This window comes from Chenopodium album, chromosome 23 (genome assembly GCF_948465745.1).
Source record: "Chenopodium album chromosome 23, dcCheAlbu1.1, whole genome shotgun sequence".
Classification (NCBI taxonomy): domain Eukaryota; kingdom Viridiplantae; phylum Streptophyta; class Magnoliopsida; order Caryophyllales; family Amaranthaceae; genus Chenopodium; species Chenopodium album.
The window spans coordinates 15,017,355-15,089,443 of NC_137856.1; the positions used below are offsets into that span (position 1 = coordinate 15,017,355).

Genomic DNA, 72,089 nt, shown 5'->3' on the forward strand with positions numbered 1-72,089 from the left:
GTTCATGAGCCAAGATGCCCCTGCCGCCAGACTGAATTGATGAGCATAGATTCCCTTCCAACCGGACTTATCTTGTGAACAAAGTAACCCTACAGCTTTATATATGCTAATATGCATATATACATAGAAAAAAGGTAGAACCTCAGTTACGTAGGGGACTTTCCCACTTTCTTCTTCCTTAAATAATGATTGAATAATGATTATGATGAGCAAAACAGCTGCATGCGTTGATGAAGAAAGCCCCATGCGGCCCTCCAATTAATGAAATAGTGGACAAGTATAAAGCTTACAAGCTTTGCCATATTGGTACCTCTTGTTCCATAACAAATGCATGCAGCCACTTTGACTTAGTGATGAATATAGCAGCCACGCAGCCGAACTTAACGAAGAACAAAGCACCCTTGCGGCTAGGCTTAAGTATAAACCAAGAAACCCACAACCGCTTGGATTGAGGAACGAAGCACCTTAATTACTTACTCTGAAAACTTGATGAATAATGAGCCGCATCGTGGAAGGTCATATTGAGGGTTTTACTTGTATAAATATGCATAAGTGATGCATCCACAACAACAATTGCAGCCGTCTTTGGAGTTGCTTTGAGCATATACAATCTCAGCTGGAGATGTTACAAGCTCGTTGTTGTAGTGGTGTCATGCGGAATTCACTATTTCATGGCGCTTCAATTTGGCTTTGCCGCCTATGATAACTCACAAGTTTGAAAGCAAGTTCTCAAAGGCTGGTCGGCTTTGGGATGTCAAGCAACTGATCTTGAAAAACGAGCTTTGATCACTGACTATACAAACGGCTTTTTATACCGTACGCATATTGCCATAATAATGATGCACAAAGCACCCTAATTTAATTGGTGAACAAGGCAGCCACGCAGCCGGCTTTGAAGATTAAAAAGCAGCCCGCAGCCGGGCTTGATAAAGAACAAAAAATCCCACAGCCGGGCTTTTTGAAGGACAAGGCAACCTCTAGAGCCGGACTTAAATTGAGGCACAAAGCAGCCCCTGCAGTCGGCTTTTGTGATGAGAAAAGCTGCCACTACAGCCGGGGTAAACTGGCGAGAGAAGCTACTCAAACAACTGGAATTGAGGTTGAACGAAGCAACCATGCCGCCTGACTACTTAGACAATCAAACTTTTCGACGGATAATCGGCCATGAGTACCCGACTTATTAACGCAAGAATAAGTAGTACCGCTTGAGTGCTCTTATGTAAAATATGATGGCAGCTGGCTGGGCGTACTCAAGCTCATCATCATACTCTTGAGTGTTGCTGCCTAAATAAATTTCTTGTTTGAGAATTCACGCAAGCTTTTTGCCGAATGTATATCAGTGTCACTTATGAGAGAAACAAAAGACAGGCTCACTATAATAATAGTGGAGTACATACGGTTGCTATGTAAGTTGCTTGGTATTAGTGTTTATTTTTGGAATCAGTACTTACCCTTTCCAAAGTTCTTGTTGTTGCAAGCTCCAACCATTAATCATGTCTCGCCGATTCAGAGACTTGTTGCCGGGGTCTTCATCCCGAAAATCACAAAAGGGGTCATCCTCTCAAGCCTCATCTAGCTCCGCGACGATGCCCAATGCTCCCCCTCAATCCTATAAGGTGAAGTTTGCATCACCTTATCAAGAAAAATGCTAAAATGAGCTCTCCAAGCGAGCCTTTAGGTCCACCAGGTTCTATGACAAAGAATGTTGTCAAGCCTTGGGCATCGATGCCGATGTCCGAGACATGGTCGAGTCCTTAGGGTGGCAAACTTTACTCAACATCAAGGTTCCATCTAAATTCACCCACAACCCGGAGGCCAAGCCCAAGGCACCATTCACCTATCGGGAGCTCACCCTCGAATTCCTCTCTTCATTCAACCTTCAATCCATCGAGAGGCGAGGGGTGAAAGAACTGTAGGAGTTTATAGGTACTACGCAGCGGAAATAACATATATGAATCATATTCAATAAAGTACCTAATCCCAAGAATCGCATGCATAACACACAAGACACATAAACATACCTTTGAAGCGTGAATTCCACGAAGCTATTCGACAGGCAAATCAGGGAGAGAATAGAGCCCCAAGTGTTGCTCCTCTACTTAGTCCACGAGATTCGAACGAGCCGTCTACCAATACTAGATTGGTCGAGTGATTGAGGAAAACCGCGATCACCACCTTTTTGGACAACCGACCACCGCACGAACCACCACCACCACGAGACACCACCGGCGCCGGGAGGAGGAGAGTGACGTGAGAGAGGGAGTATGAGAGGGGTTGGTTTCGTGTTTGCTAATTAGGGTTTGATCTAATTGATCAGTAAATTCCTTACCTGCAAACCTAGGCACCTAGTCTATTTATAATCTCATTATAATTAGACTAGGGCACGAAGCCCAATAGCCTCTCAAAGCCCTATATGGCCGGCCACCTAGAGTGATGAGGCCCATGATGGGCCTCGTCCTCTAATGCTCGATCTAGCCCCTTTGTGTGACCTTATAGGATCCGTCCAATTGGGCTTTGGCCTATTTTACTAGTCCAAAGATCGTAAGTACCTCTAGCTATGGCAAAACGACGACCCAAATGTCCGGACTTAATTATCTCCATAATTTGATCCAATTATATATCTAGTAATTGCACACGACGAAGACATAACTCCTTCAATCTCCCACTTGTCTGAGACAAGGGTGCAATATTCAAATTCCTTAAGTCAATGTATATGTCGATTTGATAATATGATTGCATCACATGTCGAGATCATATTAATCTACAAATCGTTTCTTGAAATCTGAGTTAGAATTACAAAACCAAATGATTACTGAGTAATGCATTTGAACGCGGCCACGTATTTTCTGAATTCTCCCTCTTCAAGCGGCCATGACACATTTCCTAATTTAATAGGTAGACTCTATCCAATCTTGTGGCAGCAAGCCTCCCACTCAACTTCTGAAATAACCGGGAAACATCCTTTATAATCTCCAGTTACGGGTAGACGTTTGAATGTACCACAGTTATAACATCCATTGAATGAAATCAATGTTCCACTCATGTCAAAGGAATCCACTAATATATACGGAAGCTCTATACTTGAACTTCAAAGTAGGTCAATAGTTCGATCATGCATCATTCATGCATATCCAAGTGATTGACCGAGCATCACTATGCCCCTATAGCCTATGAAACTGCGTTATCCAATCAATCTTACATGCTAGTTCATTCATTGAAATCATTTATGTCCATTTTAATGATCTCGAACTAGGAACTTAAATAATATACGAATTTTGTTCACCTGTGGGGTTTCATTCAAAAGGTCATCAACCTAGTGAGCCCATCAATTCATAATTATTTTGGACATTTTATTTAATTTCAAAACCATAAGTAAATAAGAGAAATAATAATTTCTATTTTAAACATAATTCTGCAAATTGATGTATTTTCTTTTGTAATATGTTTTCACAAACATACACAACTTAAATTACATAATTTGCTTCAATCCAAGACTTTAATATGACTCTCATACCTTTGTCTATGGAAGGGGTTTAGTGATTTCTCACTCATAATAAAACTTCGCAGAACGTGACCTTCCGCTGGTCAATGATCTCATAACTGAGGCGATATCTCATATCCATTTGTTTGGATTTGTGATGTGACCCTGGCTCCTTTGTTCTTGGGCAAAGGTAACCCTTTAGTCATATGACATTTTAATCCGAACTTCCTCTAAAACTATCCGACTATAGTTTAATACACATATTCTAACATTGAGCATGCAATAGTGCTCTGCTTTGAACTCTTCAAGCTCACTATATTCGTATAACTTTTGACAACTTGTTTATCTTTAACACCATAAGCTAGAAAATTCCTTTAGCGCTTCTCAAGTACTCAAGGATTTGTTCTTGGCAACTTTCTGTATGCTTATTCTGTATTTGCTTGAAACTTGCTACACATGTACAAGTCATATGTAACAACTTGCTTTGTACATTTCATGGCACACGTAATGGACCCTTTTGCAAAAGCATAAGGTACATTACATTTACAACTCAACTCTACTAGCTTTTAAAGCAATGAGTTTTACTGAGTGTAAAACCATGAGGCATGGGATAAGATCCTCTCTTAAAGTCTTGCATCTAGAACTTGTCAAGAACCTTATCAACATAAGTCTCTTGACTAGGTCCAGTCATCCTTCAAGATTCACTTTGTGGATTTTGATTACCAATATGTACTCAACATCTCCTAAGTCTCCCATATAGAAACAATCTTTCTAACCATTGCTTGACTTATTCAAGCATTGATATGTATCATTTCATATGAAGTGTATGTCAACTACATACTAGACTAAGAAGACCAATTGCTCCCACTAAACTTCTTGTCTCTACAAGATTTCTTTTCCATTCTTACAAGGTAATCAAACTGTTTGATTTCCTAATGAATATTCCAACTCCCTAATGCTTACTTCAATCCATAAATGAATTTCTGAAGTTTGCAAAACATTCTAGGAATTTCTGGATTTCATTGCCATCCATCAAGAACATTTCATGAAGGTGATTTTTGATTTCCATAACTAGAAATAATCCGAATAGGCCTACATGACTAATAGGCTTGACCCTATTTGTAAGACTATCATAGACTAGCACATCTTTATAGACATGGAGTCCATTCTGGATTTCTTGGCTTTAGGCCATTTCCTGAGTTGGCACTTGTCCAAAGCTTGCTTGTAGGTATGGATTCTAACCATTCTAATAAGAAAAATTTTAGAATCCACCTTATACTAGAATTCCAACAAACTGTTTGTTTTAATCCTAAGTAACCTACGATAGGTATGAGCGACAATAGAATTATTCTCTTCAACTCTTTGAAGCTTTTCATTCTAGTAGGACGATAGAAGTCTCGCTAGTTGAATTAGCTTGCTTCGACACATGTTTTATCAAATTAGCTGATTTCATGCGCATTCGTCTCTATTGTAGTGTTTTCTACATCCATTTGTTGCTCGTCTCGAATCTCATCAAGATCTAACTTTACTCCCACTTTGCTTTGTAGGAAGACATTTCTTTCTATAAAGACACCATCGCGAGCAACAAACATTTTGTTTTTACGCGATTGTAGGAATAATACCTCTGATTTAGGGACTATTATGTCATCTTTGTAAACATTTTACATAGATTTCATATTCCCTCAATCCTGTTTAGAAAAGATTACTTTATACAAGCAAAGATTACCATGGCAAGCAAAGTTTGATTCCTACTTTATACATACATTTTAATTGTAATGTTCCTGGATTGTGAACTAATTCAACAATTCCTTTAGATGATCATTTGTTTTGAGTTAAATATTTATCACAACAATCATATTGTGGTGCTAAATTGTTTATCTCAAATTTGATTTTACATTTCATTTTGGAATTTTGAACATTTCAATGATTCCAGCTTTTATTTCATTAAGTAATTATCGTTATATTTTCTTAAATCGTTAATAAGAGCAATGAAATAGTTAAATCCTTTTGCTAAATCTTGAATTTATGGTACACTCACATCATATGTTTGTGTTCCAAAAGGTCATTTTAGCTCTTTTACCCTTTCAACTAAAAGGTAACTTGGTCATTTTACCTTATCAAGCATGACTTCTAATTCTTAAGTGATTCATAATCATATAAGAGTAAGAGTCCATCCATAACTTTGGATGTGCAAATGGTTTATGTGACCTAATCTTACTTTATTTTTATAAGTAAGTTTACTTTGAATCATCTAAATTTACTTTTGTGATCTACATATATCAATGTCATAAATAAAATTAACTCATATCTAGCAAAATGAAAACAATTTATTACCTTGGTCATGGATCAACATTTGTCCAAGCCAAGTAAAAACAAATCAGTATTCAAAACAAGAAAACCGAAATATTGTCTCATCAAAAACTGGAAATTGTTCTAAATATCATGATAAACTAATCAGAAAATAAAACTATGAAGCTATCCCTGGCCACTTAAATACTCCTAGTGCACCTTCAAGCTCCATCTCCATGCTAGCTTCACTTGTTTGCAGTTCCTGCGCAACATCACAACGTTAAGCACTGCAACTTGGTATCACATACCTTAGTGAAAGTTAAAATGTTTATAACATAATACCTGAGGTTGATGTTCCATTCTTCTTCTTGAGGAAATCAAGGTATTTCTGGCAATTGCGTTTCCAATGCCCCTTCTTCTTGCAGTAAAAGCATTCACTCTCACTTGCAACTTTGGGTTTTGGATTCGCCTTAGGCTTTTCAGGAGCCTTGGCAACTTGCTTGCCCTTGCTCTTGACACTAGCCTTTTGCCCCTTCTTTTTAAATCCTTTTCCCTTTTGAATCATAAGAACTTCCTTCTTAGGTTCCTTAGGGATTTGTTTCTCAGCACTAACCAGCATTGCATGCAATTGACCCATAGCCTTTGCATTCGCAGTCATGTTAAAGTTCATGATAAACTGGTTGAAACTTTCTGGAAGTGAGTGGAGAATGATGTCTGTTGCCAAATCATCACTAATTGGGTACCCCAGTTTCTCCATACTTTGAATTAGGCCGATCATTTTGAAAACATGATCATGAACTGTGGCACCCTTCTCCATTCTACAATCCATAATTTCACGATGAAGCTCATACCTTTCAACTCTAGCTTGTTTCTTAAACAAAACTTTGAGCTCTTCCATGATTGAATAGGCATCCATGTCCTCAAAACGCTTTTGAAGACTAGGTTCCATGGTAGCAATCATTAAGCAAGTGATAGGCATAGCTCTATCATGAGCTTCCTTGTGCTTCTTGATCTCTGCCGCAGTTGGATTTTCTGGCAAAGGTCCTGGTAATGGTTTATCAATGACATCCTCTTTACCTTCAGATTTCAGAACAAGCCTTAGCATTCTTTCCCAGTTGGAAAAGTTTTCCCCTGTCAACCTATCCTTCTCAAGGAATGGTCGCAAATTGTAAACGCTGTTGTCATTGTTATTACGGCTACTCATCTATGTCAAAATAAGGCAAAGTTTAATAATTATGTTTAATAAATTAAAGCACCATAAAAACATATTCATTTGGTAACTTTAAAACACTTTATTCAATAATTAAATGATCCCAATTGAATTTTAAGTGATTCCAAGATCCTTTATTTGTGCAATAATTGACCGGACTGAGGCCCTGCCATCAACCATTACATTTTCAAGGTGAGTAAACTCTTTACTGATTACAACTCTTGTAATTCTTGGTTGAATAATTAACCATCACATGTTTAATTATTACCCTTAGCTTCAAGGTTCTAAACTGATCTTTAGGTAACCTTGTTGAATTTAACCAATTAAAAGTGTAGAACGTGATCTACCCCCACTTCCCCAAGATATATTATGACGCTCTGCTGAGGCCGACCCATCACAAACGATCAAGGTTTTCATCGGGTTTTTAATTGGAAAAGCTGCATCAATATTACTGGGATCTAGATTCATTATGTTGTGATTATTTAGTGAACTCTAGCGCATCATCAAACAACATAAATAAAATCTAAACATGCATAATCTACTAATGCAATAAAATATGACATAGTATGGCCCCTTAGTCCTAAGAAAACTAGAAATGAAAAATGCTCCCACTTGAATCATCATGGATCTTCATCCACCTTGCTCCTTTGGGCCTTCACTTCATGGGCTTCTTTTGGGCTAACACCATTTAAATAACTATTCTATTTACATTAAATAAAAGTTATGAAAATACTCAACGGTACGCAGACCGTATTTAGATTACAAAAATACATCACGATACGCAGATCGTATTTAAGAACCTATGGGCCATACTAGTCTATATATAGCAACATAATATCATATATTAGAAAAGTGCCATATAATAAATCACTCAACATGCTTGTCTAAACTACAACATCGAATGTTCATAATAAAGTCAACGCATTTCCTAAAATATCTTATATTTTAATCATAATTAGATAATATCATATATTATTCATGATGGTTCATAAAATATCATATATTTAATTTAGTCATGAGATAGAATCAAATCATATTTTAATCTAGAAAGATAAATCATATTTAATCTTCCATGATTATCCTAACTAATTTAGGAGATTCTATCCTAATTACTAGCCAATCAAATAATTTTAAAATCAATTACATCCTAATCTAATTATGGGATAATCACATTATTTAAATCAATTATTATCCTTTTTGGAATATGCTCAAAATATCCTTATCAATCTTATCCATAATTAACCACTTTAATTTAGGATAATTACCAAAATAACAAACTAAATATGGATAATATCAAATATAACAACTTTTGAATATTTGATTTTATCCTAAAATAAAAGATTAAATTTTGAAAATATTTTAACTTATCCAAAATAAAACCGATTTTATCCCAAAGTAATTCACAATTATCTTGAAATAAAATTTTAAAACAGAATTTTTTTTTTTTAAATTACCGCAACCCCATCGCCGGCCACCGTGGTTGGCTAGCCGAGGCTAGCCACGGTGGCTGGCTGCCGTGACAGCAGCCACTGCCATAAGGGCAGCAGCGTGGCAGCTGCTACTGCAGGGCTGCAGGCCATCGTGCGTGGCCAGCCAAGGCTAGCCACGGTGGCTGGCTGCTTTGCAGCAGCCACTGCCGCGCAAGGCAGCAGCAGCACCGAGCTGCAGCCGTGGCAGCAGCCGTGCAACGGTTGCACGCTGCTGCCCACAGCCACCCTAGACCGCCGCCCTCCCTTCCCCTCCCTCTTGGACGCCACCTGGTCGGCAGCCGCCGTGGCTGCGCCACCCAGCCGCGGTTGCCGGCCAAAATAAATCATTTTTTTTATGTGTTTTAATTTAATTAAAATAACATTTATCCTAATTAAATTAAATTAGTCCATAAGATTAAAATTAAATCACATTCAACTTTAAAATTAGGGTTCATCATAAAATTAATCCCAATTTAATTTTAACATTTAAAATTAAATCTATGATTATACATAAAACATTTTTATGCATAAATCAACCCAATTAAAATTATGAAACATAGAACAATTCGAATTAAATCAAAAATCAAGCACAAAAATCATATTTTAGGGCTTGGAACTTCGAAATTAGGGTTAGGGTTTTTGAAATTTTCGAAAATACTAGGGCATAATTCGGTCCTCTTTATGGCTATTTGAGCATAATTAAATCACATTTAATCGATTCCAAAAGTTTAATCACATTAAAATAATAATCGAACCATAATTAAATTAATTTCTCCCTCTTAATTGATTATAAAATTAACGTGGACATCAAATAATCGTATTATTATGATCTAGCGCGTTAATGCAAGAGGCGCTCTGATACCACTGTAGGAGTTTATAGGTACTACGCAGCGGAAATAACATATATGAATCATATTCAATAAAGTACCTAATCCCAAGAATCGCATGCATAACACACAAGACACATAAACATACCTTTGAAGCGTGAATTCCACGAAGCTATTCGACAGGCAAATCAGGGAGAGAATAGAGCCCCAAGTGTTGCTCCTCTACTTAGTCCACGAGATTCGAACGAGCCGTCTACCAATACTAGATTGGTCGAGTGATTGAGGAAAACCGCGATCACCACCTTTTTGGACAACCGACCACCGCACGAACCACCACCACCACGAGACACCACCGGCGCCGGGAGGAGGAGAGTGACGTGAGAGAGGGAGTATGAGAGGGGTTGGTTTCGTGTTTGCTAATTAGGGTTTGATCTAATTGATCAGTAAATTCCTTACCTGCAAACCTAGGCACCTAGTCTATTTATAATCTCATTATAATTAGACTAGGGCACGAAGCCCAATAGCCTCTCAAAGCCCTATACGGCCGGCCACCTAGAGTGATGAGGCCCATGATGGGCCTCGTCCTCTAATGCTCGATCTAGCCCCTTTGTGTGACCTTATAGGATCCGTCCAATTGGGCTTTGGCCTATTTTACTAGTCCAAAGATCGTAAGTACCTCTAGCTATGGCAAAACGACGACCCAAATGTCCGGACTTAATTATCTCCATAATTTGATCCAATTATATATCTAGTAATTGCACACGACGAAGACATAACTCCTTCAAGAACTTGAACTCAACTTCCGTATGTTCAACAACCCACGAAAGGTGACAATGAGCGAGCTTAACCGGATGTTCGGGTGGGATCCCGAGAGCCCCGTGCACAGAGCCTATGATACTGAGAGGATGTGGCAGGGCTATGATGAGCAGGAGTGGTGGGGTACCATCACCCAAGGCAACACCATGTTCAAATCAAGATCTGTAAAGGCGTCGGAAATCATCCATCCGGCCCTTCGGTACTTTCATAGGCTAATGGTGTATGCCTTATTTTCCCGACAAGAGCTCGGGAAAATCAATCAAGAGGAGCTCGTTCTACTGTGGTTTGCCACCGACGAGTACATCAACTATGATCACCGGATGAATTTCGGGGGCCTCCTCACAGACCGCTTCCATGAGACGCAGCTTGGTGTCTCCCTCACAGGTGATATTCAATTGGGGGGATGATTACATGGATAGCCTACAAGTTAGGCTATGTAGCGGAGCTAGCCAAGCTTACCCCAGTTGATGAGCAGCCCTACCTGAACCTAGGGGCCCTCAAGACGGTTGGGATGATTCACGAGGTACCTACTCGCGTGGGAGGAGATGAGCGGGTTTGGATGGTCCGCGATTCTTCTTGGTGCCTCCTCCCAAATGACTACATCACCAACCCGCCAGAAGATGGAAATCAATGACGCGTTCCCCGAGCTAACCTTGAGGAGGGTAGCTTGTCATTGAGGGAGAGAGCTCCCCAGGCCCTAAGGCAAAGGCGGCAACAAGGGCAACAGCAACAACATTTTGATCAACAAGAACAGCAACAATTTCAACAACAACAACAAGGTTTTCAACAACAATTCGAGCATCAATCCTTCCACTATGGGGAAGGTTCTCAACTTGTGAACGTCCACCCCTTTAGTGGGGGAGGTATGGCTTCTTCTTCTTCTTCCTCATTTGACATCGAATCTACTTTTCAAAATCTTAGCATGCAAGTAAACCGATTGGCGGAAGTCGCCGATGGTCACTCGGTTTACAATGCCAACATCTACGATTGGCATGTAAACCAAGGGCATTTTGACCCTCCGATGAACTATCCGTACTTTCCGCCCCAACAGGGGCCGGTTCCTTGTCACGAGGAACCGCATGCTGACGGGACTCCCCGTCAACCGGCTTGGCCCTATTGGCCCGGGCCGTCATCTCAAGGCAATTCTCGTGTGAACTACCCCACCTCTGAGGAGTATGATTACCAGGCACCGGGGGGATGTGATTACCGTGGGGATCCTAACTACCCCATGTACACATTGGAGCCGCTTGAGATGCCCCCTCCCTTTGACCCTCTTCCGGATTATCAACAAGAATTGTACCGGACCGTGGTTTTCCACCAGGCTACACCGGTGGATGGGACCCCCATGGCCCCCCTATTTACGTCGACTATGAATGGCGTCCGTATGCAGAGGGCTCTAGTTCCACATGGAGGACTAGGGCCCTCCGGCCGTAATTTAGCCCTTCCTCCCACCTATTTTCCATTTTTGATCAAACCGAGGACGGTTTTTCGTTCAAGTGTGGGGGGTGCTTATTCATTGTTTTATTCAAAGGGCTTTGTTTTATGGGGCATATTCATGGCCAATAGGTGTCTTTTGCAAGCTTTCTTTCGATGTTGGTTGATGCTCACCTTCTCTGTTCTCTAAAGTGATGATTTGATGATAACCTTGTGTTGTTTTGGCTCCTATTTTTCAAAATAATCCAAACTCCCTCTTAATCCAAACCATTTTTCTTTTCTTTGTTCCTTTTCTTAAGTAGTTTCTTCTTTTATTTTGTTTTCTTGTTATTTCTTTTTATATATTTCCCTTGCTACTAACCAAATATTTTCCGAGTTGTTATGGATTTTGACATTTTGTAGGGCTTATTGGCGCATTCCCCAAGTTTTTCCGAGCAATGGAGCTTTATGATTGTGGACTTACGGTTTCTAAGCGTTATTGGGTGACAAAACTCCTTCTCAACTCTTTAAATATTTTGTTTGGTTGCATAGTTTAGGTTAGACTAGGAAGGAGTTGATTGGTTCGAGGTTGTTTGATTTGGTTCTAAGGAACCTGGGATCGTTGATGTTGTTATCAACGATCATTGTATGACAATTGGGAATTATTTGATTTACATGCCTCTTTTATGAACCTTTTGATTTCTTCCTCTTCCTTTTGTGTTGTTTTTTTTCTTTGTTCTTTCTTTTTCTTTCGTGTGACAAACATGACAATGAAAAGTTGAAAAAATTTTAATGTCAATTTGCTTATTCATTTGGACATGTGGACTTGTATGCCTTCTTGATGACATATTTTTGAATGCTTACCTTCCTAGTTGATGAGGGTCTACACGGTTTGAGAGTGCTTAGGTTGAATTAGACACATTATAAGCTAAGGTAGCCCGGTTTAAAACTTTTGAGGACGTTTGAACCCCTAGTTCACGGGAAAGTGGTAAGATGGTGTTGCTCTCCGTAGTGAATAGGATTCCTTTGGTTGGTATTTGCCTATTTTCATCCCTTGTGACCGTCATTTGTTCAAGCCTCCATCATCTTTTGTGAGCGGCATTTTGGATCCTTAACTATGCGTGTCTTAATCCTTGTTTTGTTATCTAGCTCCCAAGATCTTGACCATATAACTCTAGAGGAGGAAGTGGGCATTTCTTCTCATTTTCCTTTGTTTTCTTTGTGTTTTGTTACAAATTTGGTTTTTATTTTACATTCACCTTCTTGCTAGCCATGTTGAGCCTTATTTCCCCTTTCTTGGTTAAACCATATTACAAACCTAGCGGCCTATGTTCTACCGACCCTCGTAGTTAGTGAAGCATCGGCTTGTGAGGTTTGAGTTTGATAGTGTTGATTTTGAGCAAGGAAGTTGTATAATTTGGTTCAAATGAGGTCTTGAAAGTTTATTCATGAAAAGAGTGTGCAAAAGGTTTGGCAAGGAAGTTGTAACTCATGAAAACCAAATGAAAAAAAAAATTAAAAAAAATAAAAAAAAATAGAGAGATTGAAAAAGAAAAAACAAGAGATGAATGAAAAGTATGAAAAGAGGTGTACTATTGTTGCGAATTGTGTATTGAAGGTTGTAATTTGAGATTAGGTTCAATTCCTATGTTGTTCTTGAGAGATGGCCACTCTTATGCTTCACTTAGGAGTTTCCACCAAATTTTTCAAATTGATTCCCAACCTTAACCTCTAGCCATCCCATTACAACCCTAAATAGGACCCTTGGACTTTAGAGGGGCGTGGTCAAAGAACGGTGGAGGGAGATAGATTTCAACCCTATGGAGAGAGTACGCATAGTTGAGATGTCGGGATAACCTCATTGTTTCACATAGAATTATTCTTTTTTCCGGTTCCCTCGAGGAATCATGAGGAGCCAACTAGGGGATGAATTGTAACTAGTGGAGAGAACGTGGACCGTCTTGGATGGGGCTAGGGCGGAGGATGAAATCATTAGTTCTCTATGCTTAGCTTAAGTTTGTCTCCCTCAACTATGAGCATCTTGAAACGTGTTTTCCCTCTTGAATTGAGAAAGGCAAGTATTCTTTGATGAATGTCCCTACGTTTGAGTCCAAGTGGAGCACTTCCCATCGTGACACTTGATTGATTTTCTTAATCCTTGTCATGTTATGTTTGTTGTGTTTGATTTTTATTTTAGTTCTTCTTGCTTGAGGACAAACAAGAGGCAAGTGTGGGGGATTTTGATGAGTGGTATATATGCCACTCTCTTATCCTTTTATTTAAGGATTTACCCCTCGTTTGGCACTTGTTTGAGCCTTTTTCAAGCACTTTGTTTTAGTTTGCTTTGCCTTGTTCCTTTTTGTGTTTTCCCCTTCTTTTCCTTTGTTTTTGCTTTGCTTTGTCGCTTTCCCTCTCTTCTATACTTATGTTTGTGTATGAGTGTTTGAGTAGTTTGAATGGAGTGCTCGTGTCATCTTGCTCGAGGCTTAGTCCACCCTTTTGAGTGCATTGGAATAGCGGAAGAGAGGAGCATGGATTTGAAGAAGAGCCCGGAGCTTTCATGAGGAGCGGCCGCTTACCAGAGAGGAGCGCCCGCTCACCAGAGAGGAGCGCCCGCTCCATTTACTCATCTGTTCCCCTGTTTTCCACTTATGGAACATCCGCTCCACCAGAGAAGAGCGCCCGCTCCACACATGGAGCGTCCGCTCTTGGCTGGGAGAGCGCCCGCTCCAATAAGGCGGCTATTTTGATTAATACCCTCTAGAGCGTTCGCTCCCCCTCGATGGAGCGGCCGCTCTCGTGGGTATTTCCGTGCATTTTTAATCTTTCTTTAGGGTAATGTGAGGGGCATATAAATACCCCTAGGATTGTAATGAGATGTTTATGTACATTTTAGCCCTAATCTAGAGAGAGAAACTTCATTAGTAGAGAGAGAAAGTGTGGATTTTCATTGATGAACTTGGATATTGAAAAAGGAGCTTGATTGAATCTTTGTAAATCTTCATCTTCAATTAATGAGCAATCTCTTACTCTCTTTCTTTACTTTTGTATTTTGTTTTGTTTGCTTGTTTTGATTTTCCTTCTTTGCTTATTGATCATGTTGATGCTTATTGATTTGATAATTGATATTGTCTTCAATATGATTTGTGAGTAGTCATCTAACCAAGGGTGTGGGGATGGTGTAGTTGTTAATTGATTCATGCTTATGATGTTGGGGTTATGTTAATGGTGATTAAAGTCTTTGCATGCTTGATATTCTTTAATCTTCATGCAAGTGCACATTGTTGGTTGATTAAAGGTGAATCTTTGCTAACAAGAAACGGAAATTGACTTTGTTGAGATTCATTACTATCGATAGTTCATTGATTGCACCTTCTAATATATGGTTCTAGTGTGGAAACATAGAGGTTATATTAGGAGAAATCGATTAACCCTGTGAGGCGGTTAGGTCAGGCGTTATTTCGATATTCTTACATGTTTAGTTTACCATTAATTTGCTTCCGTGTTATTGCATGATCAATTGGTGTCTACACCTACCCCACTCCCCTTGGTGTTTAGTTATATTGATCTTTAATCCTTTTAATCCTTAGTTTAATCTCTTAGTTATTCACACCTCTTGTCCCGAGATAGCTTAAGCCTTAAGTAGTGAATGCGGTGTTTGTGCATGTCTCCTTGTGGTTCGATCCCTCTATTTTCCCTATACTCGTAATAGGTTGGTAGAGCGTTATAAATTCATTTGATTTAGGTGTAGTCATCTAACGACACGATTATTCCCTTGTCATTATTCATCGGCCAGCAAATAGTCTTTCGGCCATAAGCAGTCCGCTCCCTTTTGCAAAATGGGGCATGGACATCTTAGGGCCATACACTCAAGCGTCCGGCCAGAGACAATATGTATTGGTGGCCGTGGACTATTTCACTAAATGGGTTGAAGCCGAGGCCGTCCGGGGCATTAAATGGACGGATGTGTCAGCCTTCATCTGGAAAAGCATAATCACTCGGTACGGAGTACCTTAGTCAATGGTATTCGACAACGGACCTTAGTTTGAAACGTGCCAACTCAAAGAATGGTTGGGTGACCAAGGCATAACTCATTGTTATGCTTTGGTCGGCCGACCACAAGCCAATGGTCAAGTTGAGGCCTACAACAAGTTGATCTCAAATGGAATGAAGCGCAAGCTTGAAAAGGCAGGCGGCCTATGGGCTAATGAGTTGGTTAATGTGTTACATACGGACAACAGCAAAGAGTTCCACAGGAGAAACTCCATTCTTTTTGGTCTATGGAGCCGAAGCTGTACTCCCAATTGAGATGTACGAGCCCACTCTGCGGGTGATGATATATGATGAGTTGGCTAATTGGGAGGCTATGAAGACCGCCCTAGATTTTCTTCCAGAAGCTAGGGGCAATGCGGCACTTAGACATGAAATCTACCGCTTAAGGATGACAAGGGCATAGAATCGCCGAGTGTCTAAGCGTCCGCTGAAGATTGGGGATCCGGTGCTGAGAAGAATTGAAGTTGTTGGCCGTGCCAATGAGGATGGCAAGTTACATACAAACTGGGAGGGACCATACCGAATCAGGGAAGAAGTCCGAGACGGCACATATCGCCTTGAAGTCATTGATGGCCGTCAGATCCCACGGACGTGGAACACTGACAATCTGAAAAAGTATCATGTTTAAGTTTCCTTTTTTAGTACTTAGCCAAAAAGATGTATATACAGCTAGGTCTATCTACCGAGCAATGTAATTAAAGTCATGCGGCCACAATAATGTAATTTCGACAAATTAATGAAAAATTCAGACATCGTTATTTTATTTTGTTATTTTACTTATGCTTATGGGCACTTTATGATTTAAGCTGAAAGGCCGAGTGAAATCACTTACTATGTTGCTTCCAACATAGCAACTCGGCCTACCATAGGCTCAACAAATTGCCGAGGTAAAAAGGTTACAAGATTGCTTCCAATAAAGCAACCCGGCCATTAAAAATAAAATAAAAAAAATAAAATAAACTGACTTAAGTCAGAAATGAACGTCCGTCCCAATCCAAGACGGACAGTGAAGGCAGGGTATCCTGAAATTGTGAAATACAAGTGTCCCTTACAAATAGGGCAAGGGCATACCTAGGCACCTAGCCCAGCCGAGCCAAGAAATTTCTAAGTTGAGATAATACTTGGAATTTCTCGGGTGCGTCCGTGCGATAGTTTCAACGGACGACTCGCATAAAGCCAATTGAACGGCCGATGAAATCTGATTGATTCGGTGTTTCACCTAGTCCAAGGGCAATCATTACTATGATTTGATTAACTTGCTAGTTGGCATACCCTTTAAAGCATAAAAACTACCAAGTGAATCAAACCACTAAGAGTATGGACTAGGCGAACACCAAGGGCAATCATTACTATGAATTAATAAAACAATAATTAAAATGAAATTAAATAGAGTTGATTTAGGGCCAAACCCTCAAACAGTTCTACCTTTCACGCCTTGGTTTCAGGACAGAATCTCGGATAAAGTACGGACTCCTTGGAGTGCTTAAAGAAGGTATTTTGAGAGAATAAGGTAGGCTAGTGTTTAGGCTAGAGCATAAAAGAGAGAATGAGAGAGTTAATTGATGCCCCGTACATCAGAAATGAGGGGGTATTTATAGGAAAAATGAATCGAGGGAACACACGAAACCCTAAAATGGATAAAAACCCTAAAAAGGCTACTGTGACACGGCAGATTCTACCGCGACACGACAGAAAATCCCGTGACACGAGAGAATATTGTGTGACGCGGGACATAATTAGGCTACGGGAGATAACACGCGTGAAGGGTTTACGCGGAAAGGACACGGAGCTACCCGTGTCACAAGATAGGCACCGTGACACGAGAATTCCTACCGTGACATGGGAGTGTTTGCCGTGACGCGGCAGTATTTCCCGTGACGCGGGAGGCCTTATTTCGATTTATCCTCCCATAAACATTTTAACCTAATTTCATTCAGCATTTTTAAGTGCCGCTTCATAATTTCGGGCTATTTAGGCTTCTTATTGATTAATTGGGCTAAAATAATAATGTGAAGTGAATAAAAAAAGTTTGGGCCAAAATAAATAAAAAAGAACTAAGCTTTGACTAAACATTAGGATTGATCCATTGACTATTTGATGAATTGAATCTGATTAAATATGAATTTTAAGCACTCCTGGGATTAAATACTTAACCCGACCAACAATGGCGGTAAAAGGTTGTTCATCATCGGGTTTGGTTTTGGGGAGACATTTTTAGGTGTCTATATATACGGGGGTGTCTAACACGATTAACTAAAGGGGAACAACGATGATTATCATGATGAACATGCCATAGAACACTATATTATACCTAAACTACACACTCTCATGCAATAGTCAAAGCAAATCAATGAAATAGGTCTTCTCCAATTAGGATCATTCTCATGCATCCAATTAGTTACAAATCATGGCAAGATATTAAAGGTGCACAATCCATATAATTCTACTTTAACAACCCATTCTCATGCAATCATTAAAATAGAAATGATCTTAATCTAATTCAATTTACTTTCATGCATTTAAACTAGAGAACATCAAATAAAGTACCATAATAATCTCAAACTATCCAAAAATCATACTTCCTCCATTTCTTTTTACTTGCAACACAGCCTTGTGGCACGTGTGTTGAGGTCAGGTTCATGTAATGTAAACGGATAAATTATTCATTATAATTTTTACAAATGATACTTAACCCTATTCTAATCTTCGTGTAAAAATTATATTGATAAACTCGCTCGTCTAGCCTCACTAATCATCTCCTAAAACCGCGTGCCTAAAAGGTGTGTTGCAAGTAAAAGAAAACGTAAGAAGTATCTTCTATCAATTTATAGCATGAGTTCAATCTAACCATCATCAATAATCCAATATTCAACACATGTTTTCCGCCCCCTTCCCCTAGCTAAGAAATTAGCCTAGGGAAGGGAGATTAAGCATACTAACAATCCTAAACATGAATCAAGAGGCACAAAACTAAGCATGATTAAGAACAATAAAAACAATACCAACTAGTTCAACTAAAAAGATAAATGAAAATGAAGACTAGGAACTTTTACTTGATTGAAATGAACTTGACCAAAGTTAAATACAATGAAGAAACTTGAGCAATAATCTCCTTTCTCTCTTTAAAATTAGGGTTAAAATGTTGCATAATCATCTCATTACAATCCTAGGGGTATTTATATGCCTCTCACATTACCCTAAAATAAGCTTCATAATGCACGGAATACCCACGAGAGCAGCCGCTCCATCGAGGGGGTGCGGGCACTCTAGAGGGTTAAACAAATCTCATCGACCCCAGGGGAGCAGGCGCTCCTACAGGGGTGAGCGGGCGCTCTTATGGTATGTGAAAAGAGGCATGACATGATTTATATGGTGCGGCCGCTCCTATCAGCGTGAGCAGCAGCTTCTCTTGCTTGCTCCGGATTTCTTCAATCACCTCATGCTCCAAGCCTCCAACTGAACTGAATTAAATATTTTATGAGAGCAGGATAAAACTGAACTGGAATTAATCTGAAGAGAACAGAGCCTTAGTCGTGTATATTGGAATGAGTATAAATGTTAAGGACACTAGTTTGACAGTGGGTCATTGGTACTCATAACATTGTGGAAGAAAATAAACCTCAATTCATTAATAGCATACTACTACATGTTTTAGAAAAAAATGACCACAGATCAATGCTATATAAAAAATTACAATAATGAAGCACTACACTGGACATTCACAAAACTATCTAATTAATCAAAATAATTGGGCACTAAAATTTGCATACAAATCTACCTACTCAACTCCTAGATTTATAAAATGTATATAAGTTACAACAGATATTTATGGTACACGTTCACTCAAGAAAGTGAAGGACGAACCTTCTTCACTTAACTGAATAAAAATACTGCATAAGCTTACAAATCTCACAAAAGCTCAGTTTCTTCCTGGTCCCCGTCAACATCATCGACCTCATTGTCTTCATCTTCCTCTGGTGCATCCGGATCAACTCCCTACGACAATATAGGATAACCATGTTAAATTTTAGTTCATCTACCAACAAGATTGAGAAAATGATGAAGCATGGAAAACTCCTAAACAAATTGAATGATTGGCAAACCTTCATCAGCTTCTCCAAACGGTCCAACCCTTTTTTTGCAGCTTCACTTTGGGAGTTTATTCTGATATTTGTAACGAGTTAAATTAAGAACCATATAGTAGAATAAATGATTTCACACTACCATTTGTACATTCAGAATATAAAGAATTAAAAAAAAGTTGGCTAACATTTTTACCTCAAAGCAGCTTGATAATGAGACAGTGCCTCTTGCAACATGTTCGTGGCAGCAAATACTTGTGCAAGCTTCACATGGAGAGAGTCATCCGCCCAATCTTTAAGGTACCGTTCAAGAAGAGACACAGCCTCACCATTTCGGCCCTCAACGACATGAAGTTCAGCGAGTGCTAACGCAGCCCCAAGATAACCAGGTTCCAATCTTAGAGCAGACTCATAAAACTTTTTTGCCTAGAAAGTATAGCAATGCAAAAGTTAAAGCACAACAAAACAGGATATAGATATTCGATGTAGCCATTAATTTCCTCAAAAGCACTTATGTAGCCTGCTTAGCCTTTAGCCTTGATATGATTTACAGTGAAATCAGTAGAAACTGTAACTGTGTTTATATGAATAAAACAAAGTGAAAAGTAAAACTTAAATGATAGCTTCATCCTAATAACTAGTCACCAATGCGAAACTAAAAAGCTAGGTTAAAAGAACTCTAAAGACTAAGGCATCAGGACAATTTATCAAAAAAAAGTAGTTAATAGAGGAATGAATATGAAAGGTAGTTAATAATATTAATATGGAAGTTTGGATATGGATAAAGGAATGAATATGTAAGTTTGAGAAGGATTTAATTGCATATGGAAGGCGGAAGGAATATTAACAATTCTTCCTCCGTTTTTTTAATATTGCAACACTTGATTGTAAGGAAATTTCACAAATGTTGTACCATATTCATTTTAGGAAATAAAATATTTATGTTCACATCGCAAATACCTGATATATCCTAAGTTTCAACACTTGACTTTTTAGTTCATGTGTACAATGCATGGGAAATTATGTAATTCTACCTTTCCCTCTCATCCATTGTTCCACTACAAAAACATTTGTGCCCATCCCTTATGGTGCAATAATAAAAGAACGAAGGAAATATAGTAAATAATATTTACATTTCAAGAAGAATAGCAAATTTTAAAAAGTGGTCATTTATAGGAAGTGTTGCAATTACAAAAAGAGAGTATCTATTTTCCTAATATAAAAGAAATTATTGCAGGCAAATGGGATCATGTTTGATTCAACTAAATGTTTACTTTATATAATCTAATTATTATATTTTTTTCACCAAAACGCCAAAGACATTAGTAGTTTAAATTGTGCATTGCAAAGCATGAAACTCTTAGTCGAAAAAGAATATATGAGAGCAAATTCAGAGTGATCAATGCATAATGATCAAAGTCAAAATCAATAGAAGAAACAATAATCACACCTTCTCCCTCCCACTGGAACTTTTAGCGTGCACATCTCCAACTAATTTCAAGGCTTTTGCAGATTGAGGCATTGTCTTCATTGCCTCTCTTGCTATATACAAAGCCTCTTTAACCTTAGATATTGCCAAATAAGAATGCACCAACCCTAAAAAAAAAAAAAAAAAATCAATAGCCACTCAAAATGTGTCATCCAAATTTAAGACTTCAGTAACAGCTTTTGGATTTTTATTTTTTGTTTGTTTTTTAAATTATTTTTTTGATATGTAAATAAACCTTGATATGACCGCAAATCGGGTTTTAACTCCTGCGCATTTCTGAATGCAACAGCTGCTGCATCAGGTCGACTCAATGACAAAAGCAAGTTCCCCTGCATTAATGCTTAGCCAAAAATTACCAGCCAATACAATAGTAGAAAGGTAGAGTATAGATGCATTATGGGTGAGATGTTCAGACAAACCAGAACCCAATTAGAATTTTAAAAGTATGCCATGTGATTTTGGGGCATACCTTCATGATATAGCCTGATACATGCCTTTCATCAATTTGAATACTCTGATTGCCAAAATGAGGTACATAGTTAGCGAATGTATAAAACAACTCCAGTAGGTTCCATAAACCAGGAAAAAGGAACAGCGACAACAGTTATAAACCAGCAAATCAAATTAACCTTCTCTGCATAAGACAGTGCTCCCCTCTCATCTTTCCTTTCCCAGAACACTGATAAAGCAACAAACACTTCTGGCTTTGTAGCATCAATGTTCAACAAGTCATGCACTAACTTGTTTAGCTTTGGATATTCAGACTTCTTCTTAAGAAGCATTGCATATTCATCCATGTAAGTAACTACATAGGGATCCAAAGAACGAGCCTGTCGTGATCATCAGAATATCAAAATGTGGATAAGATTATTTGTAACTTCACATCCATTACAGGTCTGCAACCACCTTTTCAAAATTTATTATGGCTTCGTCATTCTTCCCAACTATGGCTTCAACCTTCACCCAGAGTAAAAAAAAAAAAAAAAAAAAAAAAGGTATGTTAGATGCTGATACCAAGACGAAAATGGCAGCTTTTAGTTGTCAATCAAACTCAATTAAGACGGACTCAAATAGATTGTTTTAATTTTTTTTTTTTCTTTTTTTTTGGAGGTGAGGGTGGGATGTTGATATATGTCAATTGAACCAACATAGCAGATGGTATCATCAAATATTTGTCATTAGCTAGATTTGTGAGGACAAATTTGTGCCACATGGTCCAACGCTTCTCATCCAAGGAAACAAAGGTTTTATTTTAGCATCTTCATTGATTTGCCCTCATAAAGCTAAAATTAAACAATCCATAGACGAAATTCCAATAAGGTGCTCGGTGCTCCCAACCATCCACTCCTCTCCCTCTCTCAAAAAAAATAAACAAAAATAAATATAAAAAAACATAAAAAAATCCTCATCATACAAGAACCTTGACAATTGACTCAGGCACTGCATCATAGGTAAGTCAGCAAATCTACTGTGTCATCATATTATCAAGTGCATTGAGTCATAGCATAAGGTACAATTTGACAGCATGAAAATCAATTAACTGATATTATAAGGAAAAAAAACCAGCCTCAGCATTATGAACACGGATAAGGGTACAGGTATGAGCTACACATCAACAAAAGTCTTATATTGTTAAAATATATAACTTGACAAAACAAAATTACATAAGATGCTATCTCACAAAAAGTGTCGAAAGGTGTAAAATTTAAATTCTCACATGAGCTATTCACTTTCTCCTCTCCATTTTACTTGCAACACTAATAGTTCCATGCTTGTCAATGAACAATTTAAACATTAAAATCTTTTGTTGCATTTTGGTAAAAAAATATAAAAATTAGATTTTATAAAAGTACCAAATGAGACATATCCAACAAGATCCCATGACTTATTTGTTCTACTGTATAATTTACAATATATTTAAAAAAAAAAAAAAAAAAAAGAAAGAAAAAAAAAGGGGGAGAATGTGAAAATTGCCATAATCCTAATGATGCAACTAAAATGGAGTAGAGGAAGTAAATGACAAAGTTATGCACAAACATTTAAAGTTAAATTGTTTTAATTAAAATTATGTTATTCTTTTAGCATATACTTCCCTCATTCTTATTTAGTTGATACATTGCCAACACACATATGGAATGATTAATATCACTAGCTATAGATAACTAAAAATTACAAAAGTTGATTTTATATATGAAAAATACAATGACACGATTCTAACAAGATCCCAGATGATTGTTTTATGATAACTATATGTCACAGATGCTAGTCAAATTGGACTTTGTGATTAGTGTCAAAAGTCAAAAATGTATAATATAGGCATGATAATAATAAGTTGATTAAGTTTGTTATTTTTGGTGAAAAAAATAGTTGTTTTCCTTTGCTGTCTTTTTTGGTCTTTTTGCTCATAGTTTGTTATACTACCTCCGGTCCATATTACTCGCAACTTTGGAATATTTTATATCTCACAAATAATACCCAAAAGTTGCGAGTAATTTGGATCGGAGGTAGTAGTTTGTTAAATGAAAGGCTGTAATAGAATTAGCCCGCTACTTAAGTTGTTGTAATAGATTCCTCATGAGTTAATGATGATCATGACAACTTCTCTCTCATAAATCCTCTCTGATCTTACTCTTCTCTTCTTCTTCCTTCTTTCTTTTCTCTGAACTTCTCTGTATTTTTGGAAGAATTACTTGTCCCTTATCAATGTGTCAACTAAATTAAAAAAATAACATAGAAAGTATTTGTTTTCATTCCCTCATTTTGTTTCCCTTGCTATTACTTTTCTACATCTATAGACATCAAAATATTTAGTGATGGGACGAAAATTGAAGGGTTAGAATTTCATTCCCATGTCCAAGTGTCAGGTATCCGAGAAGGGTGTGTTAAATAACATGAAAAGTTAGGGTAACATAGGTTTTAAGGATTCAAGAAGTGGATTAAAATGAAATCTATCATTTTACATTCCCTACTCTCCCTTATATAAATGAAAGCTGGGGGGTAAGGGTTAAAAATACTGTTACAGCAAAAAAATGTATTAACCGCCATCAAATAACACAACCATGAATTTACTATAAGGGAACAGAAGAAGACACACAAGTATGACATCTACACAAGTGTCGTAAAGAGGGAAAAGAAAGCAGATGGCAATAATTGCACAATAAGGATGCGATGCAATTACAGGTATCAGTACCCAAGTGATAGTGATATGTACATAATAGAGAGGAATCATAATACAGTACAAGTTTGGTGAGTAAAGACTAAATACGGTCCCTGAACTTTTGTATTATGCTCACTTTTAGTCCCTGAAAAAGTTTTTATGCTGTTTTAGTCTCTCAACCACCTTTGTGGGTGTTTGCCAGCCAAAAGTTGAGGGACCTTGATGACTAAGCAATAGTTTAGGAACCTTGAGTTAGCAAAAAAAGTTTTGGGATGTTGAGTCATCAATTTATAAGAAAGTTTAGGGAAGATGACAAAGCAAAAAGTTTAGGGACCTCAGCCATTAATGTTCCAACAATTACACATCAGTTGAACAAAATTTTTTGCTGAATCAAAAAACTAGCCGTTAACAAAATTCAGGCTTATAAATATTCAAAGTTCAAAAAAAAAAAAAAAAAAAAACAAAAAAACAAAAAACCTGTTGAACATCAAAATAATTTTTACTCCACAAAAGTGCTTCCATTGAATCAAGAACTCAACTCCAGGTAACTGATTATAAGTGCAAAGTGCTTCCACACCCACTCTATCAGACTCACCTTACAATTTCTTATACTATGTATTATTACTCCGTAATAAAGATTTTACTTCAATTTTCCAAATTATTTATGATGTATGGTTGTATGTTACTTCCACACCCACACAATTTTTTTTTTATCATACTTATTTTTTATAAGTATAATATATCTTAGTAATTGCTCTTTAATTTAAATATAATAAATTCTCAGTCAAATGTTTGCTAGTCCAAAATTACATAGTCAATTAATGAGCAACAATGTACTAAAACATTGTATTGCATCAATTAATAAATTCTCGTTTTATTGATTTGCTAATCGTTTTTGTGGGAAATTTTCAATATGAATCCTTAAAATAAAATCCGATTTTAATTTCAATTTTAATTTTCTTAAACAACTACACACCAGTGCGTTACCCCTAATTGAAAATCCTGGATCCGCCAAAGGATAGGACATGGTTTTTTTTAAAAAAAGGATGGGACATTATTATGCTATAAATAAAATGAAATCCGATTACATAAGAGCCCAAACCAAAACAAACAAGCTACTCCATAATAGCCAATTAAAGCATAACAATGAAGATACTTTTCGAAATGTTATCAATAATTCTAATCTTTTTCTTCACCATATCCACCTTGTTTGTCTTCCGAAAAGGTACAAGAAACAATAATTACCCCATCCCTTTTGCCACGTGGCAAGATTTCTTCCTTACACTTTTCTTGCTCAACTCCGTAAAAAATTTTAGCTTGCTGAAGAAGCTTCATTGTAAAAAATATTAAATTAACAAAATCTGACTCAAAGTCCCTAAACTTTTGATGACTCAACATCCCCAAACTTTTTTTGCTGACTCAAGATCCCTAAACTATTGCTTAGTCATCAAGGTCCCTCAATTTTTGGCTGACAAACACCCACAAAGATGGTTGAGGGACTAAAACAGCACAAAAACTTTTTCAGGGACTAAAATTGAGCAAAATACAAAAGTTTAGGGACCGTATTTAGTCTTTACTCCAAGTTTGGTTCATTAGTTAATGAGCCGTGCTCAAACTAATATCATTAGTTCAAATTTTAAAATTAATGAACTCAAACTCCATGGTATCTGGATTGTAAGCTTGTGATCTCATTAATTAAGGAAAAAAGAAATATTTGTTTCTAATATAGATTCTTTTATTCAAAGAGAGAAAACTTTGACCATAAGTATTTATCAATTTATCTAATAATAAAAATACTCGTGTAAAATCTTTTGCTAGTTTTATCTTGATGTGTAGTTTCAATATATGAACTTTTTGTTATTTTTTTAATATTATGAATTATAAGATACCTGGGTTCAAATGTGTGCTTTGAAAATTACTGAAGACTCACCAAAACAAAGGCAGTAAATCACAAAGATGCATTGTTTTTTTAGCACCAATTACCCATAAGGTCACGACAAATAATATTATGAAGGCAAAAAAAACAATTCTAGTTTTTATTTAATCATATATTTGGAAAAAGGTTCTTCAAGCTAAAATCAGAATCAGTCTGAATCGAACTCAAATTATTTTTACCAAGCCAAGGCCCGACATAATTCTTAAAATCGAAGAGAGATATGTAATCAAACCAAGCAAAAAAATGTAGCCATACCAAGAGATTGACATAAAATAAAATGTTAATTAATTAATGACCAGAATATGGTAGCTTTACCAACCTTTGCAACTTCAAGTAGTATATGCACATTATTTTGGAATCGTTGCAGTATATCTGAAAATATTTCCAAGCCACCTGCATATCAACAAAGACTTTAAAACATACTACAAAAACTAAAATAACAAATACAAAAACGAAAATTAAATAAAAAGAGAGTGGGAAGGGGGAGGGTTAAAAGGATAGGAACCACAACAAAATTCGGTGGAAGCAAGATCCAACAAACAAACTTTCAATTGCTTACTCAGGACTATCTCATCAAGTGCATTAAGAATAACAATAATTATTCTCATCATCTGACTAATTCAAACACAATCTTCTGTGAGAATGCCTTTTGAATGCTACGTTACTTAGTTGTGCAAGTCGGACACAAGTATAATTTTTGCCCTAAACGAAGTAGTTGACTAGCTATTTTGTAAAAATATCCTTCATCAGATATCTAAGTGTCCATACCCATATCAAGTGTAAAAGATTTGTGAAATGAAGAGTCCTAGTAACATAGCTACCCCTTAATATAAAGTGCATCTTAATTGTTTTTACTGTAGAATTTTATATATATACTTCCTCCGTTCTATTAATATTGCAACAATAGACTTTTTGCACAATTCATCACTCTTGTTTGACCATATAATATGACTTATATGTTAAACAAAATATAGTCATGTGGGATCTTGTTGAATTCGTCCCATAAAATACTTTCACAATATCAACTTTTTATAATATTTACACTTACACAATTATAGATATTTAGCATATAAAATGTGCTTTGGGATGCGTGATTTCCTCCTTGTTGCAATATTAATAGAACGGAGGAAGTAAATATATATATATATATGGAGGAAGTAAATATATATATATATACATATATATATGTATACATATATATATGTATACATATATATATGTATATACATATATATATATATATATATATATAAAGAGACGCTCGTTGAAAACAGGTTTCAAACTAACAATATAAAGTAGGTTGGAATTAGGAAAATATGAAATAGATAGTGATGTACTCCATCCTACAAAATAAAAATATTTATTATTGAACTCCTAATTGTATTTATAATGTTATCCCACCTTCCTAAAAAACTTACTTTGTGCCACTTAATTATTGTACTTATTACTTATAATTGAAATTATACTTATAATTCAAATTAATTGGGCAATTTGGATAAATAATAATTTTTAAATATATTTAATAACAATTGTAAGCACGAAAAAAAGTTAAAGTAGTCATCATTTGTGGAATAGAAGATAGACTTTAATGTCAATCTTAAGAATCATACCTTTATAATCATTTGAAGCAATGCAACACTGGGCCTCAACATAAAGCTGCTTAGATTTGACAAATAAGTAGTTAAAATTTTCAATAAATTAAAGGAATTAATAGGTAATGTAACTAGCTACATTGACATTACTAACACATATAATGACATTTTTTGCTTGCTCCCAAAAAATATAAAATAAAGTTACATTAAGTCATCATTACTAACAATTAGACATCAAGTTTTTATTTTTTACCTATTCAGTCAACTACTGAAGTCTTAAAGATAATCGCAAATAGCCTCAATGGAGTATATTTACTTGTGAGGTACTTCTACATCAAAAACTACAGATTGGAACGAAATGTCATTCTAGAAAAAAAGTCATTGGCCCCTCCCTCCCCCTCCACCCCTCTCTCTCTCTCTCTCTCTCTCTCTCTCTCTCTCTCTCTCTCTCACACACACATACACACACACACATTTACTTTTTATATTGCAACAACAGCTACATATACTCTTTATAGCCTAACAACCGCCTTACCAAAGTTTCATAATACAAGGGGATGCATGTAAGAATCCTTAATTAGTTAACCAAGCACTAGTTCTGCTTTCGTCGAATGTGGTTGTAAAGGATGAATTCATTAAGTTACCCAAATCTTAACATTGGTTATGTCTCGTCATCAGTGGCATCATCTTCCATCTTCAATTGATAAGCAGGCATGGAGAAGATACCTTTAGTTTAGGGAGAATATCATATATTGTTTTTTAAAATTTTGACTGATTATTAAAACAAGCAAGGCTGACATAACAAGGGTGGGAGAAACTATTCTAATATTGTCTGGCAATCAGAACAAACAATTCTTGAAAATGAGTGAAGCGCTAGAATTGAACTCATGAGCACCACTTGACACATGATAATTGAACTCATGAGCACCACTTGACACATGATACAGACTAGCACATGGCAACCAGCACTACATTCAAGCCAACACAAGATGTGCAAACAATAAATAGGTGCTCAAGCATAGGAACATCCGTGTTATAGATTGGGTTCGACTGATGTAATTAGCACAATAATAATAATTAATAATAATTAAGTAAGATTGAAGGCTTGATTGTTTGATTGATAATGATCGAATTATAAAGGGATAAGCATAACTTGAGGTTATGAATCTCACAGTAGCTTTAGGCTACAACTCTCTCTAGTGTTTACACTCAATTTTCTGGATGCCTTCACTAATGGCTTGGCTACATTACTTATGCTCAAGCTTTAGGATTACATGTGACTACTTAGCTAAGAATAGAAAAACCATAAATAGACATTATAGAAATAGCTGACTTGCTTTCCCTTTCTTCTCTTTAATTAGCTTTGTCCTGTTGCCCATTGTTCCTTCCCACACTTGACCCATGATGCCCTGCTTTGCGCGCCAAGAATACACCAAAAATGGTGGCTTCTTTGGAGCCGTTGACCCATTCCATTACATCACTCCCCTCTTTGAGTTTCACCTTGTCCTCAGGGTGGAAAGAGGGAAACCGTGCGTTGACTACCTCGAACTCTCGAACTCCTCCCAGGTGGCATCGTGCTCCAGTAGGCCCTTCCAAGAAAGGAGCACCTCCAACAAAAAATCAGAGCCTTTCTTAGTGGTGCGCACCTTAAGTAGCTCCTCGGGTTCCACTAACAGCTCTAATTCAGAGGGAGAGTTGCGGTGGGATAGTGGGTTGGCACAAGGAATTGCCCAAGGCCCTCTTGAGTTGAGAGATGTGGAAAACCGAATGAATCTTGCAATCGGATGGTAATTGTAGCCTATAAGCTACCCTGCCAATTCGTTTTAGCACCTCAAATAACCCGTAGAATCAGGCCGCGAGCTTCCCAAATGGGCACTTGGCCAGCGAACGCTAACGATATGGCTGAAGTTTAAGGAACACCTTTTCTCCAATTGTAAATTCGTCCTCCCTCATTCACCTTCAATTGAGGTTTAGGCGCAGCTCCTCCAAAATCTCATCCCTCTCGAGTAACATCTCCTCAAGATTGCCACCAGGACCACCCCTAAACGCCATAACTTCGGTGGATCCCTCCCGTACACCACCTTCAAAGGTGTCATCTTAGTTGAGGTATGAGGCAATGTGTTATAGGAGTATTCGGCCCATGGTAGCCAACGAGCCTAACTCTTAGGTTGCTCCGCACTGAAGCAACGCAAATACATCTCGAGGCTTTTGTTCACTATCTCCGTTTGTTCATCGGATTGGGGGTGGTAGGTCGTGCTTCTCCAGAGTTGTGTTCCTTGCAAACGAAAAAGTTCCCTCCAAAAGATACTCATGAAAACCCGATCATGATCCGACACAATCGATGCGGAAAAACCGTGGAGCCTTACAATTTCCTTGACAAAGATGTCCGCCACCTTAAGGGCGTTGAATGGATGCTTGAGGCCAATGAAATGAGCGCACTTTGACAATCGATCCACCACTACTAACACCGAATCAAACCTACGAGACAAAGGAAGACCCTCTACGAAATCCATTGAAATATCCTCCCACACGGCTACGAGAATGGGTAGTGGTTGTAGCAATCCCAAAGGACTCTTAGTAATCGTCTTATTTCTTTGACACACATCACATTCTCGAATGAACTTTCCCACGTCCTTTCTCACCAAAACTATCCGCAGCAAGCCGGAGATAAGTCTTGATTTCACCATCATGACCACCAACGGGAGAGCTGTGATACTCTTGTAACAAGGGAGCATATTTTAATGTGTTGGGCAAAACAATTCGATCCTTGTAAAACAATCTGTTTCCTTCCATGTGAAACCCTTTAGGCCCCTCTCTTCCTCCTTAAGGCCCAAAACAATCTGGCCCAAACCCTGATCCTTCTCTAATCCCCTTTCAACTCGGTTAGTTCACAAAGCATGAGTGGATCAAGGCCCCAAACTCTAACACCTCTTCTATCTTCTTCTCCATCCCCTTCATTAGTCGAATCAGTGCTTCACCCTTGCGAAAGAGAGCGTCCGCCACCCTATTAGCGGCACCTGGCTTGTATTGGATACCGAAATCGAACTCCACTAGATCCCGCAACCACCTTTGATACTCTCCACTATCTTCTCGCTACTCAATCAGAAATTTAAGGCTCTGTTGGTCTGTCCGTACAACGAAAGGTCGACCCAAGAGATAGTGTCGCCATTTCGCAACGGCTAGTGAGATTGCCATCAACTCCTTTTCGTAAATTGATTTACCCCGAACCCTTAGAAGCTTGCTGTAGTATGCAATTGGACAGTCTCGCTGCATCATCACTGCCCCTAAACCGAAACCGGAGGCATCGGTTTCCACCACAAACCCCTCGCTAAAATTTGGTACGGCAAAGACTGGGGCTGTGTTCATGGCGATCTTTAGATTCTAGAATGCCGCCGTGGCCTCCTCCGACCACCGATAATTGTATTTTTTCAATTGAGTTGTGAGAGGACCGGCGATTTGTGCGTAGTGCTTGACTAATTTCTGATAATAACCCGTTAGTCCCAAAAACCCCCCGAGCTCTCGGAGATCCATCAGAATATTCCACTCCATAATTGACCGGACTTTATCTCCATCCATGGAAACCCCCTGCTTGGAGATTATATGACCCAAGTATGCTATTTCACTCTTTCCAAACTCACAAATTTTTAAATTAGCATATAATTAGTGTTCTTCCAATTTTTGTAGGACCAATCTCACGTGACTCACATGCTCCTCTGTAGCCTTGCTATAAATCAAAATATCGTCAAAAAAGACTAGAACGAACTTCCCTAAGTATGGCCGGAATACATCGTTCATGAGTGATTGAAATGTAGCCGGCGTGTTAGTGAGACCAAACGGCATTATGAGGAATTCATAATGCCCTTCATGTGTTCGGAATGTCGTTTTATGAATATCACTTGGCCGAACCCGAATTTGATGATACCCGGATTAAAAAAAACTCGAGATTGGAGAAAACTGTAGCACCATGTAGCTCATCTATTAACTCATCGATGACCGATATCGGATACGGTCCCCTTGTTGAGGGCCCGATAATCGACACAAAATCGCCACGAGCCATCCTTCTTAACGAGCAAAATTGGGCTCGAGAACGGACTTGAGGACGGTTTGAAGATCCCGGACTCAAGCATCTCTTGAATTAGTCTTTCCACTTCATCTTTCTGAATTTAAGGATACCTATAGGGCCTTACACTTCATCTTTCTGAATTTAAGGATACCAATAGGGCCTTACACTTATTGGCCCTTTAAAGCGTAGGACTTTACACTTGTTAGGGTGTATTAGGATTTGAATTCTTTGAATTAAAAGATGATTCTATCATATACGCTTTTTTATAAGAAACAAGTAAGAGTCATCAATGAGTTTTAGGAAAACCGATAAACCTCGTTCATGCCTTTCTCCCAAGTAGAGTTCAAGGGATATTTAGCATGAATCATATGTTTACCCATGCCCAAATTGGTCTAGAAACCAGAAATGAGTTCGGGAGCGAGGGTACTAAGATAACATTCCCTTTAGAGGGGAATCGCGATCCTAGCCCTAGTGCGGCCTCTACTAGCTCTTCCTTTGCACAATTATATTACCAAATAATATATGCAACGTGATACCTAAAACTATGTTAATTGATTTTATTTACACACATTGTAGAAATTACATCGCAAGGTCGTTATTCTTATTTAATCAAATTCGTGAAATGAACAATAAAATAAACAATATTCGCCTAGACCTAAGTGATCAACCAACAATTATTTTATTCAATTCTAATCTTGATTAACGAAAGAATGTTATGTGAAATTAATTAATTTATTATTTTAAAGTGATCAAACACATTAATTAATCAATTAAAGTTCTTTTAAACAATGAAAATAATGGTGATTGAACTAAATGCTCAGGAATTTACCACTTTTCTTTGCTAGATCTCCGTTTAGAACACTTATGGACTCCTTGTTGGGGAACCTCCACCGTAGTAACAAAATATCGAAGAGGGTGAGTGTTTAGGATAAGAGGGTTTGGATGCACAAGTTCACAAGTATTCTGCCAGGATTTAGGTTAAAAATATCTCAATTAGGTTTAGGGTTTAGAGCATTCTGCCGCAACAGGTATCGCGCGCAACTGAGTAGGTTACGCGCGGCAGTCAAGCGCAAGTGAATAGGTTGCGCGCGGTATACGCGCGTAACTATTTGTCTTGCGCGTAGCTCTATGGTAAGATTCGATTTTCCAATATTTTTATATTCCGAATCTTTCGCGAGCGCAACAGAATAAGTTGCATGGACTTTGTGAGATACGCGCGTCATTTTCCGCGCCAGCTTTTATTTTAACCTAGACGCTCCTAAATCCGTCATTATTGGGTTTTAAGCACGGGCTTAAGCCTAATTGGGATCGGGTTCAGTTGATTTGACCTTGTGTTGGCCTTGTTCTTTTATTTGGGCTAGTCTTTTGTGTTTTGTGGCTTAACCAGTTATCCATAAGCATTCTTTACTTCGATCCAACACGAATATGGTTTTATTTATCGTCATTGCACTTCCTGTCGGGACACCACCGCCTCCACCGTCGTCGCTGCCGCCCCTCCACCCTCCTCCTCCCTCCTCCTCGCCAATCGCTGGGATCTAGTGGGTGCCACTCCTGCTCATCGTTTCCCCCTGCTCGTGTTACTGCACGCTCCAACTCCGGCTGAAAACTATTCTCCCCATCCACGATAAGCACCGGTTGGGTGGGGCGTTGTGGTGGTTGTGTGGGTTTCATGGCCTTCAACTCCTTTTGCAGCTTCACTAGTTTAGCACGGTCGATCGCTCCCTCGGTGTCCACATCGACCCGGAATCGATCTATGCGACCTTCCAGTCACGTGGTGGCGGCAGTCATGGCTTCTTCCATCTTTTTCCGTTTGTCTTCTATTTTTTTCCGCTCCTCCTTCATGGCAGCCTTCACTGCCGCTACTACCACTCTCGTGAATGAGTATTCATCTCCTTGTGGTTGTAGCTCTTCTTCAATGGTGGTCAACTGATTAAAGTATTTCTTCTGCGGCACTCCGTCCATGACCGAACGTGCTCTGATACCAAGTTTGTTATAGATTAAGTTGGACAAATGTAATTAGCACAATAATTATAATTAATAATAATGATGTAAGATTGAAGGCTTGATTGTTTGATTGATAATGATCGAATAACAAAGGGATAAGCATAACTTGAGGTTATGAATCTCACAGTAGCTTTAGGCTACAACTTTCGCTAGTGTTTACACTTAATTTTTTTTGGATACCTTCACAAATGGCTTGGCTACATTAATTATGATCAAGCTTTAGGATAACATGTGACTACTTAGCTAAGAATAGAAAAACCATAAATAGACATTATAGAAATAGCTGACTTGCTTTCCCTTTCTTCTCTTTAATTAGCTTTGCCTTGTTGCCCATTGTTCCTTCCCACACTTGACCCATGCTGCCCCTGTTTTGCGCGCCTGGAATACATCAAAAATGGTTGTTGCTTGGTTCTTTGGAGTCGTTGACCCCGTTGACCCATTCCATTACAATCCCTTTTGGAAAAAGTCTACTTAGTGCAGCAAAACATTTGTTTTCGGTCCAAGGTTTCATGTCCTTTTGTCGTGACACAATTCCCTATGTATAAGACCCATTTACACCTATAAATATCACACCATAGATGCCCAACAAATCTCTCAATTTTTTTTCATCTTTTTCCATACCTAATGCTATACAAAAAAAAAATACAAACTCCAGAAAGTTTAAGTTGAAGGTGGATTTTTTGAAAGTAACGATGAATTCCCTTTTCTTTTTTTTCTTCCCTTTACTTAGTTCTATAAAACAATTTAATTACTTCATCTGTTTTTTTTTAGTTTGCATCACTTTCCTAAAAAAGAAATTATAAATTAGTTGCATTACTTTTTTTCTAACTAACAAATTCTCTCTATACTTCTCCTACCATGTGGGCCCTTTTTTTTTATTCGTTCTACCACTCTCTACTCCAAAAATTGCCTAGAAGTCCGTGAAAACAAAAGTGATGCAACTAAAAGAGCGCTGGAAGTATAAAGAATTACAAGGTTATAAATCTACGGTCAAATTGAATCATTCTATTATTATTTTAAAGGTATGGCCTACTTAATAATTCCTCCATTCCTCTAATATTTGCAATGAATCCACAAGTCAGTCGCAATATTGCAACATGGGGTCAGTTGCAATATTGCAACATGGGGAAGGAACATAGATTTTACAAAGAGGAGAGAGATAGAGAGGAATAATGATAGGGACTCATGTGATGGAGAGAACAAGAGAAAACATATGTAAATAGGGAAATATTGTAATATTTATAAAGTTTCCTAAAATAGTAATTGTTGCACGAAGGAAGTAACATATATGATCATTTAAATATGACCTTCACCAAAAAAAAAAAAAAAATAAATAAATAAATTTAGTGTTCACAAGATTATTTTATGGTTTATTTATATTATATTATTCAGTAAGGGTTGTATTTCAACAATTTTGACAACGGTGCATAATCATGCTCCTTATCATGGTTTATGTGATTATCTAAAACTCATTGATGACTCCTACTAGAATTGACCCTTCCAAGTCAATTCTCAACTTAATAATTATTTCCTCTCTCCAATCCTAATAAGTTGGTTGGGATAAAAACAAGAGGAGATATTGCCCTTAAAATAAAAAGAAGTCATTATCTTTCAACTAACGGAAGTTAGCACATATACACATGAACTACATTGACATCATAGACCAAAACTCAAAACATGCTTATAAGTTGTAAGTTTTCCCTCGTATCATTACTCAATCACGTGTAGAATACTCATATTAGCAAGTCCATAATATAAAAAATAAAATAAAATAAAATTTTAAAATATATAACAAAGACAATGTCTAATTTGATGATCAGTTTTTGGCATTTGTGTTGAAGATTTCACCCTCTATTAATTACATTACTTTTTAAGACATTTTATTCATAAGACAATGAATTGGCAAGAGCAGAATGTTCATTAAAATAGCATGCAAGATGCAACCAAAAAATCTCTTGGACATTAAGACGGAATATAGCATCATACGGACCAGAAACTCATGATCTAACTTTACAGGAAAACAGCCTGTCCTATCCAGGGACATTAGGCAGCCTTAAACCTTGCAGCAGTTTTTCTCCATCTAATGCTTAGCATCTACATTGTTGACATGTAAAGCACCTACTAGTGCAATCTAGGATTGGTCAAAAGGTAATTTGAGAAACTTCTATACAACAAAAACAGAGAAAAGTAGCATAGGTTTGTTGCCTACCTGCAGCCAGCGTCCAGATTCAAGATGATCAGAGAGAGCCCTTCCACTTCTACTTGTGGTCTGAAATGATAGCAAAAAAAATAAAAATAAAAAATTAAAAAAAAAAAAAGAGAGAGAGATTTGGAGACCACCTTTTAGATCAATATAGGACATCAGTCAAAGACATAACACATGTAACTACGTCACTCTACACATACAAGTCCATTGTGAAGCAAATGATTGAATCTAAAACAAACTAGAACAAAAAAATTGTAACTATCAATACATATACAAGAAAGTCATATCACGTGCATTCTCATGTTGAGGTTACAAGCACAATATTTGGCAAGATAAAAAGAAAGTTTGATTCAAAAAGAAAGAGACAAAGAGAGAGTGGACATCAGAAATGGGTCAGTCCATAAGACATGACATGAAATAAAAGTACCAGGGTAAACAAATTTAGGGCAAATAAGCTGAATGTATAACAACCACTATGAAAACTGCAATTAATAAGTTCTTAAGTAGTTTAAGCATACACATATTTAGCAGAAGTAATAACATGCACCATAACTTCTTACCAACAATAACATGCACCATTCTTTGTCCAAAAACAGATTTTACAATTAATAAAATATGCTTGAAGTAATAACCTGAGGAATCAAAGAAATAATATCTTTAGCAGAAGATCCAAGCTCAGCCATAGCTGTTATGGCTTCAAGGGCATAAGGACAATGTCTGCAGATTAAAGAAAAAAAGAAAATGTTACCACATAAAACACACAGAGTCAAACCAGTCAATAAAAAAGGGTTCAAAATGAAGAGCAAACATATAAAAATCTGTAAATTCTCCAAAGTCTGTCTGCAGGTCGTGGAACTCCTTTTCTGAATGTTAAATAGTATAATTATGGAACTCCTTTTAGATGTTTGTAGTATATATGCTCTGAACAATCTTCTAGTTATTCGCTTTTTATTATACACTGTATAAGTCTAGGCACAAATCTCGGATTTGGGTGTCATGTCTGACATGGTGTCGGATCCTTTAACACTCCAGATTTTATAAAATTTCATAGAAGTATCGGAGGGATTTGACACCGGCCAATGCCAGCTAGGTGTCAGATTAAAATAGTCCCCTGATGTTTGTACCAGCAAGTTGCTGTTCCCAGATCTTGTAAAGGTTCATTTAGGCCATTGATATAAAATTCTTCATTACGTGTTTAAGAAAAAATTTAAAATAAAAAATAAATAAATAAATAAAAATAAAAAATTGTCTGCAGGTCAGTGATACTTTCATTTTGAATAATACCACACCAAATCTCAAAAAACAATGCCAGCTCAAAGATTATCTTACAAGTAAAAACTGTTTTGGTTTCTTACAGGACCAGATTTTACTCACCCAATCCAAACAAGTTGCCGCTGTTGCCGGTGAGCATGTCATGACCTTTATTATTGGTAATCCTTATAATGTACAAAAGCTGATCTAATTAAATCTGTCTCTCATATAGATAAATTGCCTTCTCTTTTAAAGTTAGAAATTTAAAACCTTGAATTCCCCCTTGTGTTATTTTGTAAATATTTCTATTGTTATTTGGTAGATTTGATTAAGGGCTTCTATTCCATTTGCTCTAAAGATTCATGTTTGGTTAACAGTTTAGATTGTACAGCGATTTTGAGGTTGATACCCTAACCTAAAATGATGTGTTTAGGTCCGGATTTATTAAGGTATGGTCTGATTTGGTCTGAATATTCTGGTCTAGTCAAGTCTGATTTCATTTAACTAAATTTAGACCGGATTTTTACCCTAATATATTTAAATTAAAAATTATAAAAAGAAATTATTTTTTACAAAAAAAAACAAAAAAAAAACGTAATCAAGTAGGATCTTATTAATTTCATTTCAATGTATAATGTGTAATTTCCTGATATGTAATTTTCATAATTTTTGTTGATATGCAATACAGATAATAACTTATGGGAAAATTTGTGAGAAAGGCCCTTTTAAGTAGCCAATTTTGTTGTAAAGGTTCTTTTATAAAAAAGGTGGCACAAAAGGTGCTTTTATCGCACTTAGATTGTGGCAAGGGTTCTTTGACTTTTTTTTCCGCCAAAAAACGTTTTGCACGTGACCATATTTAATCCTCTTTCTTCCCATTCCCTTTGTTAAACCCTAAGTACACCAAATATACAATGTAGTTAAATTTTAGTCTTTTGCTATGCCCTTAAGTGAAGAAGAAAGATAGACTTTTCTAAATTTGCGCTTTAATTAAACTCGAATTCAGCTACATATATGATAAAGTTTCATATGTTCATCTATCTAGGACTTTTGCTCCATATACCCTAAAGTTGACAGACATTTCATGAGAAAAGCTTTGACATCTTTAAGTTCGACAACATTAAGGAGTCTCCACCTTGGCAAGTAGTTGTCTTACCATGGATGAAAGGTTAAAGCTATAAACCTTAATCTAGGATAGTAGTTAATAATCTCTTCCCTAAAAAACTATCTTGTTGCCCCACTATTGACCCAACTGAACATACTCCTTAAGTGAAGGGATATAAGTGTAAAAGCCATATTCAATTCTAAGGGCAAAGAGAAATCAATTGTCAGCATCTAGTACGTTCATAAAAAAAAAAAAAGACAACTATATATTATAAAACCCCCTTGTTCCTCCACTATTGACCAAAGGACATGTAATGCTCCTTAAATGATGAGAAAAAGAAGTAAAAGCCATAATCATTTCTAAGAGCTACTTGTAGTAACACAAAAAAAAGCTAAAAAGAGACATTAAATTCTAAAACACTTTATACCTTCACAAAAACAATATTATAACAAAAATTCAATTAGAAAATATATATATATATATATATATATATATATATATATGGAGGGATCCGGTGAGAATAGCTTCATATGTGAGAATTCATACTTATATGAGAACTGATTTAAAATTTAGAACATGTGAATAAAAATTTAGAACATGCGAGTGAAATTTTAGAACATGTGACTCAAATTAAAATTTTGAACATATGAGTAATAATTTAGAACATTTGTGTGAATAATAAGTTTAGAACATCTGATTTAAGAATTAGAACAAGTGATTAAAAATTTATAAAGTTTGTTTTTATGAAATTTTAAACATACTAGTAAAACTTAGAAAATCTTATTTAAGATTATGAACATTTTAATAAAAATTTAGAACATCTGATTTAAGATTATAAACATGTGGATAAAAATTTAGAACAAACTAATATAGAAAGTGTGAGTAAAGTATTTAGAACATACGAGTACAAAAATAGAACATATGCTTTGAAATCTGGAACAAATAATTAAAATTTTGGAACAAGCTATTTAAAATTTATGACATCAAACTTAACTAATTTATGGTTTAGAACATGTGAGTACTAAATTAGAATATTTGATTTAATTTAGAACACCTAAGAAAAAGTTTAGAACATCAGATTTCAAATTTAGAACATATGAGTAAAAATTTAGAACATAAAGAGTGTTCTCACATATGAAAAATTCTCACATAAGAAAAATTCTCACGAGAGTCTTCCCCTATATATATATATATATATATATATATATATATATATTTGCTAGTGGGGAAGAAATAAATTGTATATATACTAAATAATTCCACAACTAGTGAAGGATGTTAGAAAAACCTGTTCCAAGAGAACAAGGGTTTATAATTAGCAAACAAGCAACATTAGTGGATATTTGAACGATCATAGTAACTCCTTAAGCTTGGAGATTCAACATCAACTTCAAGTGTTCCAAGTTGATCATTACAAAATGAATAAATGGAAATTTTCAGGAATAATAAGACCTTTGGCCGGTCTTACATAAATAAAACGACATTTTGATTATTCCCCAATAAAACGACCTTTGATACTGATCTGCAAATAGGATAAAAAAAACGGTAACCGATTTCATAGATTAAAGAATGACACGTGTCACATTACGATTGGTTGTAATTTTTAAATTTTAATTTTAACATATTCTTTTAAAAATATGATATTGATATATAAAAAAAACACTTAAAAAAACCTCCCCTCTTCCCCGTTAAGCACCCCCACAACATTTCTCTGGCCACTCCATAGCCCCCTTCCCCTATTAGCCTCCCTTTCAACATAATAGCACCACCAGCCCCCGGTTCAGCCACCTTGCAGCGCCATCAGCCCATCATTTAGCCCCCTCGCAGCGCCCTTAGCCCTTCCAACCCTCCCTTTCCGCGCTAGACCGCCATCTCTCCGCCTGTTCACGAAGCCCTCCCCCTCTCCGACCCTTGACCCTCACCAGACCACGCAACCCTCCCCACTCCGACCCTCAATCACATCCCTGACCCTTAATAATCCTAATTATGGTGCTGGTGGGGAAGGATTTTCAGCTAGTGGTGGCCTAGGATGGGAATTCCGAGCTGGTGGGGGCAGGGTGGGCGGGTGATAAATGGGTTCTGGTGAAGGGTATCCGATCTGATGGTAGGTAGGGTGGGGTAGCTGTTGATGGAGTGGGATGTTGGGGTTTTTTTAAATAAATTAAAGATCAATTTTATTAATAAGAAAATTGTTAAAAAAAAAAAAAAAAAAAAAAAAAAAAAAAAAAAAAAACCTACTAATAACAAAGTACGTGGCACACTTAACTTATTAAACAGATTACCAACCAGTTACGTCCAATTTTATGAAAGATTAGTGTCAAAAGTCGTTTTAGAGGAGAACAATCAAAATGTTGTTTTGTTTTTTGAAAACCGGCCAATGTTGTATTATTCCCGACAATTTTTCCAACAAATAATTAAGCAATGTGCTACATATGACCAGCTCGAGGAACAAAAAAACAAATAATAATCATTATAATAAAAAAAGTATAACCTAACTAGAGAAATAACGCCCTCGGCGAAAGTTTCTGACACTTCGAAATTGTGGAAAATTGTTGAAGAATTACATAAATGATGATTTTTTTATTCAAATAATCACTCATCACATATCATCCAATCCTAATGTTTATAGAGATATATGATACAATTAGCTACCAATATGCCCGAAAACCTAACAAATAGCTATGTACAAATGAATCTTATACGGTAGTTTAACACTCCATCCACTATCTTTTATTTCATAGAAGAGGAGGAAAAATGGAGTAGTTACCCTAATAAAAGTGAAGTCTTATGAAATTTAAAAATAATAATGAAGAAACCCTAAAAAAACAAAAGTGAAGTCGTATGAAATTAGGAAGAAAAGAAATGAAGAAACTCTAAATTTACACCATTTGAATGTGTTTCAATTAACACTTGCCCAATTTCAATTCTTGTGGGTTAAAATGTATAACTAATGAATTTAATAACTATGATAATTAACCCTATAAATAGAGATTGTACCTTGTACTCCATACAATATATTGCATTTCATAAAACAGAAAAAGGCAAGGTATTTAACATGACAAATGTGATGTTGTATGAAAATATGAAGCAACACTAAATTTGTACTTTTTTTTCCAATGACCACTGGGAATTTTAAAATCTAATAAATTAAAGTATATCTCCAATAATTTTTCACAACTATGATCATTTCAGAACTATAAAAACCATTGCTACCTTTACAAGAAGCAACACACATATATAGTCGGTTGAGTAGGATTACTTGCCACAATCACTAAAGCCATATCCTTAAGACACATACTTAGTCGGTTGGTCAAGGGAGTAGAATTACTTGCCACAATCACTAAAGCCATATCCTTAAGACATACCTTATGCACTCTTTGTAACAATTTATAGCTGCACGAGTGTGTCTAGTATTTCGATAAAGCTTTCCCATCAATAGATGCATTGGCAAGTTTCTTGCCTTGCTGGGAATCCCCTCCATCTGTCAAAGAAGAAAAGGAATATATTTAACATTTGATCATGGGCCTAAAATCTATAAAAGTAAGTAATAGGTACTTTCTCGGACCCAAAGTATATGTCGCACTTTCATTATGTCGTAGAGTATTGCTTAAGAGTTAAGAGTGAAATTTATTCAATTTTGTATCATTATAATGGGAAGTGAAAACTAATGGGAAGAGTATGCATGTATATTCATCAAAGGGTGCAATAAATTGGTACAAACACTTTGGATAGAGAAATATAATTTATCCACAACCACAAGCTGCTTGAAGCACTAATTCAAGGATGTGGCATAAGAGGAAAAGTGAAAAGCCATTTAGTAAGTTATCTTGTTAAAAAAGGTTGACAATTACGAGATAGATACCATTTCCATCCCATCACGAACAGCTTATTACAATGTTTTAGTTTGCATTAAAAAAAGAGGAGAGTGCTACAAACATATTCTTTTTAATGAAAACTGCACTTCAATAGTAATAATATAGAGTGTTGACCTTCAATTCTAGGTCATCTTCTTGGTTTACCATCCCATTTTCACAATGAGCTCTGGCAGAACCTTACCCAGAGTAAACTCAAATTCAGACTTAAGCAAACTTTTCTCGCTGAATTAGAAAACAATAACTTAAATAATATAAGTTGAGCAATATAATCTTCTGCTTAGGTAGCAGGGCTTGAATGGCTTTTCAATCAATTGAATAGAATACGTTATCATACCGCGGAAGAATCATATCTCCATTAATTCTGTCTTTTTCATATTAAACTAATTAAAAGAAAAAGTTTCCCTTTCTATTCCATCATTTGAATAATATCTCCAGTCTATTGAATAATATACAAGCATAGAGCAAGACCTCAAGGAGTGCAACTTTATTCTCATTCAATGCAGCGTGACAAGATGCTATTTTGAACTTGACCTGTCACAAAAACAACAGCAACAAAAAATAAGATGCATACTATAAATAAATTGTAAATATGTTTTGTAAATTTGGAGTAGGCTAGAAAAGAAAAAATAATGGGGAAGAGAAAATAATAGTTTCTACCTCATTTTCATTAAATGTTGAAATATTAAGTAGACTTGGAGAAGAAGACCTGTTTGGTGCGGATAACGAACTTCTTAGAGTGTAAGCGTTTTGCTTGGGGGTGATCTTGTGATGTTGCAATGCTTGCTTATATGTATTCTGTCCCACAATAAAATAAATAAATTAACAACAATAAGAGGACCTTATGCTGTAAACAAAGTATGATCAACATATTTACATTCATGAGCACATAATATACTAGAGAAAGCAACAATATAAACCATTTCTTTTCCTCTTTTTTTTATCTCAATGTAATTTTTCTTTGTCGCAGAGAAATTAAACAGCATAGGTTAATCAAAAGGCCATCAAAGTTAGTATGAGATGAGCACAATATAATTGATGTTAGAAGACTAGCGCAAAGGTGTTAGTAGTCAGGACAATAGAATTAAACTAAGAGTGAATCAGCTTCTATGTCCTGAAAAGTGGTTATTAATGGAGTTTTCATAATTGAACAACTAATTCATGATGCTGGAAGGCTTACCCAACACCATAAATCTTATGACTGAGCATTATTAAAACAACTTCAAAACCATATAAAGCATTAGGAATGGTCAATTTGTGGATAGAAATGATCCTTAGATAATTTATTGGCAATAAGGCTGAAGTAATGGATCACAAACATAATTAGTCTTTCAGAACCAAGATGATTGCTTTTTGCTCAAATGAACTAAAAGAACTCTCTTCATCAAAGGTAGGCCTACAATAAACAAATGCTGAGATATAATAATAAACTCATTTGTTCTTCATCAGTTGATCTACATCATAATTTTTCATGAGTCTTATAAATATATAGAAGACAAGAAAAGGCCCCTTTTATATCTAACAGCAAGTTTTAAAACTTCTAAGTTACTATTGCGGAAATCAGGAAAGAGTACAAGTTTCTAGTTTTCCACCATAATATTCACACAGTAATGTAGCCTGTCCCCATTACAACTACATTTTAAAAGCTTCATCTGTTAGCAGGTAAAAATAGAGCTCATTGTAGAGCAAGAAACCAAAACGGCTATAAATTGAATAAAATAGCATTAACGCAAGTTTTTGGTTCAAAATCTGTTAAATCTACCATTAATAAACCATGATTAAACCACTAACTCTCCTGATCCCCTTCTCCTTCCTCTAGACTTTCAACCATTGTATACCGAAAATTTCCTCTTGCTCCTCACCCTTGCCACTGCACCACCGCAGCACCTCTGTCTCCGACAACTGTTGCCATCCTACCCACTTTCTTCAACCACAAGTCCATCTCATCTCTCTTTCTCTCTTGCTTTCTCTCTCTTGCACTCACACATCCCTCATGAGCCATTGAGCCACCACTACAAACCCCACCCCCTTCTACCGACCTTCCAAACACATAAGCAACATTGCCCAGCTACAGCCAAACCCTAGACAACTGCAATTTTTTCCACCATTTCTTCACACTTGAAAACTGCCTCAAATTCATGGATTCATCCATGATTCCCACCCTACAATTTCTCTCTCCTCGCAATCACTCCTTTTATTCGGTGGTTGCTGCTCCTTCGCTCACCATTAATGTCTAAATCCTCTAAAGAAGACAACTGTAAAAGAGAATAATGGGAATGAAGGAGGAGAGAGAAAAAAGGATAGGTGGGTTTTTCTCTTATCAAACTGCCTTTGATACAAAAGGTAAGATTCAACTGAAATATTAACAAAATAAACTAACACTAATGTCATGCCTGATAAATTAGAAGTTCAAGGCTACCATTGGTAATTGGAAAAAAGTTTGGCAACCATTGATAAAAGTCAATAGTATAGGGCTACTATTGAGGATTTCTCAAGAATCAACCATAAGCATTTACTTGCTGAAATCAGCACATAATAATTAATAACAATAAAAACAATCAAGTATACACTATTAAGTAAACCAATGTCTAAAGTCTTTTACTCAGGCAGTTTAAAAACACCAACAATTACATACTTTTAAGCAATGTAACCTTACACAGTATGAGCTTTTAACCTTGGAAACATTAATTTTACAGGAAAGTACACATAGTAGATAGGGGTAAACGGTTTAGGCTTTGGTATGACATAATTTACGCGTCATAGGTTCCCATTATTGAATCAGGATTTCTCACTGATCAAATGTGATCTACACAATTTAGATAACAGCTAATAAGTTGAATTAAGTGAATAAGAACAACAACAACAACAAAAATTAAAATATATATATATATATATATATATATATATATATATATAACTTACAATTGCTCTTCGATATTCCCTTCCACGATAAAATGAGTCACCAAGAAAAAGCTAAAACAAAAAGAATAGGGTAATTAGAGCATAAAAAATAAAGTACAGAAATCCAAATTAAGAGCAAAATCAATACCAAATTCTCAGCCTTAACATTTGAATTAGTTTCAGTATTTCCAGATGGCGAAGAAACAAGGAATTGACCCTGAAATTAAAACAACAAAATCAAAAACACAATATCAGTTATTGGGAATAAATTACGAACAGAAACGTCTGATTATGAGTCAAATTACAGAAATAAATATCAATTAGAGAGAGAAAAGAAGATATACGAGAAGTTGAGCAGAGTTGTAGAGGCCACCATCAAGAAGGCAAGCCATATGATCCTTTGGAGCATCCATGGGAGAGATGAGAGAGTGGCGAAATGGGGAAAAAGGGAAACTGAAACTCAACACTGAAGAGAGAGAGGGTAGTGGACAGAAATTTGAATTATGGTCGACTATTTTTTTTTTTTTTTTTTTTTTTTGAAGGGTTATGGTCAACTATATATTTGAATGGATTATTTGCCCGAAATAATCTCGAAAATAATCCCACTTTTGATATATTTTTAAATAATTCCACATTTAAAATATTTTTAAATAATTCGACTTTTATACCCAATATGCTCAAAATGATCCAAGTGAAATGTAACCGATTGGGTAGGTAATTTTTTTATTAAACTAGTAGTCCTCTCGCGCGCGATGCGCGCGATAGTCCAGCGTATATATTGTTTGGCATCATGGGTTGTGTGTTTCGTTGATTAGTGTTGGAAAGGAAATAAATCGTATTTGTTGTTCACTTGTTATTAAAATATTGTATCTAATAAGTAAATCAATCTTTACTCAAATTAGTAACCTACTGACCTTGTTTTCTTTTTTGAATAACATAGCAAACTATATAATTCCGTTATACCTAAATTAATAAATATATATTTCTCTAACCTACTTGTATATTAGTAAAACTGATTTTTAATCACAAATTTTGTCTTATGAGTAACACACTCACTAAACGCATATAAAAACCTATTGCATTCAATGGCCAACGTTATTTTGCTTGGCGGTATGATTTGGGTGATTTGATGTGCTGTAGCGCTAACTATTTTGTTGCATCAATTTGTAAGATTTATAATTCTTTTTCCTCTTATTTTATAGGCTCTATCTATATGCATTACTCGTTTTTAATATGGATCTTGAATTTTAGAAGACCTCTTTCTACTTGATGTCCATCAATCTATCGATATATATTTTCAAGCCCTTGTTTTCTCACTTCTTTTTCCTCTATGGGATATATCATCTTGTGTTACTCACTTTTATGCATTGTGAATTTTAGAATGCCTCTTTCTACTTGCTATGCATTAATTTATCAATTAATCATTCCAAGCTCTCATTTTCACACTTTCTTTCTATTTTACTTCACTCATACTTTACGGTTTTTAAAATTTTTTCTTCCCTTAGTGTACCACTTTCCTTTTCCTCTCCCCCCTCCTACCTCCTCAATTCCTTTTCCTATATGTGCTCTATCTCCTCCTGTTACTCATTTGTACGAATTGTGAATTTTAAAAGGTCTCTTCCTACTTTCTATCCATCAATTTATCTATTAATCTTTTCAAACCCTTATTTTTTCACTCTCTATCTATTTTGCCTCACTCATATTTTATGGCTTTGTAATTTTTAGTAAGTCTCTACCTACTTGCTCCTTCTCTCGATGTATCACTTTCCTTGCTTTCCTCCCCTTTTCATTAAAACTCACTTATATCTCCCTAGATATCTCTTTTTTTCTCTTCTTTTAACTTCACCTGTCTTTTATAAGTTTTTAACACAACTTTTATGTCTTAATAAAGGTATGTTTCAACAAAAAAAACTCATGCATACAGTTCTCAATTGACGTTTATGATTTTACAAATTTGAGAAAGTATTTTATTACTTGCTACTCCGCCCTTCTTATTTCTTTTCCTTTACGGGTTCTATCACTTTCTGTTACTCCTTTTTTTTTAATCGTGAATTTTAGAAAACCTATTTCTACTTTGATATCCATCAATCTATTTATTTATCTTTCTAGGCCCTTGTTTTCTCACTTCCTTTTCTTTATGGGCTCTATCTGCTTTTGTTACTCATTCTTACGTATTGTGAACTTTAGGACAGTTCTTACTTGCTAGCCATCAATTTATCTATTAAACTTTCCAAACCCTCATTCTTTCACCGCCTTTCGATTTGACCTTACTCATATTTTATGATTTTTGGAATTTTTAGTAAGTCTATATATACCTACTTGCTCTCTCCCTCATTGTACCACTTTTCTTTTCCTTTTTCCCCCCTTTCCCTTCTCACTTCCTTTTCCTATATGGGCTCTATTTCCTTCTATTACTCATTTTACGAATTGAGAATTTTAGAAGGCCTCTTCCTACTTTGCTAACCATCAAAATATTTATTAATCTTTCCAAAGCCTTTATTTTGTCACTCCCTTTTTATGTTACCTTAGTCATATTTCATGTTTCTTATTTTTTAAAAGAAAAAAGAATTGAGTAAGTTTCTACCTACTTGCTCCCTCCTTCGGTGTACGTACCACTTTCTTTCCTCCCTCCTTCACTTAAACTTACTGCTATCTCAACATATAACACTTTTAAACTCTTCTTTTCATTCCAGTTGTCTTTTATGATTTTCTATTACAAATTATATGTCTACATTAAAGGTATATTTCAACAAAGAAAATCATCCACAGAGTCTCACATTTGACTTTTACGATTTTGCAAATTTTAGAAATTATTGTATTACTTGCTACACCCCCCTTTTCCTCTCCCCTTCTTATTTTCTTTTCCTCTATAGGCTCTATCTTCTTGTGAAACTAGTTTTTTTTATGGATCGTGAATTTTAGAAGGCATTTTCTACTTGAAATCTATCAATCTTTTTATTTATCTTTTCAAGCCTTGTTTTCTCATTTCCTTTCTCTCTCCCGACTCATTTTTTTGGTTTTCATAATTTCTATCCTTCTTACTCGCTCCCTCCTTCTCCCCTCTCCTTATCCCTTCTCATTTCCATTTCCCCTAGAGGCTATATCTCCTTGTGTGACTCGTTTTTATATGGATGTGAATTTTAAAAGGCCTCTTCCTACTTGATATCCATCAATCTATGTATTCTAGTCCTTGTTTTCTCACTCTATTTCTCTCCCCACTCATATTCTTCAATTTTTGTAATTTTTAGTAATCCCTTCGTAGTTGGTCCCTCCTTCATTGTACCACTCTTCTTCCCCTCTTCCCTAAAACTCATTGTTGTCTACTTGTCTCCGCAAATCTCTCTCAAACTCTTATTTTCATTCCACTTGTCGTCTTATGTTTTTTTCATTATGGTTTAACAAAGAAAATAGTTCATAGAGTTCTTAAAGCGACACTAAAAGTTTCAATACTCCAATATTACAAACGGGGGTCAAGTAGTATAAAACTAATTTAAAGCTAAAACCAATCTACAATCTACATTTAAAATTAGACATTTATAATTAGTTGTTTATCTAATGATTAACTAAATCAATCATACAACAAATGTACAATTCCAACATGTCCAAATGCTATGACTATCAAAGTATCAATGACTATAATATCAATCTTTGCAAGTATCACATTTATCAGAAATGCCCAAACAACAACACCCTAATTTTTAGCCCTCAATTTGCAAGGTACTATTGATTCGAGGATAGAAAGAGGTTATCACTCTTGGTCCAAGAAACCCAAAGAATTCCGAAGGGATCGGACCATTTTTTTTCCTTTCATCATCATCATCGTGAGAATGATTGATGATTATTTTTTTTGAGGAAAATGTTGACTCAAAATATTAAGAGTCGTTTTCATTTTGCTGAAGCATTTTGATAGGTAGGCTAGTGGGCCCAAATCCCTTTACTTGATAAAAAGTAGAAGGCGTGGGTAAGAAAGCTTTTGGCCATCTACCCTGACAAAAGTAGTTTTTTATGGCTTATAGCTCTTTGAAAATGGTCAAAAGGTAAATATTTCTTCTGACTTTTTATTTTTTTTATTTTTTTGCTAACTCCAGCTTTTTACATATATATAATATGCATGTTGGTGTCATCAATCTTAGGACAATTGATGAACCTTCGCTCAGTATTTAGCTTTAGTTGTTTGAGCATTGTAGGGAATATTTCAAGCATTATAATCCCAAACTTGAACCCCACTGTGATCATACACTAAAGTATGGTGACGTTCCATAGGGAAAGAAAAGAGAGCAAAAGAGTCGCCAACAAGCTTTAGGAACTTGTAACCCAAAAGACAATCCAAAAGGACCATCAACTCCATAAGGTCTTGAACCAAATAGGGTTCGGGGATGAAGGTACGAATCCAATCTACAAAAGAAAGGACCCGCCCTATAAAATAGGCCTCTACTTGTTCTGCTCGTATTCATGTGCGCTTTTCGAATAACATACAAACATTATTGTAGACACCTAAAAATGTCTCCCCAAAACCAAACCCGATGATGAACAACCTTTCACCGCCACTATTGGTCGGGCTTAGTATTTAATCCTGAGAGTGCTTAAAAATCATTAATTATTAAATTCGTATTTCTGAATAGTCCATGGATCAGTCTTGATGTTTGGTAAAAGCATAGTTTTAATTTCAGCCCAAAACCCTTTTTTATTTTATTGTTTTATTATTTATTTTTGGTCCAAACCTTTTATTTATTTCTTTTTAATTATTTTTTTTATATTAGCCCAATTTTAATAAATCAGAAAATGGCCCGAAATTATCAATCGGCACTTAAAAGCTGAATGAAATTAGGGATAAAAATGAATTTAGACGGAAAAATGACAAAAACTGTCCCGCGTCACGGCATGAATTCCCACGTCACGGGATTATCTCCCTTCTGACGGTAAAAAATCCCGTGTCACGGGATACCTGGTGTGACACGGGTACAGTATGTGTCTTTTCCGCGTAAACCCTAACACGTTTTCTTCCCCCGTTTGTTTAAAAATATCCCGCGTCACTCAACATTGCACCGTGTCACGGGAATATTTCCCGTCTGACGGGGAATTTTTCCGTGTCACGGTACAGTTTGCCATGTCACGGGATACTGTTCTAGGGTTTCTGTCATTTTAGGGTTCCGTGTGTTCCCTCAGCACATTTTTCTATAAATACCCCCTCATTTCTGATGTACGGGGCATCAATTAATTCTCTCATTTCTCTTCTATGCTCTAGCCTACCCTTTTCTCTTTCAAAATACCTTCCTTAAGCACTCCAAGGAGTCCGTACTTTACTCGAGGTTCCATCCTTAAACCACGGCGTGAAAGGTAGAACTGTTTGAGGGTTTGGCCCCAAATCAATTATATTCTATTTTAATTTAATTTAATTCCATTTTAATTATTGTTTAATTAATTTTCCTTGAAGTTACTAACGCGTTTATTGTTTTTATAGTAGCAAGCAAACAAAATCAAAGTAAGGAATCATGTTCCTTTTATTTCTATTATTTTTCTAATGATTTTATATTGTTGGATTTATTGCTATATTCCTTCCAGTATTAATGTTTATTTATTCTATATTTATTGATCACCATATTGCATGTTAAAGGGAATATGTAATTGAAAATCACGCCTAATAAGATAATTTGGACAATCGGTTTAGGTTCCTTTTTAATCTTGTTATTAAATCGAAGTGATCACAATATTATAGAATAATGTGTTGCATTATTTAACCAATTTAGCTAAATAATAGTTTGGAGTGAATTGAATATTTTGTTTGTATGCCTTTGAGATCACAGGAATGCTTTTCAATATAAGAATCGAGTAGAGGCCAATACGGGCAAATGTGACTCCATGACTCACTTCGTACCATCATCCCCGATCCTCCTTTCGTGGTTCCGAACCATATGGAGTTAGTAATCTCATGGATTATGAATGGGGTGTAACCTTCACGGGTCAATCGTTGTTGCCTTTCGTTGTCCCTTAATCGTGGTTGCCTTAAATGATCCGTGAACGGTTTACAAGTTCCTTAAAAACTTGTTGGCGGCTCCCTACTTTATTTGTCCCTAATAGTTGTCCCTTATCGTAATGTCAATTCCCACTTCCTATGAGTGCCAAGCATATTCACAACATGCTTTTTACGTAGGCGCACTTCAAACGACGCCTACAATTTGGCGACTCCACTGGGGAGGATTCTTGGTTATTTATCGATTTGAGTGATCGGTATTTAATTGAGATGAGTGGATGAGACTTGAAAGATTCTTGAAAAAATATTCCTGTGATTAATTTGGCATTTTTGCATAAGCATAGACGTTTAACGTCGCATTTAGGTCTGTCCTGTAGGAAAAATTGAACAACTTGATTGCGTACGAAGAAAAACAGGGCACCAGTCAGATTTCCTGACTGCCGTGTCACGGTGCAGTTTACCGTCTGACGGTAGGCAGCACCGTGACACGGTAGTCATTGCCGTGTCACGGCAGACCTTAAATCAGCCCGGTGGCTTATTTTCTCTTCTCACAGTCGACTTCCTGAAAAACCGTATGTGCTCTACATACATCTTAGCCTCGGGGGATTTAAGCTCTATCAACCCAAAAACGCTCATGGCAATAAGGGTTCATCCGAGTTATTAAATCCACCCAAACCATGGAGTCGAGTTCGATTTCATCATGAACTCGCGGAGCCGCCCGTTGGCATACACCCTCAAGGGAGGCTGCCTTGCTAACGCGTCCAAAATCTTAACCATGGTACCCTTTTGACACCCAAAGCTTGACCATAGTCGAACATAGAACTTGACCTTAGGTTGAGAACTTTTTTTGCATCATCGTGACTAAATGCTACGTGGTTCATTTGGTGCTAACTCACATGTGTTTGTTCATTTTGTTTTTGGACTAATCTATGACCGAGGGTTTTTATTTCCACTTAGTAATTAGTACGGACCATAAAATCGATTAAAATTTGAAAAAACGTCACAAAAAGGCCTGGAACTGAGCACCGCGTCACAGCAAGTTTGCCGTGACACGGTGAACAGTGCCGTGACACGGGACTTTTTACCGTCTGACGGTAGACTGTACCGTGTCACGACAGTCAACACCGTGGCACGGTGCCCAAAATAATGTCTCGTCAGTCCATTTTTGGTTTTGTGTGCAATTTATGTGTCCAGCTTGGTGTCATGTATAGCTGTACGGTCATAACACGTGTCCATAACCTCACTTAATCACTCACAAGTCGTGTCGAGTTCACACATTTTTCCTTGAGTCATTCACTATTTTGTTCGTGACCGTACATTAGGAAAGTCTTGCGTCTTTCTTCCGTTTTTTTTAGGAGTAAGTCGGATGGTATCCTCCCATACATGCTTTATTTGTTTTCAAAACTTTTTTCTTCTTTCCCTTCTTATTTTCCGGATGGGTCAAGGATAAGTCTAGTCATTAAATGTGCGTTTATTTCAATGTCACAACACTTGGTCAAGAAGCAAGGGTAGACTGTTACGGTTTGAGTCGCTACCTCAACAACCTAAGAGGCGTACAAGAAAACCACCACAAGCATCCCCACGAAACCCATCTCCCATTTACTTTCAACCAATGGCCACTAAGGAAGATATGGAAACATTAACCATGCCATTGACAGGTTATCTGCTATGATGGAAGCACTCACTACCAGGGTTCACACGGTAGAGCAAAATAATCAAAGCAATGCCGCGGTAGCTGCAATAGACAAAATCGGAGAACAAATGAGTAAGATCTCTGAAGAGTTTACCTACGTAGAACAACCTGCTACTTCTCTGAACATAAGGGACAGGCTTTCTGAGAAGTTTTCCACTGCTGACATTCCCAAGTTCAAGCCTACTGATAACCCTATGTTTCATTTGAAAGCCTTTTCTGCAACCATGGCTCTGAGGGGTTAGATGTGAAACTCTTCCCTACTGTGTTCCCTCTTTCCTTGGAGCATGCTTGTCAACAATGGTTCTACTCTCTGGAATCTAATCACGTTGCAACTTGGGAGGACGTTACTGAAAGTTTCATGAACCGTTACAAGTGTAACATCCAAACCAAAACTTCTGAACGTGAACTCTCCATTCTCAAACAAAATAAGAATGAAGGCTTCACTACTTATCTAAGAAGGTTGAGGGAAACAGCTGCACTGTTGGTGGATCCTCCTAAGGAGAAAGAGATGGTTCGCCTATTTATTGCAAATCTGACTCATATGTATAAGCAACACCTAAAATTTCTGCCACTGAACACTTTTGAAGCTGTGTACGATATTGGGACCAATATCGAAGATGAACTGATGAAGACTGCTGGTAGCAACAACAATAATAATAACAACACTTGGAAAAACAAGAAGAACGACAGTCCTTCTTCTTCGTCTTCCAAGACAAATAATGCTACCAACAATATCAATATCAATGATGTGCTGGCTCTCAATGCTGCTCCTCAGAGGTTCCAAAGGCCAAGGAGGGTTTACACGCCTTTGGGAATGACTTATGATACTGCTTTTGATCGCTTGCATAGTCAAGGACTGATTATGCCAATTGGACCTTTTCTAGAGCCTGAAAAATGCTCATTGCTAATCAAGGCAAATTCCATCAAGGCAAAGGTCATACTACTGAAAAATGTTGGAAGTTGAAGGATGCGATCCAAGACTTGATTGATGCTAATCAACTTCCTGTCCCTCCAGGGGAAAGAAGCCTAATATTCAAACAGGTCCTCTTTCTGATGCTTTGGCTATCATGGGAGATGAAGTCTCCTTTGATCCGTCAATACTCATCCAGCCTGTTGGATGAACCTTTACCAGATGTTGTTTTTATTTCAAGCTGTGAAGAAGTTAATGGAATTTGGGATAGCGATGATGAAGACGTCTATCTCAAAGACATAGTTTGTTCATCTCTTGGCGTTGTCAATTTGCAAGATAGCGAAGATGTTTGGGGGGACCCTGAAGTCAAGGTTCTCACTAGAATTGGAAGGTTACAACAACCCACTCCACCTACACCTCCACCGCAAGCACAACCAATAGTTGATCCCATTGACCCTGTAAGCAACGATGTGATCAAACAATTGCAGAAAACCAAGGTGGAAATGAATGTTTGGAAGCTGTTGGCTACGTCTCATGAGCATCGGAAGGCTGTGATGAATGCTCTTGTGAAGATAGGAGTTGATAGTGATATGACTCCTCAAGGACTAGTCAGATTTCTCACTACTGAATCGCCAAGTCCTAGTAATTTGATTTCCTTTTCTGACAAGGATTTACCCCCGGAAGGGGATCAACATAACAAAGCCCTACACCTTACTGTGGTGTGTGGGCAATTGAATGTTCCTATGAGCCTAGTTGATAATGGCTCAGTAGTCGATGTATGCCCGTTGCGCACTGTAAAGAAGTTGGGCATAAAAGATGAAGAATTAATTCCCTCTACTCAGGGGATCTGAGCTTATGATAATACTCGCCGTCAAGCCGTGGGTACTATCTGAAGGAATTATGTCTTCGATAAGTGCAATTACTAGATATATCAAGGATCACTATTATGGAGATAATAAGTTCATTCTATTGGGGTGTCATCCTCTGTTGCTAGACTATGAGAGATGATCTTTGGGCTAGTCAAATGGTCCAAAGCCCTTTAGAATGGATCCTATATTGGTCACACACAAGGGTATTGGGTTAAGCAAGTAAGAGGCCCATTAATGGGCCTCATGAGCAATTAACTAATCATGAATTGGATTGGGCTAGCATAGTTAGATTGGAATTAGGTTTTGGGCTTTTTGACATGGGCTCTTATTTAGAGATAAGATCTATAAATAAGAACCATGCCTAGGGTTTGCAGAAGCAGTCATAATTCACACACTGTGAATTTTGACATCAATGCAACCAATCCCAAAACCCTAATCCTCTCTCCAACTCACGACCCTCATCCTCCCCTCACGTCCGTACGGCCAGCCACCCCTTGGTGGCGCGTGTGGTGGTTATCGTGGTGGTTCTTGGTTAGTATGTCTCTCCTCTCTGTTGAAGGTTGATTGAAGCGTTCAGTCACGACTAAATAGCATTAGTGGAGGTCTTAATCTGTGCCCGTGGACCAAGTAGAGGAATCACGCTTGGGGTTCTTTATCTCCCTTTGTTCTTGATCGATCGCACGTGGAATCACGCTTCAAAGGTACAATTATTTGTGCTTTATGTGTTATGCATTAGATCCTTGGATTAGGTACTGTATGAATATGATTCATGTTATTTCCGCTGCGTAGTACCTATAAATCCCTACAGTGGTATCAGTTAGCCTATTGCATTTACGCATATTGCCAATAATTCTTTGATAATCCACAATTTTAATTCAATTAAGAGGGAGAAATTAATTTAATTATGGTTCGATTATTATATTTAATGTGATTAAACTTTTGGAATCGATTAAATGCGATTTAATTATGCTCAAATAGCCATGAAAGGACCGAATTTATGCCCTAATATGTTCGAATTTTCGAGCCCTAGAACCCTAATTTCAAATTTTTTCGAAAATCCTAGCCCTAAATTATGATTTTTGTGCTTGATTTTGATCTAATTCGATTTGTTTTATGTTTCATAATTTTAATTGGGTTGATTTATGCATAAAAATGTTTTATATATGATCAAAGATTTAATTTTAAAAGTTAGAATTAAATTGGGATTAATTTTATGATAAACCCTAATTTTAAAGTTGAATGTGATTTAAATTTAATGTTATGGACTGATTTAATTTAATTACGATAAGTGTTATTTTAATTAAATTAAAACACAAAAAAAAATTATTTAAGGCCGGCAACCGTGGCTGGGTGGCGCAGCCACGGCGGCTGCCGACCAGGTGGCGGTCCAAGAGGGAGAAGGGGAGGGCGGTGGTCCATGGTGGCTGTGGGCAGCAGCGTGCAACCGTTGCACGGTTGCTGCCGCGACTGCCAGAGCTGGCGCTGCTGCTGCCTTGCGCGGCAGTGGCTGCTGCAAAGCAGCTAGCCACCGTGGCTAGCCTCGGCTGGCCACGCACGGTGGCCTGCAGCCCAGCAGAAGCAGCTTCACGTTGCTGCCCTTTGCGGCAGTGGCTGCTGTCACGGCAGCCAGCCACCGTGGCTAGCCTCGGCTAGCCAACCACGGTGGCCGGCGTTGGTGGTTGCGGTATTTTCCAAAAAAAAAAGCAGTTTTTAAAAATTTATTTCAAGATAATTATGAATTATTTTGGGATAAAATCAGTTTTATTTTGGATAAGTTAAAATAATTTGAAAATATGATCTTTTATTTTAAAAGATAAAGTTGGTTTTATTTGGATAAAATCTTTTATTTTAGGATAAAATCAAATATTCAAAAGTTGTTATATTTGATATTATCCATATTTAAGTTGTTAAATTGGTAATTATCCTAAATTAAAGTGGTTAATTATGGATAAGAATGATTAGGATATTCTGAGCATATTCCAAAAGGATAATAATTGATTTCAATAATGTGATTATCCCATAATTATTTTTGGATATAATTGATTTAAAATATTGTGATTGGCTAGTAATTAGGATAGAATTTTCTAACTTTGTTAGGATAATCTTTGAGGATAAATATGATTTATCTTTTAAGATTAAAATAAGATTTGATTCTATCTCATGACTAATTTAGAATATATGATATTTTATTGATGATCATGAATAATATATGATATTATCTAATTACATTAATTAAAATATGAGATATTTAGGTGCCATGTTTCCTTAATTGTGAACATTCGATGTTGTAGTTTAGGAAAGCATGATGAGTGATTTATTATGAGGCAATTTTATAATATATGATGTTGCTTTATTGCTATATAATGACTAGTATGGCCCAGTAGATTGCTAAATACGATCTGCGCATCGTGATGTATTTTTGTAATCTTAGTACGGTCTACGTACCGATAAAGTATTTTGTAATTTTATTTTATTTTATTTAAGTAGTAGATAGAATAGAGTAGAATTACAGGTTGCAGTTAATCCAAGAAGCCCATGAAGTGAAGGCCCAAAGGAGCAAGGTGGATGCGATCCATGATGATTCAAGTGGGAGCATTTACTTTATTAGTTTTCTTAGGATTAGGGGCCATGCTATGTCTTATTTATGCATTCAGTATTTTATGCATGTTAGATTTTATTGATGTTTTGTGATGATGCGCTAAAGTTCACTATTTAATCACAACATAATAAATCTAGATCCCAGTAATATTGAGGCAGCTTTTCCAATTAAAAACCCGATGAAACCTTTGACATTTATGATGGGTCATGCCAAAGCTGGGCATCATATTTTTCATTGGGGAGTGGGGGTAGGACAAATTCTACACTTTTAATTGGTTACACTCAACAAGGTTACCTAAAGATAAAGTTTAGAACCTTGAAGCTAAGGGTAATAATTAAACATGTGATGGTTAATTATTCAACCAAGAATTACAAGAGTTGTAATCAGTAAAGAGTTTACTCACCTTGAAAATGTAATGGTTGATGGCAGGGCCAAAGTCCGGTCAATTATTGCACGAATAAAGGATCTTGGAATCATTTAATTCAATTGGGATCAATTTACATTGAATAAATGCTTTAAAGTTACCAATTTAATTCGCTTATGGTACTTTAAATTTTAATAAACATAATTGAATTTTGCGTTTACTTATAAGTAACATGTCGTTCTAATTTTATTATTATATATAATCTCTTTGATTGAAAATAAAGTTGAGAAACGTTCTCAAATGGTTTAAAAGATAATCCATAAACCTATATTCCAATTTTGCTAAGATTGTTCTAAAAGGCAAGTTTTAGAAATCCAAGTCACATGTCTAAGGTTGGTTTATTCAAAATGTTTGAGTAAAATACCAACACATCTTCATTTTTGAAAAATGTTTCAAGGGATAAAATGAGATGAGAGGTACAAGCCCTCAAAAGACAAGTATAGAAGTCCAATAAAATCTCTTATCTTCAATATGATTGAATATAAGAAAGTGATTGGAAATCTCTATGATCAAAAGTTGATCAAATGACAATATTCTTCATCTGCTTTATATAGAGTTTAATACTTGATTAAGCTCAAATATAAATAATGATAGAATAGACTTAGCAAAATCATGAAAAATAATGCTTACAGTAATTGAGCAAGGTATCATTTTGAACCTAAGAGAAATGTTCTAAGTGGCTCAAAGGGAAAGGTTTAGGAATATATGAGGATTGCATTAAGAAGTTATAGGCCAAGAATTGCAAACAAGTTGCTACTTCTCAAACCTAGAACTACTTACATGCTAAAAGTTGTTATAAACAACAAACGTTTCAAATTAAATGGACCAATTCCAATTGATTAGAAACTACCTCATATAGTTGGAAGGTAAAAGAATGGAAATGTTCCAATTTAAGAATTATATTATAGAAATTGATTTAGCATATTGCTACTTCTTGGACATATGATGTCTTGTTTAGATCACTCATTGCACAATGTGATTGAACTAAAGGAAGAAGTTATAGCTAAAGGAGGAATAAATCTACAAGTTTAGAAGCAAATGTTGCAACTTCACAAGTAGAATCTACAAGTTTGGAAGCAAAAGTTGCAACTTTACAAGTAGAACCAGTATTTCACCACTAGTAATTGGCTAGAATTAAATAAATGTTATTCATTCTTGCCATTATCAAAACACCATTCAATGTTAGTAATGACTAAGCATCGAAGATTCAAAAACGTGGAATAAATGTTATTCTATGCTTCATCGAGTCATAATGTGTTTTGAATTGCTAAATAAGTTTAAAATTCTATATGATAGAAATAATTAAACCATTTCTATATTTATAAATTATCTCTACTATGTCAATTAATTCAAATGAAAATGAAAATTGCATGCGAAAGATCCAAAGGGATGGAATTTCAATATCATTGGATTATGAATCTATTGATATATGTAATTATCATTCTAATTTGAAATTATGACTAGGTCACCATTTAGAGAAATGATGATGTGAACTCGAGGTCAAATACATATTGATGTAACAACCAACCAAAGGTTCAAAGGCTAGAGACAGACAATGAAACTTCATTTGTGATACGATCACTACTTATGCTTCATTGAAGCATGGAAGTGAAGATTTTGAAAAGTTCAAAATGTTCAGTATGAAGTTCAGTATCAACTTGACAAGATAATGATTACATTACAATATGATTGAAATTGTGAAAATTTAAGTCAAGACATGTACTTGGCAACACATTCAAAATATTGCGATATGATCGTAATAATGAGAATTTAAGCCAAGACCTTGATAAACATCCAAGAGTTGTGAAAATGTTTGACAACAAATTAAAATCCAAAAGAAAACCTTGTGAAGTGTTTATGAAGGAAGTTATCAATCTATATAAGATACATTTTGATAATGGATGTAAGTTACCTATCTTCCAACCATTGTTCAAGGGATATACTTTTAAGATAAGCTACCAAACTAAACAAAGATACATAGGTCAAATCAAAATGTAGCAAAGGCTTCATATGTGATATGGATAAGAAACGTTCTTATAAAGTCTTTCTACAAAGCAAGGAATAAAACATGTATTAAACCGTTTGATGCACGTTCGATTCCTATATAGAGCACGGGGTACTACTACACAACCATACTTAGCACAAAATGTTTGTTGCTCAAGTAGGTGCCCTTATGGAAATTGTTCCAAAAGGTCAAGTGGGAGTAGCATAAATCTTAAAAGAGTTTGAGAAAAGCAACAAACAAACGTGGTTCAAACCATGATTGGTTCACCCTATGCTAAAAGTGCCTCCCTAAAAGGCAAGTGGGAGTATAAGAATCTTGAAAAGTTCGAGAGCCTTGAAAGAGTTCAAGAAAAGTGATTTCGAAAATCTTGAAGAAATTTGAGAAGTTATCGAATAACAGCAACAATATGAGCATGATTCACCTCATGATACAAATGACAACGCGTGGTCTCATTAAGTGTAATGGGATTAATAACCATGTGTCGAAGGTTGTACATTCCAAGTGCACATCCTCTATTGTCGTTTCTCATTGAAAACTAAACAAAGTTGTTGTATGAGTTTCAATTGTTGCATAAAAACCCACAATGGTGACTAGCATATGTAAAACTTAGCCAGAGAAATATGATTTCATATTGACTAAGAGTTCTAAAATATTTATTTTGGAACATTATGATTATGCAAGTAATAAGGATGATTTGACAAGTTATAACTCCAAATGGTTTAAAGCCAAGAAATCTGTAATAGATTCTAAGTCTGTAAGCAAGTGTATGACACTTGAATAATTTGCCTAAATTGGGTGAAACCCATTGTAAGCAAAGCAGACAAGAAAGAAAAATGTTTTCTAACTAAAGCAAAGACTTGTTAAGGGATTCAACAAATTCATAGTATGACTATGATTACGATGAAACTTTTACATTAGTCATGTTGCAAAGATCTATTAAAGATTTTTAGTGATTTCTACCTTATAAGATTTGGTAGATGGATTTCAAAACACTTTCTTGAAATTGTTCATGAAATAAGATTAGTATATGATACAGTCAAAAGTTTGGAGATCCAATAATCCTAGGGATGCATAAAAGATCCATAATGGATTGAAGTTAGCATCAGGGAGTCAATGTTCTTAATTTTGTGAGTTGATCAAATCGTTTGATGTTCTTGTAAAATAAAGAAAAGGTCTTGTATGTACAAGATGTTTAGTGGGAGCTATGAAGTCTTCTTGGTCTAGTACAGAATGCAATTATTGAAGGATCAAGTAATGGCTAATGCATTTTACATGAAAACCTTGAAGAAGAAGATGAGTAAATAGATAGGTCTCGAAGGATGTTTGAGTTTTGATTAAGAAGCTTATATTGATAAGATTCTTATTAGGTTCAACATTATACTGAAAAGAGTTTCAATCCCTTGTAACATGGCACATTGCTTAATGATTCAATACTTTAAGAAAGGTTGATGAAATTAAGATTTTGAGTGATGATCCTTATGCAATTTGTAAAGGATGCATCATGCATGTCATGGACTATACTCGTCTATTTGGTTCACGTGTTTTAAAGAACAAGTGATGATAGATTTCAATCGAAATCCAATGTAACGTTGGAATACAAATTAGAAATTCCAAAGTTCCTTGCGAAAGGGCGAACAAAAATTCTTAGTGTATGGAGATGAAAATGATTATAAAATTTAGAAATTGCAAAATTCATGTTTATGAGAATGTCTCATGAACTCTACTTTCTAAACCCCTTCCATGACCAAGGTATGAGAGTCATACTAAGGTTCTTGGATTGAAGCAAATTATGTAGTTTTAGTTGTGTATGTTTTGAGAAAGCATATTACAAAAGTAATACATTAGCTTGCAGAATTATGTTTATCAATTGAAACAAAGTTTCAATCTTATTTAATCGTGGTTTCAAGATTAAATAAAATGTCTAAAATAATTATGAATTGATGGGCTCACTAGGTTAATGACCTTTTGAATGAAACCCCACAGGTGAACTAAATTCATATATTATTTAAGTTCCTAGTTCGGAATCATTAAACTGGACATAAATGATTTCCAATAATGGACTAGCATGTTAAGATTGATTGGATAGCGCAGTTTCATGGGCTATAGGAGCGTAGTGATGCTCGGTCAATCACATGGATATGCATGAATGATGCATGATCGAACTATTGACCTACTTTGAAGTTCAAGTATAGAGCTTCCGGATATATTAGTGGATTCCTTTGACATGAGTGGAACATTGATCTCATTCAATGGATGTTATAACTGTGGTACATTCAAACGTCTGCCCGTAACTGGAGATTATAAAGGGTGTTTCCCGGCTATTTCAGAAGTTGAGTGGGAGCTTTGGTTGCCATAAGATTGGATTAAGTCTACCTATTTAATTAGGAATGTGTCTTGGCCCCTTGAAGAGGGAGAATTCAGAAAATGCATGGCCGTGCTCAAATGTGTTACATAATAACCATTTGTTTTGTAATTCTAACTCAGATTTCAAGAAAAGATTTGTAGATTAATATGATCACGACATAAGATGCAATCATATTATCAAATCGACACACATTGACTTAAGGAATTTGATTGCGCACTTGTCTCAGACAAGTGGGAGATTGAAGGAATTATGTCTTCGATAAGTGCAATTACTAGATATATCAAGGATCACTATTATGGAGATAATAAGTTCATTCTATTGGGGCGTCATCCTCTGTTGCTAGACTATGAGAGATGATCTTTGGGCTAGTCAAATGGTCCAAAGCCCTTTAGAATGGATCCTATATTGGTCACACACAAGGGTATTGGGTTAAGCAAGTAAGAGGCCCATTAATGGGCCTCATGAGCAATTAACTAATCATGAATTGGATTGGGCTAGCATAGTTAGATTGGAATTAGGTTTTGGGCTTTTTGACATGGGCTCTGATTTAGAGATGAGATCTATAAATACGAACCATGCCTAGGGTTTGCAGAAGCAGTCATAATTCACACACTGTGAATTTTGACATCAATGCAACCAATCCCAAAACCCTAATCCTCTCTCCAACTCACGGCCCTCATCCTCCCCTCACGTCCGTACGGCCGGCCACCCCTTGGTGGCGCGTGTGGTGGTTATCGTGGTGGTTCTTGGTTAGTATGTCTCTCCTCTCCGTTGAAGGTTGATTGAAGCGTTCAGTCACGACTAAATAGCATTAGTGGAGGTCTTAATCTGTGCCCGTGGACCAAGTAGAGGAATCACGCTTGGGGTTCTTTATCTCCCTTTGTTCTTGCTCGATCGCACGTGGAATCACGCTTCAAAGGTACAATTATTTGTGCTTTATGTGTTATGCATTAGATCCTTGGATTAGGTACTGTATGAATATGATTCATGTTATTTCCGCTGCGTAGTACCTATAAATCCCTACACTATCATGTTGAATGTCACTACTGGAGCCATTGAACGTCGCACCAAGTTTCAGGTGGTGGACATCAAGCTAAGGCTTCTTTCAATCTATTGTTAGGTCGCCCTTGGCTTCATGAGTTGAAGGCGATCCCATCATCACTACTCCAGAAAGTTAAGGCTATAGTTGGAGGGGTTCCAATCACCATTGATGCCTCTCCCATGCGTATTCAAGTCATTGATACCCCTATCGTCATGTCGAGCATGATGAGGAAGATGAGGACCTCTGGGGGTTTTCTCTAGAAGATGTTCTTATGATCGAGGAAGATGAAAAGTGCCACCTCGAGTTTGACCCTTATTATAAGGACAACATCAATGCGATTATGAAGAAACAAGGGCATTTCCCTAGGCTGACCCTTGACATCAAAAAGAGGATAGCTGAACTTTGGGGCCATCCAGGCTCGTCAAAGAAGGACACCTTTGGCCTGGGATTCATACCAACAAAGGAAGATATGAAACAAGCTGTGATCAAGATGGTTGCTCGGAACGCTGCTTGAAAAGAGAACAAGGAGATGGCTATAAATCCCTATCCCCTCACGCTCAATGGTCAATTCGTCAAGGAAGGAGAGAACTTCCCGGGTTACGAATTTCCTGAACCTCTCATCTACAAGGGGAGACGTGAACCAGATTTTGAGGTGTTCATGGATTGTGACTTCATTGACGAAGGTGATGTCTCCTCAATAGCTGAAGAACCAACCAACCCAAGTTCCGATGATATGGGTATTAATCTTCTTTTCGGGTTGGAAAAGAATGAACCTAGGCACACCAACAATGACAACTTTGCGCTCATTCAAGCGATCGTGTCAAGCAAAGATTTTGATCCTTCGGAGTTAATTGCCCTAGCTGATGGTGTTCTGAAAGGATGGAGCAAGACGGTGAAGGTTACCATGCCAAATGGAGAAAAACTTGAAGTAACCACTGGCGAAGGCCCCATGTTTGATGAACCTGAATCGTCTGGGTCCGAGTTCGAGTTTGAGTCTGTTAATAAACCCTTAGGATCTAAGGCCGACCCCCTTTTTGCTATCAAGTCCTTTTCTGTAGTTCCCCCTAGTGTTGAGCCTCTTGTTGAGTCTTCCCTTTCTATTCCAAATAATTATGGCGAGGTCGTAGCTGACCTTGCCCTCCTTGATGTAATGACCAATGATTTCAATGAAATGAGTACCTTTTCTTACGATGTGTGTCATTCCCCCAACCCTAATCAATATTGCTTTGCTAATGATAAAAATGACAAAGAGATAATAAAAGCAATGGAAGAACATGATAATAAAACGACAATTATTGAAGATATAGAAACAATCAATATTTCCAATGATACGACTACCAAAGAAGTAAAAATTGGATTAACACTAAGTCAAGAAGAACGCAAAGAGTTAATTAACTTACTTAGTGAATTTGTTGATGTATTTGCTTGGTCTTATCAAGACATGCCAGGTATTGACAGGGATATTGCGCAACATACGATACCACTCATTCCAGGTATGAATCCCGTCAAGTAAAAGTTTCGTCGTATGAAGCCGGATGTGGCTCTCAAGATCAAAGAAGAAATCAGAAAGCAACTAGCTGCAGGTTTCATCAAAGTGTCCAAGTATCCGGAATGGATAGCTAATGTGGTTCCAGTCCTAAAGAAGGATGGAAGGGTCAGAATGTGTGTTTATTACAAGGATCTCAACAAAGCAAGTCCAAAAGATGGGTTCCCTCTACCTCACATTGACATTCTGGTCGACAACACAGCAAACTATGCACTCCTTTCCTTCATGGATGGTTACGCTGGATATAACCAAGTGCTTATGGCCGAGGAAGACATGGAGAAAACTACATTATTCATCACACAGTGGGGAACATATTGCTATACGGTAATGCCATTCGGGTTGAAAAACGCGGGTGCCACCTACCAAAGAGCAGCCACAGCATTGTTACATGATAAGATGCATAAAGAGGTGGAAGTCTATGTTGATGACATGATCGTCAAATCAAAAGATCGCCTAGGCCACATCATTGCACTTCGCAAGTTCTTTGAAAGACTCCGCAAGTACAACATGAGATTAAATCCAGCAAAGTGTGCATTCGGAGTTACATCAGGCAAATTGCTTGGCTATGTGATCAGTTCTCGAGGGATTGAAATAGATCCCACGAAAGTTAAAGCAATCATGGCCATGCCACCACCCAAGTCTGAGAAGGAGATTCGAGGCTTTTTTGGAAGATTGCAATACATAAGTAGGTTCATATCCAAACTCACAGCGATATGCGAACCTATATTCAAAAAGCTCAAGAAGAATGTTCCGGTCACATGGGATGACGATTGCCAAAAAGCTTTCGACAAGATCAAAGAGTACTTGTCAAACCCACATGTGCTAGCACCAACAATGCCTGACTTTCCTCTTCGACTCTACCTTACGGTCACAAGAGAAACGATGGGGGCAATGCTAGCACAAGAGATTGAAAGCAAGGAGAATGCAATCTACTATTTGAGCAAGAAGCTTCAAGGATATGAAACACGATACACATTACTTGAGAAGTTGTGTCTCGCACTTGTGTGGGCTGCACAGAAATTAAGGCATTACATGCTTACTCATACAGTACATGTCGTGTCCAAGATGGATCCTCTCAAATACTTGTTTGAAAAAGCAACACTCAATGGTAGGTTGTCAAGATGGATAGTCAACCTTGCTCAGTTTGACTTAAAATTCGTACCACAAAAGGCCATCAAGGGTTCTGCGGTTTCTGACTTCCTAGCGGACTTTCCACTTGAAGAAGTTGAGAAAGAAGAAGATGAGTATGATTTCCCTGACGAAGATCTACTTATGACTGAAGATAATAGATGGACGCTCTATTTTGATGGACCTTCGAACCAAAGGGGGTGTGGTGTAGGGGTATTGCTCGTATCACCCAGTGAAGAGCACATCTCAATTTCCATGAAACTCGACTTTGATGTCACCAACAATGCCGCAGAGTATGAAGCATGCATTTTGGATTATAAACAGCGGTGGCCTTGGGAATTAAGAAGCTCAGAATTTACGGTGATTCATCACTAATCATTAACAGATCTCTAAGAGATGGAAGGTGAGAAGTGAAAGTCTCGCTACGTATCAAGCTCATCTGGAAACTCTCACGGACCAACTAGATGAAGTGGAATATACGTAGTTGCCTAGAGAAGAAAATCAATTTGCTGACGCACTGGCAAAGTTAGCATCAATGGTGCGCATTCCAACAGACACAATCAGGATGCCGCTAACTATAGAGCGAAGATATGAGCCAGCCTATGTTCACGCACTTGATGATGAACAAGAGTGACAAGAAGAAGATGAAGAACCATGGTATGTGGATATCCTTAACTACGTGACCAAGGGTGAATATCCTCCTAACACTGATAAAAGGGCACGCCGTGCTTTGAGGCTCCTGGCCTCACAGTATGTGCTCATTAGGGGAGAACTCCACAAAAGGACTGCGCTAGGGAGAAATCTCTTGTGCATAGCTGGGAAAGAAACACATAAGACCATGGAGAACCTTCATGCCGGAATATGTGGAACGCATATGAATGCTAAGATGTTAGTCCAAAGGATTCAACGACAAGGATATTATTGGACTACTGTGGAGAGAGATTGTCACGAATACGTTAAGAAATGTATGAAGTGTCAAGTCTACGCAAATTTGCAGCACGTTCCACCTTCGCTTCTTTACACATACACTTCCCCATGGCCTTTCTCTACTTGGGGTATTGACATCATCGGCAAAATAACGCCACCAGGACAAGGAGGACACGAATTCATCCTCGTAGCAATCGACTATTTCACTAAATGGGTTGAAGCTGCATCATATGCTAAATTAACAGCAAAACATGTGGCTCAATTCATTGAGAAAAACATCATATGCCGCTATGGGGTACCTCACAAAATGATCAGTGACAATGGGACATACTTCCAAGCCGAGTGTGCAGAATTACTAAAGAAATATCATATCAAGCATCACAGATCATCACCCTACAGACCACAAACAAATGGTGCAGTCGAATCGGCCAACAAAAACGTGAAAACTATCATCAAAAAGATGACAAAAAATTATAAGGATTAGCCGAGCAAGCTACGTTTCGCCCTTTGGGGTTATCGAAATTCTGTTCGTACATCAACTGGGCTACCCCATTCTCTTTGGTCTATGGAGTTGAAGCCGTACAACCAATAGAGCTCGAAATCCCCTCTCTACGAATTGCATTGGAAAGCCAATTAGATGAAGTCGACTGGATTAAAGCAAGATATGATGAACTAGTGTTACTTGACGAAAAAAGCTTGGCAGCTTTGCATCATGTCCAAACCTACCAACAGCGTATGACACGACATTTCAATAAAAAAAGTCAAGACTAGGAATATCAAGGAAGGTGATTTGGTGCTTAAAGCACTTCGCAAAAACGTGCTTGATCCAAGAGGAAAATTTAGACCGAACTGGTAAGGTCCATATATTGTCAAATCTATTTTGTCTGGCGGAGCAGCACAATTAGTAGACATGGATGGTAATGGGTTTCACAACTTAACCAATTTGGATAAACTCAAGAATTTTTATGCCTGACCCAATAGAGCTACGTTTGGCCTGATTCCTTTTTAAGGATACGTAGGTAACCCCTCAAGGGGGCCCGACCACTTTAAAAATAAAAATCCCTTCTTCGTCGACTAAATATGGCACACAAGGCAGAAAAACGCAAAAAAATTACAAAGGAGAATCCACCGTGACACGGTAGAGCCACTGCGCCACGGTAAAATCTACCGTGACACGGCAGAACCCACCGTGACACGGCAGAAATTACCGTGTCACGGCAAATACTACAGCGTCATGGCAGATCTGTTCTTTGATTACTAACGCTGCGCCACACAAACTGCAACCGCGACACTCTAAATTTTACCGTGACACACCTTGATTAACCGTGACACGACAGATAAATGTGCTATTATTATTGAAATAAACGTGACTACAATTATTGGCATCATACGCCTTATTTAAAAATTGAACTTAAAATCATAAATGCAAAGCAATATTGGTCTAATCCTTCTTAACTTTCGAAGCCTCATCTTTCTTTTCCCGTAAGTCGGCCTTCACCATTAGTGTGTCCCTTGTAGCCCGAACCGTCACACCTCTTGTCGAACTCTCACCCCTTTCATCCCTCTTATAGTTCTTAGGTTGCTTTTCCCTATAAACCATCTTTTCTTTACCCTTTCCTTTCACATAAGTCTTCTTCTTAGGCATTATAGGAGTTTTAAACTCAATTCCTTGTGTTCTCGGACCAAGACGATCTTTAGGGGGCGCCTTCTTACTTCCAAGTCGTTCCTTCATATCAAATTTACGTGATCCAAACCTCTTCCTTCTACTTCGAGGATTCAACCATGCCTTGTATGCACTAGATAAGGGGGGAGGAGCTTGATCACTCGCGGAAACGGTCCACATAGGCCTTGCAATCCAATGGAGCTCATACTTGTGAACATTACTTTCATGCAATGATACTTCACGAGGACTATCATTATAGCGTGGAATTACTTGTTCAAGTCCATATTGCCGCATCACTCGAGAAGGGCAATAAAAAGTCAACTTTGATATACTAGGAACACGGCAATATGGTGTATCATGCGTCCCAACCATCCTAGTAAGTCTCCACCAAGGCACCACCCATCGAATGGAAAATTCTCTCTTTGCAAAGAACACCTTCCAATCATCATACGACATGTTTGCAGAGTAATTTTTCTTCCTTCGGACTAGATCATTGGGACCATATTTTTCAATATCGTCGGGGGCTTTAAAGAGTTCTAAACGCTCCATCAACCAAATCTGCAAAAAAAAAAAAAAAAAAAGAGGCAGATTTGTACCGTGACACGGCAGACTGTACCGTGTCACGGGAGAGCTTTACCGTGACACAGTGCCTGCCAGGTGTCACGGGAATTAATCAGAGACCGTCTTTACCTGTAGCAGTACTAGAGAGCCCTTCTTGATGGCTTTCCGATCAGATTTTGCTTCGTCAAGGCCGCGTAAAGTTTCTCCAAGACAAGTTGGCATAGGGGATCTTCCAGATTCAACATGTTCAAGCACAGACGCTAAACAAGCATGTCCTACCCTACCGTTTGCAAATAAAAGCTTGCTAAACATGCAAAAAATATAAGCCCTTCTACGGTATACATGATATGACTCAGAGACAGGGCGATTAAAATATAAATTTGCAAGCTTTTCTAGATCTACTTCATTACCGCACACAATCCTATTCAAATTAGGATCTGTCAGATTCAGATGGCGTTCAAAATCCTGGTAATAGTATTCACGCAGAGTAGGAATGGCAACAAGATTCCTAGTAGGAAAGCCAAAGATGGCACAAAATTCCTCCGACAGAGGGCAGAGTTCATCATAATCAAACTTAAAGCAATGAGTTTCTAGACTCCAGTAATCTAAGGCTGCCCTCAGAAAATCATGCTCAATCGCGACATGTCTCAGGGAATAACCTCTCACATAAAACAACTCTAATTCTCTTTTGTCAGCATTAGTCAAAGAATATGACCAATCACGCAATATGTTATCAAAATTCTGAGACATTATTATTGAAATATAAAATTCTAATTATTTTATATTTTGTAATTATGCATATCATGAATTATGGGTCGTATTTTATAGGCGAAAAGGGTCAGAACGTGGAAAACTTTATCAAGTTACACGCGTATAAAAACGCGGCTGCAGTTTTTTATCATCGTGACACGGGAAATTCCACCGTGACACGGGAATTTCCACTGTGACACGGGAAACTTTACCGTGTCACGGGACATTTTACCGTGACACGGTACAATATTACGTGTCACGGTGCGCACGCGCTTTCTATTTTTTATCCTTGACCTTTTTTTTCCGGATATTTTTGTTTGCCGTTTATCTTCCACTCTTATTTCGAGAGTTTTATTCCCAATAAAATTCTCCCTTTTTATTTTTATTTTTATTTTTGGGGAAGTTTTTATTTTATCTTATTTTATTTTTACTTGCTCCTTTTTTATTTTATTTGCTCCTTTTTTATTTTATTTTTGGGGAAGTTGTTATACTTGCTCCATTTTATTTTTGGGGAAGTTATTAACCTCGCTCCATTTTTATTCTGGGGAAGTTGTAAAATTAGCCTTTTTTCTATCTCTTTTTTCTTTTGTTTTTTTTTTCTTTAGGGAGAAGGTCGGTACCCTCAACTTACGAAAAATAGCGGTTTTTTTTTGCGTCGTTAATAAACACATAGTCAAACACAATCAATCTCAAGCACACACTAACATACACATTAAATAAAATCAAAAGCATAGAGTGTGAATAAAATAAACAAAGTAAATCATAGTACATAGATAGTGTCAAGTGTCATCAAGCAAAGTACAATTATAAACCCTCGGTCAAAAGTCTCTAGAACTAGCATCTGTATCATCTCCAGCTTGAGAATCTTGAGTATACGAGGGCTGAGAACCAAAGAGTCCCTCCATTATCCGAGTACGAGGAGTAGTGTCTCTACTAGTAGCATCCAATAGAAGACATGGTCAAGGCAGGGCCCGTCAAGCTGGTAAACGGCGTAGATTGACTCCAAGTAGTAGGAAGCGTCGGTGAAGACATCGTCCCAGACAGTGGAACTGAAAACAAGCCAGGCACCGGTGAAGGCATCGCCCCGGACAATGGAGCTAAATATAAGCCCCGATCCACAGGAGTGATGACTGGAGTGAACTCAGACTGTGAAGGCTGTGAAAATGAATGCTGCTGCCATTGACCCTGAAAATGCTGAAATGGCTGGGAATGCTGAGGCTGCTGCCACTGAACCTCACGAGACGGCTGAGAAAGCGGAGGCTCCCGCTGAGACCGAGAATGCCGACGAACCCCTGGAGATCGTCTGCCACAACTAGGCTCCCCCTCATCCGAGCCTCTATGCCTCGAGCGCGATCGGGACCTCCGTCGCTCCTGAATAACACAAAACCAAAGATGTCAATGATGCAAGATAGAACAAATAGTATAAATGAAAAGGTGAATATACCTCAAGAACATCGCTAGAACCGCCTCGACAACTCGCGCCACACCGAAGCTTGATGATGCAATACTTCAAAGCGTCAACCAGCTTCATGAATCCCATCATCTCCGGGTGAGTAGGCTGAGAACAAAGCAAAAGAAAATCTGTAACAAGAGGTATTAAAAAGGGTGAACAATATGTCAGAAGCTTACCGGCTCAAACACATCAGGCAAAGACTCCTACGCCTGTCTGTAACCCTCTGGCGCGTCAGCAATGTGGTCCTTAGTAATACTAATAGGCCCCGGGTAACGGATAGATTGAGGTGGCACCTCAATCCTCCCCACAGGGTGAACAGTCGTCTGAAAATATGATCGAATAATCAGGTTATTCGACGATTTAAAAAGAGACTAATGACAAAATCCTCAAAAGAAACCATACCTCAGGAAGACGGGGTGGAGGAGCCAAAAGGGGAAGCACGTCCCGCGAGTAATCACCCTCCATGTGTACGAGCCCCTGCCAAGGGAAAGTGAACCGCTCTCCTCTGTTTATCAACTCCCTAAGCAACCGTGAGTCCAACATCGACTCTGGTGGAGGCAAAGGCACCACAAAGCGATTATCACTGTGCTGGCGAACGACACGCTCTCCAAGATACCAAACAAAGCGACCAGTACCGACAAAAACAGTACGGGGCATCGAAAGCTGCAAGGCCTCAGGAAGCTCAGTCATCCTAGACCAAGGCCGATACTGGACGTCAATAGCCACCTGAAAACCATAAAAGTTGTAATGAGATGCTGAAAATGACGTCAAGATAAAGAATGGCAGGCTGCAAAATCAATTCTTACGCCAACAGAAGAGGTGCCTCGGCGTAACAACCCGCGCATCATGGAGACAGAATCCACTCGTGACTCGCCTCGGTCACGCCAGCTATCTCCAACAGGGAAGTCATGGACCGCTCCACGACGCCGACGAGGGGCCAATCCTGGGAAATACTCATAGAACCAAA

General features: G+C 37.1%; 1 protein-coding gene across 1 annotated transcript; it reads right to left on the reverse strand.

Annotated features, from left to right (window-relative positions):
• Window positions 1-19,129: 19,129 nt before the first annotated feature.
• LOC145607697 (anaphase-promoting complex subunit 7-like) lies at window positions 19,130-45,722 on the reverse strand. Its single transcript, XM_081663289.1, has 18 exons — window positions 45,561-45,722; window positions 45,365-45,433; window positions 45,238-45,288; window positions 42,976-43,113; window positions 42,787-42,849; window positions 41,809-41,924; window positions 36,720-36,804; window positions 36,091-36,150; window positions 27,833-27,878; window positions 26,542-26,615; window positions 22,036-22,086; window positions 21,759-21,959; window positions 21,599-21,643; window positions 21,365-21,458; window positions 21,091-21,236; window positions 19,837-20,066; window positions 19,662-19,722; window positions 19,130-19,554 (listed from the first exon to the last, which is right to left on the reverse strand). Exons 1-18 carry the CDS (start codon window positions 45,627-45,629, stop codon window positions 19,468-19,470), a joined length of 1,686 nt encoding a protein of 561 aa, XP_081519415.1. The 5' UTR covers window positions 45,630-45,722; the 3' UTR covers window positions 19,130-19,467.
• Between the last annotated feature and the right edge of the window lie 26,367 nt (window positions 45,723-72,089).

Bases quoted from the DNA above. Each gene is read 5' to 3' on its own strand.
- LOC145607697 (XM_081663289.1), bottom strand. From the start codon at position 45,629: ATGGATGCTCCAAAGGATCATATGGCTTGCCTTCTTGATGGTGGCCTC. The intron at 45,289-45,364 runs GTATTGATTTTG...TTTTTGTTTTAG, and splicing joins ATGTTAAGGCTGAGAATTTG to CTTTTTCTTGGTGACTCATT. The intron at 20,067-21,090 runs GTGTGATTATTG...TATACTTTCTAG, and splicing joins GTTCCAGTGGGAGGGAGAAG to GCAAAAAAGTTTTATGAGTC.